We start from the raw sequence: 72,089 nt of genomic DNA, 5'->3' as shown, positions 1-72,089 counted from the left end.
TCTACCCTTAAGACATCATACGCGTATGATGTCTACTGGTGAGTTTTTGTCCAGAACTCATGCACAAGTATCCACAAGTCTTCAGCACTGCTTTTCAAGCACTTTTACCAATTTTCCATGCAAAAACATGCACAGAATCACAAGTTTCCTATTTTTTCCATTTTCACACCCGACTTTTGTCTTTTGGGGACCAAATGTTGGTCAAAAATTCAATCTCAAGGTGTACTTAGGATAAAACGCTCTGCTGTAATCTGTTTTGGCAAATTTGGTCTCCTACCATGCCCTAAGACATCATACACGTATGATGTCTGCTGATGAAAATTTACAGTTTTCTCATTTAGATCTCTTGCATATATGTTCTATTATGCCCAACATCATCTAACCATACACAATAGTTTACTGAAGCTTATTTATTGCATGCTATCCCCTAAAAATCAACTTTTCAAAGATCACAAATGCAAACAAGCATACAAGCAAATAACTCGATAATAAATAGCTCTAGATCACAATCACATGTCCTATCTACAACTACTCCTACTCATCATATGGGATTTTTGCAATTATAGGTAGAAAAACACTTTGCTACCACACACGGATCAGTAAACACTTTTACACCATCACAACCACTCGAACACGAACAATCACAACTAGGGTAAAGGAGCCAGTTGTAACACATGTGCCTTTTAAAAGTCATGCACGTCCCAATTTAGAGACAAAAATTTGGAATATGCTAAGAATCTTGCTTATGTGTCAACTTGTGATTTGCTGAAAACTGTACCATTACTGGGCCTTGGGTGTTTCTAACCCCTAAAAGACCTCAAAATTTAAACTTTCTCAAATTGACTACCCAAATTAAATCAAAAAAATATCAAACTTGGTATTACCTAATCCACCTTTGCATGAGGAATCTCATGCAAATTTCAAAATTCAAATCTGACCAAATTTGCAAAATCCCACCCAAAATTACACTTTTTTTCTTGAGTGTCTCTAAACTGGCTCCTTTACCCTATACCAAATTAACTAAAACTGTCTACCGCGAAGACCCAAGCGAGACACACGCTCCCTAAAACCTCTCGGATCCTACCTAAAGTAAAATAACAACTCCTGCGAACCAAAGGAACTTTTACCTCGTAGGACACCTGCCTAGAGCTCTCGTCCTCGACAGCTGCACACTTAGGAATCTCATGCAAATTTCAAAATTCAAATCTGACCAAATTTGCAAAATCCCACCCAAAATTACACTTTTTTCTTGAGTGTCTCTAAACTGGCTCCTTTACCCTATACCAAATTAACTAAAACTGTCTACCGCGAAGACCCAAGCGAGACACACGCTCCCTAAAACCTCTCGGATCCTACCTAAAGTAAAATAACGACTCCTGCAAACCAAAGGAACTTTTACCTCGTAGGACACCTGCCTAGAGCTCTCGTCCTCGACAGCAGCGCCAATGTTGTCGGACAGATATACTGCTCGCAATTGCTAGCAAAGTGAGAACTAAGCCAACAAACAAGATGTCAACCAAAGACGGAGATTAACCCGTAGACACATGGAAAAAAATAGATGGGTGTCAGTCACCTACTCGACCTTTTAGAGACAATCACTACCAAGGGAAATCAACTCAAGCACACTAAGTATGCACAACCACTACCTTACCTACGACAGCTGCGCTCTCCGAAACATGACCTAACGTTGTTGAATCGTCACAAAACTCAAAGAGTAACCTTTACACACCTAAATGACACTACCCTAAAGTCTTTAACCCAACCTATTACCTACAAACACTTGCTGCAAAAAACACATATGAAGACAAGCCAAAAATTATAGATCGTTGATTCTCAACGTGTTTAAGCTTAAAAGTGTAGTTCAACTCGCCATGAACGCAATGACATATAGCAATCACAAAACGGATACACGGTTAGAGAAAAAACTCACTTCAAAGCTCATGGGAGAGCTCTTCGCGAAGAGACCAGAATCGTGCAAGCTTGGCGTTGCAGCGTAGCTCTCGCCGTTGCTAACACGATGGAGTAGATATCTTTCGCAATGTAGTTTCCATAGTGCGCGTAGAGAATAGAAGAAGACCTCACTCACTCTTTCACACAAAATACACAATCACGACACACTTAGTTAAGCTCAAAAGATGATTTTAAAAAAAGTTCTCCGTAGGGTTACAAAAGTTGGCTTTTATACTTCAGCTTTGGAAGTTCTAACTTATCAAAATTACCTCTTACTTTCTACCAAGGGTTCAACTGATCCGCATATTTAATATATTACAATCTGAAAACTCGATTACTCGATTAAGTCTTGAAAAATAATTATAATGGAGTTCGTCAAATAAAATGATACAAAATGAACTTTCCAATGTTTAACCGTCAACACCCACTGTGTGCAATAAGCGGGGTAAAGAGCACTGATCGAGCAAAAATCTCTCCTCAATGTCAAATTTATCAACTCATAAACAAAAAGATGAGAGATTCTTTCGATTTTAGGAATGTACATGTTCTTGATACTAACTCCATATGGCATAGAAGTTATGGGTAGCCTCATACACTTGAGTCAAAGACCTTGCCTAGTAACAATCAGGGTGGTGAGGCCATTTAAGGGTGTTCAAGTTGTATGTACCAATCGAAGGAAAAGAAAATTGTCAGAGCTTAATCTCCTATTATGTTCCATGCATTTGCATCAAAATTAAGTCGCAAGATAGCTGAAGTACAAAATGCTTGTCTCATCAAGTATTCAATGGTAAAGATGGGATGGATTTATTTAAAACTTGGTCTAGTTTTGGGCAACATTGTGAAAAAACAAGGTGAAGTGTAAGGTTGGCTTCTAAAACAGTGTAATGAGATGTGCCCATATAATGCTCTTAGAAGAGAGGACTCTCTTTCAAACCTAAAATATCAAAGAAAATTTCAAATAGTCAACATTTCACATCAAATGTATGTCCAACACCCTTCTTCACTAAGGCTTGTTTTAGAAAGCCAACAAATGTTCCACAAGCTTTTTGAGGACCTTTTGGATAAAGAGGATAATCTTCAAAAGGATGGCATGAACATTGATATGATGATTTGTGCATTGGACCTGTTGCTACAAATTCTGCAGATGCAAAAACACATGAATTGAAAGTAATTTACTGCACCTAGCAGTCCAAATTGGAGGAGCCTTGCAGTGCTGCACAACACATGACACAAGTACTCCTCATAATGGGAAGCTCTTGACTATAAGCCAAAACTCAGACAGAATGCATGCATCTACAAGCTTAGCATGCAGGAGTGATGACAAAAAAATCATACGACATTTCTTCTGGGCATATGGCTTTTCCTTCCAATCCGCCTGTATTTAATTTGGGTCGAATCCTGCTCTTAAATTAAAGGACTCTTCCAATCCGTCTGTATTTAATTTGGTGCTATTCTCACAGCACAATCCACTCCCTCCGAATTTGTAGTCTTTAGTTCAAGGTAGACAAAAAATGACTAGCAAACCTACAAGACAATTATCCACTTTCCCCCAACTTCAATCGGTGTATTTATAACTGGCAAACTACCTGCCTTGATGAAAGTTTTCCACACCGATGTCTTCATCCCAATGTTCGGACATAAAAATGGCGTCACAAACCATCTGCATGAGTTGTAGCAAGACACTTTTGCTAATAGTGAGGTGCCTTCAAGGTAAAACAAGACATTTATACTCTAATTGCAATACATAAGACAAAGACAATGATCTAAACGCCTTTCTCCTGGCCAAAACCTATGGGACCTTGTAAAGCTGGCAGACAATGCCAGATATAGGGGGAACAAACGCAAAATGTCACACATGATACAATGAGTAACAAATCACAAAGCTAGTTGCTAAGCCGGTGTAACAACGAGCTAGCATCAAATGTATAGCAATCATTGTAGAAGACAGTGTCTCTATTCTCCATGCTGCAAGAACCCCCAAATATGATGATCTCACAAGCTTCCTTACTGTGACGGGCAACCATTGCCGAAGCTCCTCTTAGCGGCGGCCAAGCTCCACTACGACTCTTTACTAATGTCCACTCCATGGTTTCCACATTGAGAAGCTCCAAACCTGGAAACATTTCTCCATGTATACCTACTCCCCCATAGCATGCAGACAGCTGTGATTCACCAAGTAGCCCCATTGAATGAAATGAACGTGCACAGGGGGGCGACTTTGCTACCTCTTTTTTCCACTCTAATGTCTGCAAGTCCAAGGAGAACAAGTCATTCTGACGTCCCACAGAGTCTCTCCCACCGAACAAGATCATTTTGTCCTCCTTCTTGAGGTCTTGATTTGCGCCCACCTTCACAATGAAAGCCGCATGTGCTGCTCTAGGAGATGGCTTGGCACCCTTGGTCTCTACTCTCAGCCATTCCATGGATGTCAGATCAAACACATGCAAATCATTAAACCACGTGAAGGACATGGTTGCTTCATCATTATTGTCGTCGTCGTCATCCTCTTCTTCAGTGCTCTCATCACCGCTAGCACTCATTGCATCAGTATCTGAGTGAGGACTTGGCCCGTCCTGATCCTGCTCCTCTCGGGTATCAGCCTCCCTTCCTGGCGCCAAAGAAGGACCGAATCCACCAAAGACATACATTTTGCTTCCCAAAAGGCAGGCAGTATGCTTATCACGAGGACTAGGAGGTAGCCCCCTCACAGGAAATCTGGACCAAGCCCAATTCTTGGTATCTAGAATAAATACATCATTCATGTATCTGGGAATGGCAGTAAAAGCCCATGATCAAGACTGCTAGAAAGAAAGGTAGAAGGGGTAAAGCAGACATGAAGACTCACCCTTCCAGCATGGAGGATCCTCCAAAGAGGAGCACGCGCTGGTCGTCCAGAACCACCGCAGATGTACCCGTTCGAGGGGTGGGTTGATCGCCCGTGGTAGCCAGGTACGACCATTTCCCTTCCTTGAGGTCCAGCACAAACTGCACGCAGAGAATTACCAGTTTTGCCGGCAATTCACAAGAACACATCCAAAGAGAAGCAACTTACCGTGTCGTTGAATTGCTGAGGGCCAAAGGCCGGGGATACGGCTCCCCCGCCCAGCAGCAGCAGGCGATGGGCATCCAAGGCCACAAGCAAGTGCGCTTCTCTAGGTGATGGTGGCAGCCCCGTCAGTTGCAAACCCTTCCAACTCACCTCCTGCACCCCCATGCCCCTCTCTCTCTCTCTCTCTCTCTCTCTCTCTCTCTCTCACACACACACACACACACACGCACGCACGCAACGCGCGCGCTTCTATTCCCGCCCAAAATGAAAGTGTTCACAAATCGGTAGAGGCAAAGTGCTTCGTCATCCTGTATAACCGGAAGTCGATAACAAACTCCTATACATGTACAAGCTTTCAAGGCGATCGCAATTAGAGAGAGCAAGCACTGAACAAGAGTATGGATCCCTAAAGAAGATTGTCGAAATGAAAGGTGTGTGTGTGTGTGTGTGTGTGAGAGAGAGAGAGAGAGAGAGAGAGCACTTATTATTTTTTTTGCATAAATCTTCTTACGCCAAGTGAGTGTAAGTGATTGAAACGATTTGATGAAAATAATATGCCAAAAAGTTGAGGAATTAAGAACGGAACATTGAATGCAGCATGCAATGATTTCTTTACAATGAAATGGACAAATCTTCTGTGGAGAAGAGGAGGAGGACTATATCAGTAAGATGCTCTTCAAAGTTGCGCGTGTGGGAAATTGGTTGACAAAAAAATAGCGCAGAACGAATTGTTTAGCTGACTGAAGGTGGCTGGGGACCACGTTAGAGTAATTTAATTCTATAGTCTCGAGTAGGCCGAGCACGTCTGCAATTTGCACGAACAACATACAATGGTGTTTTGTGGAGCAACTAGCTAGCACGGCGATGTCGATGGTGATTTGTCGACTGAGTGTATCCCAGGTGATGTAATGTGGATGCCATGGGGTAGGTGGTTGAACTGGCCATGGAATGAACTCGCTCCATTTATGCATGTATTGTTTGAGCACCCACTCTTGCAAATGTGGGTAAAGACAGTATTGCAACTTGTACATTGCAGTCTCAAATTCTGGCTGTTGTTCAATCAGATCAGTTGGAATTGGCCTACCCATTCTAAACTGAAAAGAAAAGGCATTTAAATCAAAACAGTTGATAAGCTGTCATGTCTGCCATAGTTTGAATGGAAACAAAAAGACATTGTTGTAGGCAATGTTCAAAGTTATGTGACAAAGACAGGGAACAAAACAATGAAATGAAGACGACAGAAGTTCACAGCTATACCTTCTTGTTTTTTTTCAAAAAATAATATTTTCTCAACCTTGGTGGATGTCCAGAACAAACGTTATAACCTAATGCAGTTGTTGTCTTGTGTTGTTTAATATAGAAATATTCTAAGTTTCTAGCTTTATCAATATTGGTACTGGTTGCTAAAGTGGTAATTTCAAAATTTTCCTCGAAAGGAATGTGTGTCTGCATGTCCGTTCACATTCTCTTCGAAGGCTTGCGCTTGTGCTGGCCAATGCGTTTATGGATGTTATTCGTAACTCCGATATATCTCCTATCGTTCTTCGTGCAGCGTATACTGTAGACTATGTATTCTTCCTGCGACGCTGCTTTTTCTGGGTGGAAGGTCGATGCTTGTCTCTGGTTGTTGATGAGTGTCTAAATCTGCAGTACATGCAGATTGGTTAGGTCAATAAAAAAATGACATTGCTACGGAGAAGTGAATGGAAGCTAGTGATACTTGTTATCCATTCAACTGGCTCGTATGGGGAGGCTGGTTGTCCATAATTTATTGCCTTGTGTTCGCTGTAGTGCCATGCTACTGATAGCCGTTTTTCGGCTCTTTGTAATTACCATAGTGAGTTACCTCACCCTACCAAAATCACCCAAACACTGTGGCTATCCCTACCATTTCACTGTACATAGGCGTGCGTGAGTCACGGGACTTTTCCCATATCTTCTTAAAAAACCCTCAATTAGCTAGTCATTGGGCTAGTTGAGCCAAATATATATATATATATATATATATATATATATAAGTATATTATGGCCCATGCGTATGTAAATATTTCTTTATATATAGGGCTTAAATAAAAGATTTTTTCATAATTATTTTGGTATTTATTTAAATATTTCTACCTAAGTGTGTGTTATTTATACTCTGTACATTGCCTCACCATTACCACAATTTTTTCTTACCATTTTTCATACTCTTTATTCCATATAGAAATATTTTCATGTAAGCTTCTCTTATATTTGGTATAACTCCACCCCAACAAAAATCCAAAAAAACTAGTTTTATTTATGTGTATATTTTTTCACTATTTTGATTTTTCCCTTCCTACATCTATTTTGTTTTTTTCTAAAAAATTAGAACACCAAAAATATTTATCTTTTTATGGGAGCCTCATAATGAGGGAGATTTCTTTTGATCCCTTTATATTTTTTCCACTTATATTATTTATATTTGACATGTACATATTTTTTAGACCCCTCAATATTTGATTTTCTTAGTTGTACTATTCACTTATATCCTAATCTCAACAATATCTTCAATTATAGACCTACCAAATAAGGTCAAGGGTAGGTGGCATGCATACATGCACTATGGAGGGCTCACTCTTGGAGGTATTCAAAAGAATCATCCAAAGAAGGACCCCACAAGGACCTTTGCAGTGGAAAAAAACGGTCGGTTTTGCTAAATTTTTAAAGTTCACTTGCTCTCCGAATTTGGAAAGGTGATACAAACAAAAGTTGTAGCTCGTGGGCTGAACTTTTGCCTCAAATTTTTTCATATTTTTTTGAGCTACGAGCTGTGAGCTATGATTTTTTTAGTGGACCCCAGTTTTCCCATGCTATGCAGCCACACTCTCTCTTCCACTTTATCATTTTCCTCTTTCACACACACTTCTCCACTCATCATCCCCATCTCTCTCACCACTCCTCTCTGCACACTACTCACCTTCTCCTCAACCTTGAAGAATAAGAGAAACCATGGTGAACTCATACCTCCCACACATAATTCCATTCCAAAATTGACCACCTAGTCTCATTTTTCCTCCTCTTAATTACCCATATCTATCAAAAAACCACAAAATTCAGCCTCTTCTCTTAAAAGACAGCATCATGGTGGTTGATTACTCAGCTTCAATTACCTTGTCTCCCAAGGAAGGTCAAGAGTGGAGAAAAAATGTACCGTCAAAGCTAGTGGACCATCAACAAGCGTCAAAATTGGCCCTACTCAAGACACTTGGAGCATCAACCTTGTAAGAAATCCACCTTTTCTTACCTCTTAAGAGTTTTTCTTCCTTATTTGTATCCTACATGGATACTCCCATTGTAAATATCCAATTCCATTTGTAAATTAATACTAACTCTACTAACACTAACCCACTATGAAAAGTCCTATCACCTCCATTTCTCTCCTCTCTCTTTCCCCACCAACTTCTTGATAATTCCAAGCAAAAGAAATTAGATAAATTGCTGAAAATCTAACCCAACCATGGTTAGAGGAGTAACCCTAGCCTTTAAAAATTGCTATAAAAGGAGGGTGTAGCTAGCACAAAAGAAAAAGCCATAAGCAAGAGCACTATGCTATAGCTTGAGAAGCCAAGCTCAACCTCTCTAGAAGGAGCTCTTGAGTGGAAGCTCATTGTCTTATGCATGTGCATGTGTGGTAATAGGGGATTAGCAAGGGAACTCTATGCCATTGTAAGAGAGAGAGTGATCATTCAATTGAGAGTAGGAAATCTATCATTTCTCCTACTAGTGTAAGCCCAACATTTGCTGAATCAAGGAGGGTGGATTTGGACTAAGCTTGGATACTTTGTCTCCCTTCCAACGTGAAGTAATGGACAACAATGATACGTAAGTGTCTTGGTGTTTTTTGTTAAGTTCTTGATAGCTTGTCTCTGGTGTTGTCATCAATCTAGCCATAAATCCCACATACTGTAAGAGGGCGACAGGGTGGAGAGGACTCCCCTGGCTTTAAGACAGTGATTGGGGTGGCTTTTTTTGTGATGTGTTGTGGTGAAATTTACGCAAGCTATGTTGAACAAATACTAATCTCACTTTGATTTGTCATGACAGATTTGTAAGAAGGTAGTAATGCAACAAGCACCCCCTCCCCCTTTCTCTCTCTTTCTTAGATATATAGTTGTGTTTGCTTGATCATTGCCGATACGTTTCAAAGCAGCCCGAGCACTATCTCTCTCCCTCTCTCTCTCTCTCTCTCTCTCTCTCTCTCTCTCTCTCTCTCTCTCTCATGTTTTAGTGTGTGAGAGTGTTCCATTGGTGTTAGGGTTAGTGTAAATTCCTTGCTTGTTTGTGGGTTGCTCTAACGATTCTCCTCTTTTGCGTCCTAGTTCGCTCTTCAACTAGGTGGTGCCCCTTGTGTAGTTGGGATTTGGCTGTGGGTTTGTTGTTTTGGTTTGTGTTGTGTTGTGCCCCAGCCCCATTGAGCAGCACGGGAGCCTCGAAGGGTGTCTAGAGGTTGCTCTTCTTGTTGCCCGCCCCGGACCGCCTCAAATTGGTGCCCCCACTGAGGACGGCTTGTGTATTTTTGTGTAGAATCAACCTTTAGCATAGTCAAGTAGTTTGCATGAATCACTAAGATTTGTTTGATCCCTTCATTCCCATTGCAAGGCAAAAGGTACACATAATTGTTAGTACTAAGTTGCAATTTCAACGTGTCATTCGTAGAATTTTAGGTCCTCTTAGGTTGGCCGAGATAAACGCTTCAGTAAATCCTTTTATTTTGCCTCTCATTAGGTACGACCTTAGTTTGGACGTCTATATTTTTGTTTTGTTTTAAGCATTAGGACATGCATAGGCCATGGATAATGGCCCAGGAATAGAGGTTTTTCCCTTTCATTTTACTCCACACATTAGAATAAACGTTGCAATTAGTAGAAAGATCCATTTTCAACAACGAATGGTGTTCATGTTTGGTGCCCAAAGAGCAGGAGAAATTCTTGCATCACCAAACCCTGTCATTCTACCTCTCATCAACTACCACACTTCTTTTGATGTACATGTGCTCATTTTATTTTAAAATGAAGTGCAGCCCGACAGAATAGTGTGTATGTTTGTTTTTTCTTTGTCCAAGTTGTTACAAGAAACAAAAAAACGATCATTTGTTCTAACTGGGAATGTGTGTGCAGTGAAAGTTCAATCCTTAGAGATCTAGCTCTATTGCCAATTGAGTTGCAGGAGCAAGTAGTAAGGCGTCTCCCTCATAACAAGAGGGTGGTGAAGTTAAGACGGAAGGTCCTACGCGTGGATTCCATTTTCCTCTTGTTGTTGGGCACTAAGGAAGACCGCGCATTCATCCAACTAGTGTGTGCCCTAAGATTGGTAAATAGAGTGAAATTTGGCGTTTGGCGAGTGCATTTCACCATTGAGGAAGACTCTTCAGGAAACTTGCGGCCAGAGTTCATGCTTCATAGACTCACATTTGGTGAATTTTTCCCTCATTTGCGTCTTATTAATAGTCTTCCTTTTGCTTTCAACAAAGGAGATAGGGAGCTATTCAGAGCTTGTCTTAATAAAGAGAGCATAGAGAAGATTGCAAATTTGTATAAATTCTCATCCTTCTCTACTTTCTATGACACTTTGTTCATAGAGACATTGTAAATCTCTTTATGCTTTTGAATGATTTAACCATAATCCTAAGGAGTTTTTGTCCAGGAATTTTGTAGCACAAGTGGAGTCTTTAAATCTTGCAAACTTGATTGGACTTGATGAGGATGTTCTTTATGAAATTGTGAGAAGGTTGCCTCACTCCGACTGTGTGGAACTCGAAGGAAAGGATCTCCTAGTCAATTGCTACTTTCTCACGGCCTTCGACGAGCATGAAGATCTAGTTTTTATACAAACCGCTTGTGCATTGGGAATTGTAGAGCAAGTGCAATTTATCACTTGGGACGTGGTTGCTCTTTTGGATTCAGAAAATGAAGTTCTAGAGATTTCTGTTTATCGCCTTAGCTTTGAAGAATTTCAACCCTTCTTAGAGCTCATCAATAGTCTACCCTTTTGTTTTGATCAAACAAATCGAGACCTTATTGAAGCTTGGATAGCTGAAGAAGAAAACCTAGAGTGGTATTTTCTCACTTCTTCATTTGCAGGCGAGTGGTTCTAAATCTCTATTGTATCCCTTATTGTAACTCGTGTTGTAATCTTTCATAATAATGGAGAGCCAACGCCAAATGTCTGGATATCCTCTTTTCTTTGGAGAGCCTGGAGAGGATGCAGAATTATTTTTAGCAAATTTCAAGATGTCTTGCCGTATCAAGAGGATAGTAACCGATCAAGAACGTGTAGAAATGTTTGAGGTGGTCCTTAGGAAAGATGCTAGTACTTGGTTTGACTCTTTGCCTGAGGAAGTTAAGGGGAATTACACAGAAGTTTTGAATCGTTTTAAGAGATACTTCTTTGATCCCCAAAACACTCAAAAACTATGGCAAGACATTGTTTCTCATAAGCAAAAAGACTTAGATGACTACTACTTGTACAAGCAAGAGTTTCTACGTCTTTGGGCTCTATGGATACGAAATGTTGCTAACCCTGGTGATGGTGCAGAATTTTTAAAGAAGGAGAGGTTCATAGCCGGACTCTTTCCTGACCTTAAGGTAAAAGTTGAGCGGGTGCACCTGCTACTTTTGATGCAGCTGAAACTAGGGCTGCTGAGAAGTATAGGAAACTCAAGTGCTTAAGGGGAGAGGTTCCAATAGAAGGTCTTAGACCCAAAGGTAAGTCACAAGCATCAACATCGAGGGAGCTTCCTGAGGTAACGGCGGAAGTAATTGAGAAGTTAAACGAATCTTTAAGCAGCCTGTCAATTCACCTTGCACAAGCTGTAGGTCCAAAGGGACAAGCAAAGAAGTCTGAAGAGTGAGATCCACGACCTAGGAGAGTCTTGCAATGTTGGAATTGCGGAGAGTCTGGACATGGGATGTATAATTGTCCTTGGCCCCGTGGGGAGCCAGGGAGACCTAACTTGAATTACCCAGTGATGAATGCAGGTGAAGGAACTGGTCAACAACCAAGGCTTCTACAAAGGCCAAATGGACCAAGACCACCTCCACAAGGGGTAGAAGGAGTTCCACCTTTGCCAGATCCAAATGTGCATGTGGTAGAGGTGACAAATTCAAATGAGGTTGACATGGAAGCCAATGGAATTAAGCGTGGCCGAGGAAAAGGTAAAGAGAAAGAAGGAGTCACATCACAGAGTGACCATGGACAAGGCAAGAAGGCAAAGGAAACCAAGGAAACCAAGAGGACTCGACGTCGTATCAACCTCCAAGACTTCCCTCTTGGACATGGTATGGCTCCGTACAACTTGTTGGAAGACATGAGAGGTAAGGGTCCTGATATTTCATGGCCTCAATTTCTTGCATTATGTCCACAAGTTAGGAGGGATTTAACAAGGGCAGTTAGCACTAGGAGAAAGGTAAAAGAGAGTGTGCCTGTTGTAAAAATTGCACAAGCTGAAATGAATGAGGACATTACACCGGTGCTAGACTGTTACATCAAAGGAAGATTGGTTAGGAAAGGTCTAGTGGATGGGGGTGCACAAATTTGCATCATGACAGAGGGACTCATGCAAAGACTAGGCATGCACATCCATGAGACACCTGAAATCAAAGTCAAGATGGCAAACAATAGCAAGGCTAGGTGTGTAGGCATTTGTAAAAATGTCTTTGTAGAGGCCTTTGGCATTAAGAAAGCGGTGGATTTTTATGTTATGTCGACCAAGGGAAGTGGTTATCCATTTATCCTAGGAAGACCATGGCTAATGAAAATGCGAGCTTTGCAGGATTGGGAGAGTGGGAAATTAATTTGCAGGAATGACAATCATAAGAAGGTTGTCTTTGACATGAAGGAGCAACGCCAAGAGGAGCTCCATGAAGAATCATCTCAAAGTGAGACGGAAGAAGGTTGGACCGATAGCACTTCAGAAGAAAGTAGCGGCAGCATTACTGAAGAGGAGTCTTCCATCGAAGTCATGGGGGTAAGGTTTAAGCCAAGAAACCAAGAGACCTCTTGTCAAGGCTTGGAGGAGGTAGGTCCTCAAGAGAACGAAGGTGTTCAAGATGAAGGGATGCTGGAAGGTATGCTATCAACAACACTTACAAAGGATGAAAGAGAGGAGTTCAAATGTGTGCTAAGAAACTTTCCTAGGCTTTTTGCTAAAGACTACACCGATGTGCGTGGAGTAGATGCTGTCCAACACAAAATTGAGTTGAAGCCAGAGGCCACACCTAAGGCTCAGAAGCTACGAAGGCTAGGAGTCATCAAGGAGTAGGCTTTACTCAAGGAGGTAAGAAAGCTTCTAGCAGCAGGGTTCATTTATCCAGTGGAGAATTCAGAGTGGGTCTCTCCTGTTGTTGTCACTCCTAAGAAGAACGGCAAGTGGAGGGTGTGTGTGGATTACCGTCCCCTCAATGAGGCAACAAAGAGAGATCACTTTCCCCTCCCATTCCAGGATGAGATACTAAATGAGGTAGCTGGTCATGAGAAGTACACTGTGTGCGATGGTTACTCAGGTTACTTTCAAATAGGGATTGCACTGGAGGATCAATTGAAAACAACCTTTATCACTCCTTGGGGTTGTTATGCTTTTAGAGTCATGCCATTTGGTCTGACAAATGCTCCTGCAACATTCCAACGTTTCATGAATATGGTGTTTCAAGCATTCTTTGGAAAGTCAATTAGGGTGTTCATTGATGATTTCTGTATTTATAGCTCAAAATCATTGCATCTACAAAGGGTAGAAGAAGGTTTAAAGAAGCTCTACGACATGGGAGGTCAACTCAACCCCGACAAGTGCCATATAGGTGAGGATGAAGTAATCTTGCTTGGTCATAAAGTTTCTTACAAAGGCATTGAAGTGGATCCTTCGAAGGCAAAGGCTCTTATTGAGCTACCATCACCCAAGAGTCTTAAGGAGGTCATCTCATTCATTCAAAAGGTGAAGTATATGTCACGCTTCATTCACTTAGCCTCGGAGTTACTTCACCCTTTGCAAAAGTTGACACAACAAGTAGAATTTGCATGGTCTGATGAGCTTGAAGAGTACTTTTGTAACATTAAAGTCATTTTGTCAGAGCTACCAACACTCATGCCTCCTTGTTGGGAGTACACATTCTTTGTTAGCTCTAGTGCTGGGAAAGAAACAATTGGTGCTGTGTTGCTACAACAAGATCCCCACAGTACAAGGATGCGACCCATCTACTTTGCTAGTAGGGTCATGAATGCTTTGGAGAGAGACTACACAGAAGCAGAACTCATGATGCTTTCTCTCATGTTTGCGGTGAGAAAGTTTAGATCCTACCTGCTACCAAAACCTTTTGTAATTCTCACTGCAGAAAATTTGTTCCCTTGGGTGTCATCTCAAATGAATCTTAGTACTAGGATCTCAAAGTGGATTATGGAGTTGCAAGAGTTTCAATACTCTTTCAAGGTAGAAGATAGTGTGCGTGCACAATTGGCAGGGATTCTCACTTATAGGGTGCACGAAAAGGAGATTAAGGTGCCTGAAGTAAAGACCCTACCATTGCCACCACCAAAAAGTATTCCTAATGCTTTTACCTTGTTCTTTGATGGAGCTTTTCGTCGAGCCACAGGAAAAGCAGGGGGAGGGCTAGTGTTGCTCAACCCAAGTGGAGAGGTGGTCATGAAAGAGAAGTTCAATCTACCAAGTTCAGCTAGCAACAATGAAGCAGAATATGACACTCTACTTCATGGTTTGAAGATGTGCATTGGCCAAGGGATACAACGTCTCATGGTAAAAGGAGATGCACTTCTCATTGTTAAACAGATTTTAGGCATTTGGGCATGCAAGAATGAAAGCTTAAGGACAAAAGTTCATGCCATTCGTAGGCTATTTAATCAATTTGAGTAGGTTCAATTATATCATATTCCTAGGAAACAAAATGAAGATGCTGATTTACTTGCACAACAAGCCGTTGCATGTGTAAATAAAGAAGTGCAGGTCATCATGGTGGCGGCTGCTGTGAAGCAACCGAGGTACCAGGGATTGGAGTCATTGGCTCCCATCATTGGCTACATTTTGGAGGGTGAGTTTCCACCAGACTTCACAAAAGCTCAGAAGAGGAGACTCATGAAAAGGCAAGCATGTATCTCTTCCTAGAAGGCTCCCTCTATCAAAGAGGGAAGGATCAAGTGTGCAGAAGAGTACCAACTATTGAGGAAATTCCAGCCATTCTAAAAGGTTTTCATGAAGAAGCATGTGGTGGTCATTTTGCCCAAGAATTAACTGTGAAGAAGATTTTGCTTGCGGGGTATGTTTGGCCAAGCTTGCATGTGGATGTTCAACATTGGTGTAAAAGCTGTCACAATTGTCAGATAAATGGAAATAGAAGGTTGGTGCATGGCCCGAGGCAAATAGTGCTTGCAAATGGACCCTTTGAAAAGTGGGGCATTGATGCCATGGGTCCTCTGCCTAGGACAAAAAATGGTAAACTCTACATTCTAGTGGCTGTAGACTATATGACTAGGTGGGTGGAAGCTCAAAGTGTGGCAAGAGTGAATGAGAGGACAGTTAGCAAGTTTGTGTACAATCACATTTGTTGCAGATTTGGCACACCTTTGGAGATTGTTTCTGATAATGGTCCAGGGTTTAGGAAGGGCTTGCTCACAGAAGTCTGTGAAGTACTTCACATTCTACATCGTCACAGTACACCCTACTATCCCCAATCAAATGGTTTGGTAGAAAAAGCTAATGGTGTCATTACAGGCATCATTAGAAAGATGGTGAAAAACAAGACAAAGTTGTGGGATGACTTCTTGGATGGTGCCTTGTGGGCGTATCGAACCACATATAGGGAAGCCACAGAGTTCACACCATTTCACTTGGTCTATGGTCAAGAGGCTTTACAGCCAATTGAACTAAACATTCCAACAATGCGACTTCATGGCAAATCAGCACAAGATGATCAAGAAGCATGGATGGATCGACTTCTTACCTTAGCTGAGCTTGAGTGGAAAAGAGAGGCAGCATACGAGTGCTACAAGAGGAAAGCTACGCAGGCGAAGGAGAAGCTTGACAAGAAACTAAAGGACAAAGGCATCAATGAAGGAGATATGGTGCTGAGGTATGACAATCGACTCGATAATCGTTTTGATGCCAAGTTTGAAACTAGATGGCAAGGGCCATACATAGTCAAGTCGGCTTTCAATTCAAGTTACTATCAGCTTATGGACTTGAATGGTAAAGAGCACTCTAGGAAAGTAAACGGGTATCGCTTGAAGCCCTATTTGAGTCGCCTTCTACCAAAGGATCTACCAAAGATCTGTCAAAAGGCCACTGTCTCATGTAAGTATTGTTACATGAAGCATGAGTGTAACTCTAGCCAAAATTCCGAGGGGCCAAACAATGAAGATCTTGTCAAGGACTCTGAAGCACTCTCTTTGGAAAAGATGCTCTATGATGGTACATGAATATACCATCATCCAGGGGGAGGGCTAATGATAGCCGTTTTTCGGCTCTTTGTAATTACCACAGTGAGTTACCTCACCCTACCAAAATCACCCAAACACTGTGGCTATCCCTACCATTTCACTGTACATAGGCGTGCGTGAGTCACGGGACTTTTCCCATATCTTCTTAAAAAACCCTCAATTAGCTAGTCATTGGGCTAGTTGAGCCAAATATATATATATATATAATATATAATATAATATAATATATATATATATATATATATATATAAGTATATTATGGCCCATGCGTATGTAAATATTTCTTTATATATAGGGCCTAAATAAAAGATTTTTTCATAATTATTTTGGTATTTATTTAAATATTTCTACCTAGGTGTGTGTTATTTATACTCTGTACATTGCCTCACCATTACCACAATTTTTTCTTACCATTTTTCATACTCTTTATTCCATATAGAAATATTTTCATGTAAGCTTCTCTTATATTTGGTGTAACTCCACCCCAACAAAAATCCAAAAAAACTAGTTTTATTTATGTGTATATTTTTTCACTATTTTGATTTTTCCCTTCCTACATCTATTTTCTTTTTTTCTAAAAAATTAGAACACCAAAAATATTTATCTTTTTATGGTAGCCTCATAATGAGGGAGATTTCTTTTGACCCCTTTATATTTTTTTCACTTATATTATTTATATTTGACATGTACATATTTTTTAGACCCCTCAATATTTGATTTTCTTAGTTGTACTATTCACTTATATCCTAATCTCAACAATATCTTCAATTATAGACCTACCAAATAAGGTCAAGGGTAGGCGGCATGCATACATGCACTATGGAGGGCTCACTCTTGGAGGTATTCAAAAGAATCATCCAAAGAAGGACCCCACAAGGACCTTTGCAGTGGAAAAAAACGGTCGGTTTTGCTGAATTTTTAAAGTTCACTTGCTCTCCGAATTTGGAAAGGTGATACAAACAAAAGTTGTAGCTCGTGGGCTGAACTTTTGCCTCAAATTTTTTCATATTTTTTTGAGCTACGAGCTGTGAGCTATGATTTTTTTAGTGGACCCCAGTTTTCCCATGCTATGCAGCCACACTCTCTCTTCCACTTTATCATTTTCCTCTTTCACACACACTTCTCCACTCATCATCCCCATCTCTCTCACCACTCCTCTCTGCACACTACTCACCTTCTCCTCAACCTTGAAGAATAAGAGAAACCATGGTGAACTCATACCTCCCACACACAATTCCATTCCAAAATTGACCACCTAGTCTCATTTTTCCTCCTCTAAATTACCCATATCTATCAAAAAACCACAAAATTCAGCCTCTTCTCTTAAAAGACAGCATCATGGTGGTTGATTACTCAGCTTCAATTACCTTGTCTCCCAAGGAAGGTCAAGAGTGGAGAAAAAATGTACCGTCAAAGCTAGTGGACCGTCAACAAGCGTCAAAATTGGCCCTACTCAAGACACTTGGAGCATCAACCTTGTAAGAAATCCACCTTTTCTTACCTCTTAAGAGTTTTTCTTCCTTATTTGTATCCTACATGGATACTCCCATTGTAAATATCCAATTCCATTTGTAAATTAATACTAACTCTACTAACACTAACCCACTATGAAAAGTCCTATCACCTCCATTTCTCTCCTCTCTCTTTCCCCACCAACTTCTTGATAATTCCAAGCAAAAGAAATTAGATAAATTGCTGAAAATCTAACCCAACCATGGTTAGAGGAGTAACCCTAGCCTTCAAAAATTGCTATAAAAGGAGGGTGTAGCTAGCACAAAAGAAAAAGCCATAAGCAAGAGCACTATGCTATAGCTTGAGAAGCCAAGCTCAACCTCTCTAGAAGGAGCTCTTGAGTGGAAGCTCATTGTCTTATGCATGTGCATGTGTGGTAATAGGGGATTAGCAAGGGAACTCTATGCCATTGTAAGAGAGAGAGTGATCATTCAATTGAGAGTAGGAAATCTATCATTTCTCCTACTAGTGTAAGCCCAACATTTGCTGAATCAAGGAGGGTGGATTTGGACTAAGCTTGGATACTTTGTCTCCCTTCCAACGTGAAGTAATGGACAACAATGATACGTAAGTGTCTTGGTGTTTTTTGTTAAGTTCTTGATAGCTTGTCTCTGGTGTTGTCATCAATCTAGCCATAAATCCCACATACTGTAAGAGGGCGACAGGGTGGAGAGGACTCCCCTGGCTTTAAGACAGTGATTGGGGTGGCTTTTTTTGTGATGTGTTGTGGTGAAATTTACGCAAGCTATGTTGAACAAATACTAATCTCACTTTGATTTGTCATGACAGATTTGTAAGAAGGTAGTAATGCAACAAGCACCCCCTCCCCCTTTCTCTCTCTTTCTTAGATATATAGTTGTGTTTGCTTGATCATTGCCGATACGTTTCAAAGCAGCCCGAGCACTATCTCTCTCCCTCTCTCTCTCTCTCTCTCTCTCTCTCTCTCTCTCTCTCTCTCTCTCTCTCTCTCTCATGTTTTAGTGTGTGAGAGTGTTCCATTGGTGTTAGGGTTAGTGTAAATTCCTTGCTTGTTTGTGGGTTGCTCTAACGATTCTCCTCTTTTGCGTCCTAGTTCGCTCTTCAACTAGGTGGTGCCCCTTGTGTAGTTGGGATTTGGCTGTGGGTTTGTTGTTTTGGTTTGTGTTGTGTTGTGCCCCAGCCCCATTGAGCAGCACGGGAGCCTCGAAGGGTGTCTAGAGGTTGCTCTTATTGTTGCCCGCCCCGGACCGCCTCACTACCTTCTAGATTGTGATAGGTGGATTAGTTGCGTCGTGCGTGTGGTTTGACGAAGTCATGAAATTTGTCAAGATAGCGGCACATTTTTCTTGAGTAGCTTTTGAAAGTTCAGTCAAGTCAATGTTGTAACCAAATCGCAGCTGCTCCATTGCGTACAATGTAATTCCTTCAATTTTTGTGTCGAGGAGTTGTTGTGCTTCAACATTACGCAACATACTCTCATCATCCTCGTACTGGATATCAAGCTCTTCAAGTATTTGCTTCATGAGACCTGCAGGATATAGAAGCAAGCTTGTTAGCACGACAGATAGAAGGCATTATATTTTCCTTTTCTAATAGTACCTGTTGTCATCCTTTCTGTGTTTGGTGTGGCCATCGTTTGGTCTAGAGCTTTATATCTTGCGTCGCACTTGTTCATGAAGTTGCGACGCTCTTGAAAAGTATGGAACCCCTCAATATACGCATGGGGTTTCTCGCATGCTGAGTTTGCCAATCTCATTTGCTTAGTCGTGAGGTAAAATCTCTTAGGTTGTATCGCTGGTTGCGTTTCCTTTGCGTTGTTCGTGTATTGCTTGAAGAGCTGCACAGTAAAATGAGTGATTGATTTGCATGTGTATACACAGGCAGATGCAAGATCAAAGAAGCGTGCAAAATGTACCGTGTTGTGATCCATTGTTTGATTCAATTTCCTGCACGTAAAAAAAATTATTTTGATGACCTCTTGCAGTATTTCTGAAGCATAAGATCTGACAAACATTTAAACACAAATGAATGAAGTGAAAAAGGGAAGAGCAGTAAATTTACAAAAGGTGGATCAGAGTGAGCAGGGGTGATAGGGAAGGTGTCTCAGCAGTGCAGCATATTGAACATGACAAGTCCACAGAAGAGAAGACAAGCAGTTAAACAAAATTTCCTGCTTTATATAGAAGGCAGTTACAAGGCGATTTCATCTGTTTAATAGAAAGAGGAATTGATACTGAAGAGGGCGTAGGAAACATTCCCGGCTAGAAGTTCAAAAATCTAGATGGTGTGAACATCTCTGGCATAGGTAGCTCTAGTAAATGTAGCCGAGTTCGCTCAGTGACGCGTGATAGCATCACGTATAGAAGGCCAGGGGTGAAAACTTCTTTTACAATGAGCAAGACGTTGGAGTTAATTGTTGCGCCTTGGGACTTGTGTCCAGTCATAGCGTAGGCGAGAGCTAGTGGGAATGTGGATTTATGGTACCAGTGCCCATTGAATGTCCGTCTGCTATGCTTTGATCGTCGAAGTGTAAGTTCCTGTTTGAATGTGTCGAGTGTGACTTTGATTGCTTTGACGCCTCCCTTTTCATCTTGGAGGATTTCGTCTACGCAACATAGTGATCCATTGGCTGCTCCAATTGTTAAGTCTATGTTCTCTGTTATCAACGCATTTGCTCCTTCTGCTATTTTGTCAATTGCGTGGAAGTCGGGATCTTCAAGCCATTCTTGGAGCTCAGGGACGTTGTGTGCATTTGTCTTGAGGCCGATTTGGATGATGTGACTATGCCGATGGAAGCGTTCCAAGAGAAGGTTATTATAATATCGAGCGTCACTCTTGTGTGTGAAAATGATTGTCATATTCCTATCCATGTGTTGCTCTATTTGATACCGCGTTATGATGCGATCACCGAGCGCATCGTGGATCTCTTTCTTTGTGGGGAGCCTGACTCTTATTGTATTGAGGAACTATGAAACAGATATCTTTTGCATGGCGCACTGAGCAAGACATAATGTACGTAGTAGCAGTGGACCAATAAGTGGAGCTTGTGATGTGGCATGAGTAGCAATGATCACTTTGATGCCTGCATACCGGCGGAAACTGTGTCAAATCACCGAACAAGAAGAGCTTTTATTCTTTGAATGGGTCTAGCAGTGTGCCGTTGGTGACATTCACAATTTGTCGTACTATGAGATCAAAAGTTTTCTTTGTCAACATAGAAATCTCGTATATGATAATCGTGTCTGCTTCTTTGATACTGACGTATCTATCATCAGTTTCGGAGATTGACAGGGGATACTGTTGTGTGCGCACTGGTATCTTGAATTGGTAATGGACAGTTATTGCGATGCTGCTTAACCTCGTGGCTGCTGCACCAGTCGAAGCAGCGAGTGTGACAGTTTTCCCTTGCATTATGAGTTGGCTTGTGATATATCTTATGAGGAAGCTTTTGCCACTGCCAAGAGTGCCTGTGATCACATGCAGACCACCCTTTGCTATTGTGAGCTTCTTGTAGATCTCTGCTTGTTCAGATGTCAGTGACGCGTTCTGGACGTTTTGAAGCTCGTTTAGAAGGGCAGAGATACGAGAAGTCGTGTCCTGTTGCTCGTAGTCTGTTTGCACATCTGGAGATTGAAATGAGGTAGCCTTTGTTGAGGATGTCTTCTGTAGTATCATGTTGTGAAATTGGTGTGTTTGATCTGTCATGAGCATATTTCGTTGTGTATACTCTGTGATGTACATCTCAAGGTCCTCATCTGTCATTGGACGGTGTCACTCTTTGAAATGATTGGTATTTGCAAACAATTTAGTGCCACTTATGTTGCTGAGATAGGCTTCGACAGTAAAGAGGCTGAGATCAGCTTCAATTTCGCAGTGTCAAGGCCACCTAGGCCTAAGCGCTCTGCATCTTCTGAGCGGATGTTGAGATGGCCCATTGGTTCAGTTTTGAGTGCATACTTCAGGAGGTAATAGGACAATGATGAATTGGTGACCCGCTGTATATTCATATGTGCACCCCATAGCAGAAGCAGTGTAGGGTGGTACGGTACGACATTTCTGTCTTCATGCCGGGGCCTGAAGTATTGCCATCTGTGATTTTGTTCATTGAAGACTGGGTTTGGATTTGGCTGTGCATGAATTGGAAGACTGGGTTTGGATTTGGATTTGGATTTGGCTGCGCATGAAATGGAAAACCGTGTTTGCATACTCCATCTCTTTGACCGTGGTAACAACTTGTATGACACTTGTGAAGTTGTTTCCTGAGCACGAGTTGTCGGAGGCGGCTCACTTCTGGAAAAACCACAGTGCTAGTTTCTGGCGGGATGTATGCAGTTATCTTAGCAGATAGTTGCTCTTTGTCTTCTTCATGCATCCACAGTATGACATGAGCATGCAGTGATCCTCTATTTTGGACCTCATATCTAACCAACTGGTGTTGCACACGGCCCAACACACCTTTCGCAAGTATATATTTGGACATAAGCATTTGGAATTTAGTGTGGAAGGTGAGGGCACATTCGACCGGGCAGTCTGTCCAAGTGAAGGAGGCATTCAAATGACCTGCAATTAGCTCGATCGTGTCAATCTCAGGCCATCTTGTGTCCGTGACCTCATCGGCAGTGAAAGTCAAGAAGAAATCAGGCATTCCCCATTCGTCCACCATTGCTATCAAGTCCTTTAGGTTCTTGTGGTGCCACGAGCAGGAGCCTGGCATGCTGGAAGGGGTGCTGTACTGAAGCACATGTCTCACAGTATCCTCATCAGTTGCTGTACGATTGGCCTTCTTGTAGTTGTCAATGTCCCTTTGCAACAAGCTCGTGTGTGTATTGTTAGCCAACATAAGAGCCTGCTTTAGTTGGTACATTATGAGCAGGTATGGCTTGTACAGGGTGTAAACGGAGAACAAAGTCGATGCACGTATCTTTACATATATACTGAAGTTGATTTTACCATCATATTGGCCTTTCCCCGAAAGGAAACAGGAATGGAAACGCTTCCGTCTCTATTGTGATGTCGTTCACGGAGCTTGATGCGGCAGGCATGTCGTTGGGCTTGAAAGTAATTGTTCTCTCAAGCAATTGTTGACGGTCACGGAGCTGCAGAGAAGCAAATTCGTAAGTATCGCTAGCGGTGAATGCTCTTCTCCTGGCTTGTTCAACGATGTTTTCGATGATACCAAACATCAAACTCGTGTCAAGCTGCGCCATCAGTGCAAACGGTGTGTTGTCTTGTTGGTGCTGAATGATCTTGCTCACACTATCTTGACTTAGTATGCAGAAGCCAAGCTTCTTATTCGGTCGTTCAGCCATCGACATGTACTTCTATAGTACAAATTTGTTCTCAAGATTGAATGCAAGTATGTCTGCCACTTGTGATGTAGCTAGGTCTTGCTCTGTGAAGGTTTTTCTATGCTCTTTACTCCATGATAGCAGAGGGTTATCTAATATTGAACATCTGTCTAGTGTACCACGTGCAATTGTTGTCACTGTTGAGATGGCGTTGATAGATATGTCAATGACGCTCAGTAGCTGTATGTGAAGCTGATTTCCGTTCAGTATTCTTCTTGTGTAGTCTGGAAGTAACGGCACACAATATCTACGCCGTGCACTTGAGTTCTCACAAGCGGGGCACTGCACCCATTGTGTTTCTATTTGTGTAGCCTCTAAGCTGGATACCAGTAGACTGCTAGCAAACATTGCAACCGATGTCTCGTCTGGAGCTCGAGTACAATGAAAAGAGGCACTTCTTTGGATGAAAACAAAGCATATGCTTAAAGTTCTGAATGTCGTTGCTATTTCTGAACTCCATCGGTGTACTAAATTGACAATATCAATCCATGATTGTGAGCATGGTAGAAATCTAGCCTTCTTCTTGATTGAAGCGTGATGTCTCACTTTCGATTTGCTGAGGTGTGTCCTACGCTTTCGGTGATGGTCCATTGAAGGCTTCAGTCGGACTCAATCTTAATGGTTCAATGCGATCAGATCCTTGTGATATTTAGTTAGTAGTCACGGCTAAGCAACGGATAGTTCAAGCGCTTGAAACAACTATGTACCTGGTGCTGGATTGCGCTATTGTGGGGTTTCGGACTGAGAAGAGGCAAGCGGTAGCTGATTTCTTGAATGTCCCTTGGAAAGAATAAGTACGAAGCGTTAGAAAAGTAATAGCACAATGTTTAAGGTTCTGTGAGTAATCTCATTATTTGTATGTGTTCTTTATCTCTTATGTTATAGAAAAAAAAGAAAATGTGCTGGTGTCCCTGCACGAGGGAGTTTGCACAGTCCTCCCAATTTTTATAATACGAGGGAACGTGCCATTCCCACGGCAGCATGCAATTTTTGGTGTGTTCCTTTTTACTGTGTCCTCAACGTTCAAGATTAAAATGTGGCACTTTGTACTCACAGCACGTTGGAATATGTCACCGTTGCAAATGTAGAGGAGTTGTGTCCAAGTTTCTCTTGATCTGTCTGCAATGAAACACGATAGAATTAGGCCATAAGTAGTTGCGCCTGCAGAAACGAGGTGAGTAAGGTAGTTGAAGGTGGACATACACACATAACTGCTATAATTGCTAGTGAGACCCCTTTATCCTCAGCAAGGACACCCCCTACCCGTGCATAATAACTCTCCCCTCCTAGACGTTGCACAAGGTGGACATGGTCTCAAAACATCAAATTAGTTATCCATGCAAGATGCACTAGCAAGTAATGAAGATCTACAATACAATTGGCAGCATTGTGAAACGAGCAATCACCAAGCAAACAATTAGAGCTGATAAGATGGATTTTCTAGTAGTGTTGTGCGTTGTGACTAGCCTTGTTCTGCTAATGCCATCTATGTACTCCATGGCCCTCAAGGTCCTCGAACTACTCTTACTGACAACATGCAGTAGATCGTATTGCACCAACGCTACTACCACACCCTGCATCATCGCCACAAACTCTGGAGCATTGAGTTTTAGGACACCACGGCTCTGTCTAGTGGGTATAGTGGGCCAAGGTGGGCTCGGCAAAGAGACGCTCTTGGCTCACATTTTAGAAGAGCTGCAACAATCACAATGTGCATTCAATCATGTGGCACATGTGGAATTTGTGAATGAAAGCCCTGATAGTATGGGGATCAGAGAGACGCAATCATCCCTGTTGTGGCAATTAGGAGGTCAAGCCACATAATTCCAAAGTGTGCTGGCGGGGAAAGGAAAATTGAAAGAAAGGCTGGAAACTCTGCAAACATGAGGAGCATCTGTATGCATCGCCATCGACAATGTCTGGAGAGCACAAGACTTGGAAGATCTGCTTCCTACAAGATTTGCAACTCTTCTGCCATCACTCCGTATTTGCATCATAATCACATCATGAGCGACGAGTACAGTGGACATGCTGAGTTCTCACTGAGGGGAAATCCTTAGGTTCTGACATTCAAGCACCATATCTGCAGAGCCACGTGCACTCAAAAAAGAGGCGATTCCCCTCTGACTGCATTGTATCAATAGAGGTATTTTCCATGTACGTGGAAACGAGATCAACAAACATCTTGCATTTGATATATGATGATTGCCTCAGACAAACAAATTACCCATAGCTGTTGAGAAAATCGATCTCGCAAATACATAGCAGCACACTGGGAGTTCATGTTAAGGCCGAGCAGAGTCACCCACGAGCATAAGTGAAGTGGTGTGACTTAACTTTCCACATTTGAGCAACAGAGACCAACATTAAATCTCAGAAAAGCAACACACATACATACTTTGGAACTCGCATACATATACGTTATTGTATGCACAAAGACTCACAAGCATCCAGCCATATCCAAACTTGTCAAAAACGACGACGCCTCGTGATGAATCAGATGTATCCAATGCAAAATTGCTCAAGAAATTTTACAACAGACTTGTAGGCAGTCAATTTCGCTGCCAGATCTGCTTCTGATGCAGATCCTTACAACCTTACAAAATTATGACTAAAACCAAGAAAAGAGGCCTTAATAGCTAAGCAGCAGATCGAGATGCATATATCTTGCCTACGGCGTGGAGGAGTGCGACAGCTGCAATGAAGCAGACGCTCATGCCGAGGACGAAGGTGCGGTTCATCTTGAAGCCAGGGGCGTCGTCTGTGTAGAAACGCAGCATGTTGCTGCCACCGACGCTTCCATTGCCAAGGGACGTGCTACCTGCACCGCTTCCCCCAACCCTTCTCCTCCGAGCTCCCACGGTTCCTCGTGGTCCAGCTCCTGCTGGCGCAGACATGGCTGATGATGAAGGAGAAAGAAAAGGAGACGATCATGAAACTCCCACCTTCCATCCCGTTTTGTGGAACGTGGTACTTCAACCAACGCGTGTAGAACTGCCGCAGACTGTGGAGCTTGTCTCTGGAGAAGATCAACCTGTCGTCAATCCTGCGCACTGTCAACCTCCGAACTGCTCCGCTGTTTACTTTTATTCCACGTAGCTTTTGATGGCGTAGGAGCTTTTGACAGGAGTCTTCCTCCTCTAGCGCAATTGATAAGTGACTTAAACTCATACACATAGCCCCAAAAGTGTAGGAAAAAACTAGGCTAAAGGTTTTTTCTCCTCCTTGTGATCCTTGCATCTGAAGTGATGCTTCTCCATCTTGTCAGACCCATCTGCCTTTCTTGTCAGCATGTGATGGGTATTCTAAGCAATCTTTTTAGGAATTAGACATGGTGCACACTTTGTACTATCATAGAGCATAGAATTTTAAGTCATCCATAGCAAAATCGTTGGGCCTACTCTATCAGTGGCTCTTAATGGGATAAGTCACCGAAGGCGAAGTAACCCAAAACTTCTTCAAGTAGATGTCTAGGTTCTAGCAGGCTCGGCCTGAAAGATGCATCGCGTAGCCAACACAAAGTTGGGAGGCAAGTATAGAGAGAGAGAGAGAGAGAGAGAGAGAGAGAGAGAGAGAGAGAGAGAGAGAGAGAGAGAGAGAGAGAGAGAGAGAGAGAGAGAGAGAGAGAGAGAGAACCTGAGGCCTTTTCAACCGATTGAAAACAAGGAATAAAGTGGTGAGTAAACAAACGCATGGTGAGGCCGCCGTCGAGGAGGACAGCCATCAGACAAAGCTGGTAGCAAAGAACCTTAGACCCATGGTACTCTGTAAAACTGTGGATAAGGGAGAGGGGAGAGAGAGAGAGAGAGAGAGAGAGAACCTGAAGCTGAGAGAGAGAGAGAGAGAGAACCTGAGCCTGGCTGCGAACTGTGAAGCGACAGCAACTGTGAAGCGACAATGAGCCTGTTCTCAATCCTGCGGAGTGCCAACCTGCCTGTGGAGAGCGTAGTCGATGTAGCCGTTTTTATTATTGCTTCATTAGCTTTTGACGGCGCAGCTTTTTTTTTAGCGCTGAAAATAGCTGCCACGTGGGTGAATGAGAGGGGAGAAATCTGAAAATCTCCACTATGCTAACGAAGTAACTAGACGCGGTTTTCTGTTAGAGCCGGGTCTCAGAGCTATGCACTCACAATAAGAAGATTTCTTAAAATGATAGTCACCCCTTTGCGGCAAGTTGTATTGGGACTACATACACATTAGAACTAAATCACTTGGGTATGGCAATTTCTCTCAAAAATCTGCCGGGGTGATCAAGGTTTTGGCGAGTGAGGGAAACCAAGTCTTGCAGTATCTGGATCCCTACAGGGCTTTTGGACGTTTTCACGCCCCTAACGAGGTCCACGAGGCATCCCTTGGATAAACTAACAAGGGTGCAAGTTCTAAAAGATGGAACGGGCTTACCATTCCCAAGGCGGTGTCTAAGGTCTCTAATTGAGATTGAAATCAGTGACAAAAGCTTCACTTTGCGAGAGTAGGCCGGGCACTTGTGCTCGCCCCCCCGGCTCGCTAAAGTTTTAAAAAAAACTAAATTCACTAATTGTAGCAAAACTAGGCTCTCTTAGAAAACCAAAAACCCGTATAGAAGATAGTCATGACTCATAAATGGCACATGCATCTTAGAGACGCTAATAAGTGAGGGAAAAGCAATTGAACCACCCCCTAAAAACCATGATGTGTCACCTTCATAAGCGACGTTGGGTTGACAACTCGTGACCTTACTCTTGTTATAATCCCTGAATTTTACCATAACACGTATGGGCGATGGGGCTATGTTTGCATAATTGGGAAACAAGATAGCTTAGCTGCTATATGTGGCCATCTTGTAAACAAACCCATCCATGCCTTTTTAGGCAAGCACTAAACTTCGAGCATGAGCTAACGTGGATCTTTGGGGGAGGATTTTACCTAGCTCCTTTGGATCAACATGAAAAGGGGATGCGCGTACACGCGTTGACCCCAGGATCAATGCAAAGTTCGTCTACCGTACCGAAGAAAAAGACCATGAAGCAAAATCTTCAAGAACTCCCACCATACCAGCTCGAAGAAGAGGAGTCAACATGAGTGGCAAAAATGACATTTGTGGGAGAGACAATGCTAGAGAAGCACAATGTAGCCATTTTCCAATCACACTGCAAGCTTGGCCTTCTACCTTGGAGCCATGTAGAGTAAACTTGCAAAGGGCATATGAGCTGCTAAGCTCAATTCAAGAAGATGGTACGGTCAAAGTTTCAAATTCCATAGGCCAAGCCACAAAAGTGAGCATTACAAAAGAGAGAGTCGTAGAAGCTTTGAAGTTACCTACAGAAGGCAAGTCTATGAGGTCAAAAGAGAAGAAGAGGATGGGGATCACTTCTCTTCAAAGAGACCACCCCACTATACCCCAAACGATGCAGTAGCATCATCATTCACTACAGCTTTGAAGAAAACATTGCCAATGCCGATACACCATGCCTCTTATGTGCTAAACACCCTAAAGAGTGTTGGAATTAGGGTTGCAGAGAAACGCACACAGCTTGAAGAAGACAAAGGAAGCTCAAGGCACACAATAGAGAGTGTGTTACTTCGTATGCAATGGAAAAATAGATAGCCCTAGAGTGATGGGCGTATATACAATGCTCGCGGGAAAAAACCTCCTAAAGAGGGGAAAAATGCCCCGGTGGTCCTAGTGTGTTCACACACATCACTACCACATGTCTATGGTAACAAATCCCCCCTGAAGTGATGCGGTGAACGAGAGCTGGCACATGAGTAAAGGGAAGTGCCATGCCCTGAGGACATGATCAGTCCACAAAGGGGAGTAAGCCCAAAGCTTTGCGGAAAGCTTCAAGCTTCTCACGAGACAATGCCTTTGTGAAAAGATCTGCAAGGTTGTCCTGTGTTGGCACATAAGCGAGGCTGATCTCTCCTGCTGAGAGCCTCTCCCTGACATAGTGGTAATGCACCTCCATGTGCTTTGTGCGAGCATGAAAAATTGGATTCCTCGCAACTGCCAATGCGCTCTGACTGTCAGTGTAGATAGTGTTGGCAGTGTCCTGTCCAACACCCAAATCAGCCATAAGGCGTCTGAGCCATACACACTCAACCGTAGCTGTGAAAACTGCCCTGTACTCAGCCTCACAATTCGAAGTGGCCACAGTAGGTTGCTTCTTGCTCAAGTATGAAACAAAAACCACTTATGGACACTCGCATGTCAAAACAACCAGCCCAATCTGAGTCTGAAAAAGCATGTAAGTATGGCGGCAATGATCCCCCCTTGGGATAAAACAAGCCAAGATGTAAAGTGCCACTAAGGTAGTGGAAAATCCTCTTAACAGCCTGCCAATGCTTAGACCCTAGGCTATGCATAAATCTGCTGACCTGTGAGACTGCAAACTGAATATCTGGCCTCGTGTTGCATACATAAATGAGGCACCCCGATAGCAGTTTAGTAAAGAGTGACATCAGCAGGATCGCCAGCATCATGTAGACTCAACTTCAAACCTGTTTCCATGGGAGTGGCAATAAGTTTGCAATCCTCAAGTCCAAACTTACATAGCAATGTCTCTATGTAACTTTTCTGACACAAGGCAATACCACCATCACACTGCTTAAACTGTATACCCAAGTAATGATGCAACAACCCCAAATCTTTCATCTTGAAAGTAGCATTCAAATCAGCCTTAAATTCAACAATATGTCTCTCATTTGGTCCAGTGATCAGCAAATCATCAACATAAAGAACCACAATGAGAAGTACATCACCCTCACACTTTACATACAATGTGCTTCAACCCATACAAAGCCTTCTTACATTTGCACACTTTGTCCTCTTGTCCTTTTATGACAAAACCGCGAGGTTGTGTTACATAAACTTCCTCAAATATGTCACCATTCAAGAAAGCAGTAACAATGTCTGATTGATGTACATCCCAACCAAAATGAGCTGCCAATGCACATAGAAAACGCACAGTAGTCATACGAAAACTGGGAGAAAAGGTCTCTTCATAATCTATGCCTTTTTGTTGTGCATAACCCTTTGCAACAAGTCGAACCTTATGGCGATCGATCTCACCATCTGGCTTGCGTTTCAACTTGTAAACCCACTTCGTACCAATGGCCTTTTTGCGAGGAGGCAAGTCACATAAAGTCCATGTGTCATTTTCTATAAGTGCATCATATTCTGATTGCATGGCAGCTATCCAATTTTCTAAATTCTGCGCTTCATCAAAAGACAGAGGCTCCTCAACATCATGTAAGCTAGACACAGCCAAAGCATAACAATCTGATGCATAAGATGCATGCGAGAGCCTGAACGAGTACAACTAGACAAAGGCGCATCCAATTTACTGTCACGCAAAGTGTGCACCAACCATTTTGGCATACCTCTAGCCTGCTCATTTTCAGCCCTTTCCTCATCAAGTACATCGTGTACATCTGCATCAGTAATAGGCTGATCTGTAACATTTTCAGAAACCCCCATAAGCTGTACATTTGTCTCATTGGAAATTACATTCGTATTTCCACCACTGAAAAGAAGCAACAAAGTGTCATAAATGTCCTGTGAGCTTACATTACTGTCTCTAGTACATGACAGCAAGGGTTGAACGGAATCTTCCACAAACACTACATCCCGTGAAACCATAATACGCTTTGTTTGCGGATGATATAACATGTAACCTTTGCTTTCAGCACTATAACCAACAAAAATACATTTGACAGCCTTATCATCCAATTTTCTGTGCTATGTTTATGGCACCAAAGCATATGACAAACAACCAAAAACACCCATGTGCTCAATAGAAGGCTTTCTATCATGCCATGCTTCATATGGAGTAATAGATTGAAAAGCTTTCGTAGGACACCTGTTAAGTACATAAGTGGTACACATGATGGACTCAAGCCAAAAAGAATGCGGCAAAGCTTAACTTTTGACCATACATCGTGCCATTTCCGTCAGTGACCTGTTTTTCCTCTCTGCAACACCATTTTGCTGAGGTGTATAAGGCATTGTACATTGGTGTTTTATCCCACGACTAGCCAAAAATGCATTAAATTCATGAGACATATACTCCCCCCCTCGATCGGAATGGAGGGTGCCCATAGTACATTTTGAGACATTTTCAGCTATAGCCAGAAATTGTTTGAAGCACATAAAAACTTCGGACTTCGCTTTAAGTGGAAATACCCATGCATGCTTGGAATAATCATCAATGAAAGTCACAAAGTAAAGGTAATTGCCCAAGGACGGAGTTTGCATGGGCCCACAAACATCACTATGCATAAGCTGCAATCTGCATGTGGCCCGAACTGAACCATCCTTTGGAAACTTAGAACGCTGCATCTTATCCAAAATACAGCCTTCACAAGAGGCGGCAAAGAAGCAAGCAAAGAAGCAACCATATCAGATTTTTGCAAACGTAGCAAAAACTGGCAAAATTCAGATGACCAAAACGTGCATGCCAAAGTTTTGCATCTGAAATAGCCCTTGAATCTGCAACAGCATTTGCAAAATTTTGTCATGAACTATACATCTGTCATCCACAAATTTGACTACAAGTCCGAGTCTAGCAAGTGCAGATACATACAAGAGATTCTTCTTGATCCCAGGTACATAAAGTGCATCAACAAGTGTGAAGGAACTGCCATTTGCAGCAGTAAGCACAATCTTTCCAACTCCCTGAACCGGATAAGAGGCATTGTTGGCACAAGTGACTGAATTCCCATGAGGGATAGACTCGAGAGAGGTAAACAATTCACGATGTGAGGTAATATGCTTTGTAGCACCACTGTCAAAATACCACACATGTGAATCTGCAGCAACTGACAAGCATGCATCATGGACAGCAGGATTGTAAGTGCACTATGTGCTAAAAGCCCATTCTGCATCAACATCAGCAACACAGTCTCCTTTCACAGAAGACTCAACAATGGTTGCATTTGTAGTGGAACCAGCATTTGCAGTGGAACCACCCTCTTTCTTCTTAGCCTCTTTGGCCTTCAACTTAGGACACGACTTGATCAAGTGATCATTAGCTTTACAATAATGGAAACGCATCTTCTTTTTGCCCTTATCACCAGAATTTTCAGAAGAATTTCTGCCAGCAGAAGCATTAGGAATAGAAGTTTTGCCACTCGCAGCAGAACCATAAGAAGTGGCTGCATTGCTGTTACCACCCTTTCTTTGAGAAGCAATAAAAGCCTGTTCAACTGCACACGCTGCCTAGTTCTATTTTTCTGGAAAGTGACTCTTGCAACAGCAATGTGCATAATGCATCAAACTTGACAACTTCAGGATTTCCTTGGGTCATCAGTCTCCAAGTACTAGCAAAAGTGTGGTAGAAATCTGGTAAAGCATCAAGAACAATATGCACAAGGGAACTGTCTGAAATGAATTCACCTGCAGAAATAAGTTGCTCATTGATATCCTTGACACCAGCAAGGAAAGTGTCCATATCATCTTCCTCATGCATAATCTTCGACTCCAGCTTTTTACGCAGCAAAGCAATTTTAGCCTCATTGCGGCTTGCATAAAGACCTGCTAGAATATCCCAAGCCTGTTTTGCAGATTTTGTTGAACGAATGTGAGGAACAATGGTGCGCTTCACAGACAATGCAATCAATGCATGAGACTGTGCATCCTTTACATCTCAACGAGCTTGTTCTGCCGTAGGCAAAACAACTCTCATAGCAGCAATCCTTGCAACAAGACCTGCAACATCCTCAACATCGCCTACATCCTCAGAACCAGGGCGTACATCAATGCCGTGCACAATGTTCCAGACGCCCTTTGACACAAGAACATGTTGCATCATATAAGCCCACATAGGGTAGTTGTCTCCGTCCAACCTTTCCTCAACAGCAAACATGTTGAACACATCTGTGTTGTTGTCAGCCATGGTAAATGCTACACTTGATGTGAAAACTGCCCGAAAATAGGAGAAATGGAGCGAGAACAACACGTGCTATATAGCACAAACCGTAGAAGACTATGAGGCACCTGTTATGTAGAAAATGGCACTGACAGAAATTCTACACAAAATGACGAAATAGCCTGTGTAGTATTGCCTGTAGTGGAAATGGAGGCCGAAATGAGCCCGAATCAGAAATCTCAGCAGACTTAGCTCCACGAGCTCTCCCAAAATATTTGTCGACCTGCGAACTCTCGCCAAAGCTCACTAAAATTGGAGAAAGTGAGCAGGCGTGTACTGGAGCAACTGGTGACTAAGCCCGGGAGGACGTAACCTACTCTGATACCAATTGTTGGAATTAGGGTTGCAGAGAAACGCACACAGCTTGGAGAAGACGAAGGAATCTCCAGGCACACAATAGAGAGTGTGTTACTTCGTATGCAATGGAAAAATAGATAGCCCTAGAGTGATGGGCGTATAGAAAATGCTCGGGGGGAAAAACCTCCTAAAGAGGAAAAAAATGCCTCGGCGGTCCTAGTGTGTTCACACACATCACTACCACATGTATATGGTAACAAATACAAAGAATACCAGCGACATTACTTCTTAGGAGCCCCAAAAGTGCTAACACGGATTGCTTATCTTCCAGTGGGGATGGCCGCCGACAACTTTCCACCTACCCCTGCTTAGAATGCATGGCTGATAGCCAGAATTAAGAATGTGAGAGAGGGCAAGATGTAGCCCATCTCATCACCAGAGAATCAAAGAGAAAATTGGTACAATCATCTAAGGATTGCACTACATTGGCATCTTTGACGAGCAATTTTTTGGCACACATGAAAATGCTTCTTGATGCATGATTATTGTGGTTCAAAGATTGATTTTCTCTAAGTTTCAGCATAGCCATGTCGGCTTATAGGTATAAGTGGAGATAGGTTCACAGGTGCTTATTTTCTACAGGATTTGTACTCTTCTATGCAGTTTCAAGGAGCTTGTTACTGCCATACCCGTTTCAAGGAGCTTGTTACTGCCATACCCGTTTTGGCACATGTATGGCATCTGTTGTTACATGCTTGGCCTAGTTGGCTACGACTGACATATTTTTGCTCTAGTAGGAGCTTTGTGCTTATTTTATGCATGATTAGCACTTGTGGTGCTATTGTGCTCTGTTGCGAGTACTTTCACTCCCCGCATGGATCCCCTGAACTCTGATACTAGTGAAAGGCCATAGGGAAGATAGACATGCCAATAACCACCCAAACATACATATATATAGGTCCTTGGCCCTCTTGCTCTTAGCTACATATAGCCCCTGTACTACATGTGTATCCGTCGGCTTTGGCCACGGCCGTGCCCTCCTATAGTCCTACCCTTGGCATGACATTGTTTGGGTTTTTTGCACAGTTTTAAATAAAATGGTCTCTCCCACACCCATCACAAAATCCAAAGATTTTCATTCATTGACCTTTAAAGGGGCATCCCCTCGCCCAATGGCCACCTCCACATTCATAGCACGGGCCCTCAGGTTTGGTTGCTGGTGGTGCACCCGTTGGCTGGCCTGCTCCAGGTGGATAATCCCTAGGCTTGTAGTTCTGGTTTGCTATGAACATGAGTATGTTTTCATCCATTGTGAAATAGTTTCTAGATGTTTGAGCCACATAAAAAGGTTCATGAATTTCCTCAGCACTAGCCCAATATGGTCTTTCTTTTGGAGCGTAAGCTACCCCCTCCATCTCTCTCACATGACTTTTGATTGGCTCTTCATAATAGACAGTTGGTGGCATCAACGATTGTGTCACGGATGACTCTGCAAGCTGCACATAATGCACAATGGCTCGATTATCCGATGATAATGTCGGTTGTTGTCCCAATACTGGTTGCGGTTTGTCCCCTCCTTGTATCGCGTTGTTAAGTCCCATTTGGTACTTTGGAGACAACAGCAATTGCTACACTACAGGTGGTCCATACGACCTTTCCCTCATGTAGTTATGGTTATAAAAACACTCACTAGTGTCATGGTTTGTGTATTTTTTCTCTATGGCACACCACTTCAACATTCGTGGAGCATTAACTACTTGCGGCTACTGCAGTCTCATATTAGGATTTTGCTTGTAGGTTTGATTCATCCTGCACACCACTTCTTCAACTAACTGTTCCACATTTGGTGTGGTTGTAGCGGGGGCACTTTGCTTTGTCGTAATCCAATTGGATGTAGAAGATGTACTACTAGGATCGATCACTACGTCTTCAGTTACCTCGCCACCATAAGTCTTGCAATTGTCAACCAGGTACAAGGCTTCCTTGGTGACTCATTCAAATGTGGTGCAAGCTTTTGGATGTAACTCCTTTTTGAGAGTTTCATTTCTCAAGCCCTCAATAAAGAGAATCGATAATCGATTGTCCTGTGGTAAGTCTCGCACTGGACATCTTTTGATGTACTGTTTGAAGCTTCCTTCACTTTTCCATGTCCTTTTTGCCTGAAAGCATAAATCTAAGAAATCGTGTTGTGCTTGATTCCTCTTTTTGAGAATTAGTCAGCAAACTCTCGTAGTAGGAGTTGATCAATGTTCAAAAAATCTCTACTATTGTGTGGCTGGAACCAAGTTAACGCAGTTCCCTCCAATGTTAACCAGAATCCCTCATACTGTGTATGAAAATATGCCACTTGTTCCACTCTTAAGACTTGCTTAAAAATGAAAACATGCACACATGGATCTCTTGATCTGCTATATTTATTTGGTACACATTTAACCACTAGAGAAGGTCACATTTTTTGATTTTTTGCAACCATTCTCATCACTATAGGTTCTCCACCCATAGCATCTCTGATTTCATAACCACTGACAGGTGTCATGCAAGGAACTCATTCATGTACCCTTCTTTTAAGTCTTATGTATTGACTTTCCGCTATGAGATTTGGCACTCTCGTATTGGAAATGGTATCCACGATGTCACTACTTTGGTGTGTTGATATAGGAACCCTGGAATCCAGGGATCCCATTGGTTTAGGTGTAGACAAATGAGGTCAACTCAATGAGTCTTCCACATGAAATTTCAAGGGACTCACTCTCGTCGTTTTTGGTTTTGTTGTTTCTGAAATAGTAGGTCTTTACAAGCTAGGGGTGAAGTAATACTGATGGAGTGGTCCCCCAAAGTACGTATAGCCCTCAAGCTCATTACAACTCACTAAAGAATACTTCCGACCATACATTTCCAACATGATTATTTGCATATCTCTCTCAACCTCAAATGTAAACACATAAAAGCATTTTTGCTCAGTTAACTCCCTCAAATTGGGCTCCTCACATCTATAGCAGAGCATTTGCTCTCCGTTTTCATACTTGTATAAGCCCACGTGGGTGTTATTGGTGTTGAAAAATGTAGCCACATTTACTCACCTAAGCTTGGAATTTGGAATGTCCAGCATTGGTGGCTTCTCTTCAGGCTCTTTGTCAACTTTCTCTTTGGTGCATGTTGATCCCCACTTGTCCATAATAAAAGGATTTAGCACGACTATATACACGTTTCCTTCTTCGTCGAAAGTTTGAATCATCAAACTTTGTATGGAAAAGCACAAACCCTAACAATGACGTACATGCCAAATCCATGGCAATAACCTGTGACAAGACCAAGCACAAATCGATCAACTGACAATAGCCAAATCTTGGCTAACTCATACACCAAGTACTTTCATAATACAACATAAGCTGGCATAAGCTGTCTAAGAGAAGTGTCAACAAATATGGCAATCAATGTAACGAACAAGTAAGCAAAACCGCTCAAATGATGCCAAAAAACTCACTCTAATCCAAGAGAACTATGTGGTAATTGATGAAACTATCATCAACAATTATCATCAATAATCTCCCTCCTGAAGAGATTACCACATGTATGTCGAATGACGTAATCTGGTAAGCAAACACTCTCACAATGTGATGCCAAAACACTATGGCAAAGCAACCACTGAGTGCCAAATGCAATCAAAACCGATTGCAAACCATGCACATAAACAAATAAACTTGCAAGAACAATCGGGCAGAGAATTGGCAGTATTTGGCTAACCATAATAACCATACATGCCATAAACATGCTCAAAACCATGAGCAAAATCCACACTCAAGCAGTTATTAGAAGGTCTACAAGAGTTTCAAGGCCTCCTGATAGATTTACTCCCTCATTGGACTACATTATATTGACAAATTGCGGGAAGCCTTCCTGCTATAAGGAAGCCATGTCAATGGATGACAAGGCAAAGTGGGAGATAGCTATGCAATCAGAAATGGACTCGTTGCATAAGAATCAAACTTGGAAGTTGGTTTGGTTGCCTAAAGGTAAAAAGGCATTACCATGCAAATGGGTGTACAAGCAAAAAATACACCTCATGATAATAAACCCAAGTACAAGGCACGACTTGTTGCTAAAGGATTTAAGCAGCAGTAGGGTATTGAGTTTGATGATATCTTTTCTCCGGTTGTCAAGATGACTACTCTGCAGTGTGTACTTGCATTGGTTGCTAAAGATGGCATGGAACTTGACCAAATGGATGTCAAGACGGCGTTCTTGCATGGTGATCTTTAAGAAGAAGTTTATATGCAGCAGCCAGAAGGTTTTGTTGAGCAGGGCAATGAAGACTTGGTGTGTCAATTAGAAAAGACTCTTTACGGTTTAAAACAGTCATCAAGGGAGTGGTATCGTAAATTCTACTCGTTCATGTTCTCTCAAGGCTATGAACATAGCGATATGGACCATTGCCTCTACACTAAGTGAGCTAAAGATGGTAGTTTGCTAATTTTGGTCCTTTATGTGGATGATATGTTAATTGCCAGGAAATGCAGGGATAAGATTCCAGCCTTGAAGTTAGAGTTACATCCAAACTTTGAAAATGAAAGACATGGGTGAAGCAAGCCATATCCTTGGCATGCACATTAAGCGAGATAGATGCAAGAAATTGGTCTATTTGTCTCAATTTGAGTACATTGTTAAAGTGCTCAAGCGTTTCAATATGGAGAAGGGGAAGGCATTGAGTACTCCATTGCCTCCATATGTGAGACTTTCTAAAAATGATTGCCCTAAGTCTGAAGAGGAAAAGGATGAAATGGCACAAGTGCCTTATTCATCTACAGTTGGGAGTTTGATGCATGCTATGATTGCTACATGATCTGATATTGCTTTTGCAGTGGGAGTTGTTAGCAGATATATGTCAAATATAGGCAAGAAATGTTGGGAGGTAGTGAAAGGGGGTTATGTGATATTTGGATGGTACAAAAGACATGTGCATTTGCTGTGGAAGAAAGGAAGCATGTGTAATGGGTTACACAGATACATATTATGCAGGAGACTTGGACAAGAGAAGGTCCACTTCATGCTATGTTTTTAAATTCATTGGAGGTGCAGTTTCAAGGCGATCTCGTTTGCAAGATTGTGTTACCTTGTCTACTACAGAGGCTGAATATGTTGCAGCTTCAGAAGCTTGCAAGGAAGATATATGGCTTGGTCAGCTGGTGAGAGACTTGGGAATCAATGTTGAGATGCCTATCTTACATTGTGATAGCCAAAGTGCTATACAATTGGTAAAAAATCCAGTGTTTCATGCAAAGACAAAGCATGTGGATGTGAAGTATCACTTCATTTGTGAGGTGCGTAGGACAAGCGATTGTAGCTTGCCAAGATTCACACCACTGAGAATCCTGCTAATTTGCTCACAAAGGGCTTACCTTCAGAGAGGTTTGCACATTGTCGGGCACTCATGGGAATTGGGTAGATGATTCATGGTCATTGTCTACCTGTATTGTATGTATAAATACATTGTCACCCCAGCTTAAAGGCACATTGTCCTTTAAGTGGGAGGTGTTGGGGTGATAAAGCCCAATGTGCCACGCCTGAGTGTTGGGCGGCCAGAGACTACGCCGGGAACTAACACTGACCATTCATTCTACATAAAAGAATAAGGACTCGTAACCCTAACACTATTGTTGGGGGTGATAAAGCCCAATGTGCCGAGCCTGAGTGTTGGGCAGATGGAGACTAACTGGGAACTAACAATGACCATTCATTCTACATAAAAGAATAAGGACTCATAACCCCAACAGCCAGGACATACCTCATGTGTGACATGGATCCTGAGACAGAGTTACACTACACATGCCATTACCCTGTCTACTACAAGATATGAGGCCACTTCCACTGCTTGTTCAGAGAGGGCTTTGGACCACTCTCCAAAGTCATGAGGTACAAGGATCAAAGATGCATCGGTTTGTTTCTGCTAGAGATGCACTGCAGACATAGAGAGAGCTTGATGAGAGGAGAGGCCAGCCAATCTCAGAGACACATCACAAACTTCTTTAGAGCAGACACTGGACACTCGGAGGAGCTACTACCACAGCAGATCTTGTCACCACACACCAGAGGCACATTGATCAATCGAGTGACTGAGTTGGGGAGATCTAGATGCCCATGACTGCGGAGGACAACACAGCATTGACGGAGGCTACATCTCCGAGGATTCGGATCACTTTGGCCCCCATGACGCCCGGTCATACTGCTGACCATGGAGGAGATTGATGAGATCCGCCAGTGACCAATGCTGGATCTCTAGTGACTTGTGATTTAGCTATCGTGGCTAGCTGCTTACTTCACACCTACCAGCTTAGGTTTTCATAGTATTTATATTTTATCATTTTGTCATTTCATTTCGTTACTTTGACTTTGTATCAGATCCACCACATTGTAACGCTCTGGTCTCATAGGTCATTTTGGCCTTTTGAAGATGTTAATATAACATTTCATTTCTCTCTCTCTCTCTCTCTCTCTCTCTCTCTCTCTCTCTCTCTCTCTCTCTCTCTCTCTCAACAAGAAAAAAAATGTGCCAAGAAGAAGAAAGACAAGCTGACACCCGAAGAGCAATATGCCGAAAAGGAGCGGAGGCAACCATCTCCTCCATTGCTACCAACAACAAAAAAGAAACGGTGATGGAGGCCAGGAATGGCGGCTCTATGGGAGATCAAAAAACATCAAAGGAGCACAAGATGATCATTACAAAAGTGGCCTTCTCTTGAGTGATGAGAGAGATTATCAAAGAATACATTATATAAGTAACCAAGATACAACATGTTGGCTTATTGGCCCTACAGGATGCCTTGGAGGATATTTTTGTGCAATTGTTCTCGAGGATGGAATTTCTTGTATGCTGCATGCAAAGCGGGTCACTCTAAAAGAAAAAGATTTAGCCCCTTGCAATCAACTTGAAAAACATGGGTTGCCTCCATAAGAATCAAATTATTCCCATATAACCTCTCTTTTGAGATTTGCAATCTTTTCATATAATTCGGTGCCGTGTGCACCATGGGCCACCCACAACCTTCACTCGGTCCCCTCATGGCCTTCTTTTGATAAAGTTTTGTCCGACGGTGCCTCCCTAGCCATTTGGACGCTATGATCATACATTCAAGGGTCTTTATGGAATCTTTTTGCCCGTGTGTTGCTTTAATGAAAGTTGTACTGAGGCAAGCTTTTCCATGCATGGGAACCCCCCATATATTTTTTTGCCCTTTTACCAAAAAATATTTCCTATTATATAAGTTACTTTTGATTTTTCTTCCCTTTTTCACAAATGTTTTAGTCTTTATTAAATAAATAAGACTTATGCTAATCAATCACGATGTAGCATAAATAAGTAAGCTTTCTTTGTTGATCTCTCTTTTGACCTTAAGCATTAAATATATATATTCTAAATTACATTATATATATTTAGTATTTTCTAATATATTTTTCATGTATATATATTATTCCACCCTACCAAATTTTTTTATTCACTAGTTTTCATTTTCAAACCTCAACCCCACTTTCAAATTTCAATAATACCTCCATCTAGATGATTGCCAATCTTTTCAACACTCTAGGTCATGTTTTCATACACATGAAGGAGCTTACACTTGAAGGCAAGAGAGAAGTCCACTTAAAGGGGACCACCAAAAGACCTTTGCAGCCACAAATAATACATTATTTGGCTGAATTTTGCATAGAGAAGAATCCCGAATCTGAATAAGTGTTCAACATGAAAGTTGTAGCTTGTGAGCTCAACTTTTAACTCAAATTTTTTCAGAATTTTTGGAGTTATGAATGCAGAGCTATGATTTTTGTGGTGGACCCCAGTTTTCTCGTATAATGGTGACACAGGCCATCCCCAGTTTTCTTCCCTCTAGAATGGCTATGGTTCTACAAGTCTTCAAGCATGATTACAATAGACAAGGCTCTTTTAATGAGGTCTTGGCAAGTCTAGAGTGATTCTATCACCATTTTTGGAGGATCCATCCTCATCAACAACTATCCACCTTCGACAACCTCTCTTGTAAATTTCTTACCTCTCTCTTCTCTCCCTAATAAGCTTAAGTCTAGCCAAAGCTAGACTATTGTAAACATCTCCTATCCTCTACATCCTATCCACATTCTCTCTTCTTCTCTCTCTATTGACTCTGGTATTTTAAATAACGAGGAGACAAGATGGGAGCCACTGTCACATGCACCCCATGTTCCTAGTCACCAGAGTGGGACACTCACCTCAATTAGAAATATTGCTAAATCCTCCCCTCCTTCCCTATATAAGGATGCCATGAGAGCTCACTTAAGGGGGGGGGATACACACACACACACACATACCTATCGATACACACCCTTGTGCTACATGCTTGTAGCATGAACCCTAATCATATAATCACAACACCATCACCATCACCATCACCATGCACAAAAAATGAGCACCATACCTCCACACCACTTGTAATTAAGGGTTGAAGGCACAATTTCAAGAAGAAGAAGGATGGACACACTCATGATATTCTTCGCCATCAACTCCCATCTCTCCATTATGCCTCCTACGATCTTGTTCCCTTCTCATCTTCTTGCCATACGCTACCTATTGTATTCATCTTGCAAGCAATCTACACACTCCATCTTGGTGCCATACCTTGTGTCGCTTTGGATACATTTCATTGTGAGTATGGTATATGCTTGTTCCTTGCCAATTTTTTTTATTTTTATTTTTTGCTTATGTTAAGGTGTGCAGATTCGCCACCATACACACACACTCTCTCTCCCTCTCATATTTCTATCATCTTGCTACTTGCATCTTGAGGTGTGCGGATTCGCCACCTCTTGTATGAGAAGTGAGCATACTTGCATGTTTCCCTGACCTCATTATCTTCCTTACTACATGCACGAGTAGCAAGCCCATTCTCACTCACTCACCACTCCTCTCACCTTATTCTCTGACCACCCCTTTCCACATTTGGGCGTGGATCTTGAAATTGTTTTCCATGGAATTTTTCATTGTGTATATGTATGCGTCCTAGCCGCATATCTTGCTAGGTGGTGCCCCTATTGTGTACCTCCCATGATGAGGCCATTGTGCATAGTCTTGGTGTAGAGACCATTGGGTCTATTTTTCACTTCCGCCTCTCAGTACAGACAAAATGGACACACCTAAAATATACATTACAAAATGAATTAAAAAGACAATACAAAAGACCAATTTTTTCTCTATTATTACATCATGGATGGTTTATCTTTTAGCAAATTACATTTGTGGATACAAGTGAATGGCAGGCCTAATGCCAAGGTTTCTTACAAGATCTTTAGGGTTTGTTACCTTGATCTAGACTTAAGGCACATTGGGATATTACTGACCCAAGGTGCTTGCCTATAAATGCATATAGGTTAGCCTTGTGGTCCACTAATATATATTTATTTTCATTAAGAGTGAGGGGATCATTGATAAGGATGGCACTCAATGCTTTGCATTTGAGTAGCTCCATAGAACCATGCTTTGAGAACTCTGTGTACACAGCTCAAAGAATGGATGGTCCCAGGTGGCTCAGGTAGTGCCACAAGGAGCTATCCCTACTGGCAGGCATGTTGCAAGAACCTCCAACTCGCATTATAAACTTACCAACGTGGTATGCGGCCTACAAATATTTTACAAGACATTACCACTAATTGTAAGAAAAGAATTGAAAACCATTTAGGTGTAAAAATGTTTACCTCAATATCCTCATCCATTTCTTCAAGAGACTTCCTTGGAAGGTTGATGCTGGAGCGATCATCTCCACCCATTGGAATGAGTGGTTTGTATGAGTGGAAAGTGCTTTCAAGAACACTTTCATGAAAAGAGGCACATGATTTTATCTCCACTAGGTGCTTGCCACCGTCTGCACAAAATTTTGTTCATTTTCATTTGGGAGGTAGGAGAGTCTTACTAAGAGACTTTGGTCTTCAAAGTTCAATTTCAAATTTGACTGGCTCTACCTTTTCACTCAGATCTTTCATGTCTACATAGAAGCACTAAAAGTGACTCGTCTTCTTTGAGTGTAAGTGTCTTAGCAGTGTCATCAAGGAACAAAAATTGATGATCCTCCACCACCACTGCATGGAAAGTAGTAATTGGAAGTGTCTTAGTAGCGTCATCAAGGAATCAAAATTGATAATCCTCCACCATCACTGCATGGAAAGTGCATAATTGAAAGTCGGAGACTTTCTCCAACACTTCATCTCCATCTATCATCTGATCTTCCTCCTTGGTGGACCTGGCCTCTTGTAAGAGTATGAGTGCCATGGATGCTTCCATCTACTTGTTAACCTCTTCAACAACTTCATTTGACTCCCCCACAATGGTTTCAAAGTATTTATTGCTGACCTTTTCCTTTAATTTTCCCTTCTACATGCCCTCAATCGCAAGTAAAAGCAGAACCATGTTCCAAGCTATGAATTGGGTGCATATACACCCCATGTCCAAGTCTATGAGGTCATCCTCATTCTCTATCATTTAGTCTCATTTGGTGATCCCTTTGATAAATCTCAATAGGCAAATTCAAAAGTACTTCTCATCCACATAGATGTGTTTGAGGAAATCCACTGGCAAGCACACCATGTAGTATCCCTCAAACACAATGGCATATTCTTCCATGTGCTGCTCCACAAAATCAAGAAATCTTTGGAAGGCCTTTGCATGTAGGTTGGCAGTGGCCCGCATGTTCATAGATCCCTTGAACACACTCACAAGGAAATGTGCTTGATCTGCAAGGCCAACCTATTCTAGTTGTGGGAGGAGTGCATCACAAGATGTTGCTATGGGTTCATTTGTGAGGAAGATGCTAAGAGATCTTAAAGCTAGAGGTTTGTGAAAGTGGAAATGAGCTTTAAAATCCTAAAAAGTGACATATATACCCAAAGTCACTTTAAAAACTTCTTTTAAAACCTTCAAAATTGACTAAAAGTAAAATTTGTAAATAAAGCACATGACAAAACAACAAATGACACCAAGAGTGAAGGCATTGGCATTCCCAATCAATGAAGTTGAACTTTTCAGTCAAAAACTTGACAAAAACTAAAATGCTCTTGAACAACTTGAAAATGAACAAATATGCTCAGAGATGAGATTCAAAACACCATATTTATTAATTGAAGAAAAGTTTGCATGAGTTATAAGCTTTATAGAAATACATCGTGGGAGCACAGTGTCCTCATAACAATGAAAGATCTTTTATTTTCAAGAACAAATAACCTTGAAATTGACAACCAACAAAGAGGTATTGCTTGGGCAATGTATATCTCAGACTGAGATACTCGTGAAGATGGTGAAGGTGCCAGTTTTTATTCATAAAAATATTATGCACCGCATCATCATGGACACATCTTTGAAGGTCAACGGTTTCTCTAGCAGCAACATCAAAGTCAAGTGCCTCCCATTCCCCCATTGTTACATTCCACTTCTATAGGGAAAGACCGTTGATAGGCTTTGCTTCACAATATAGTATCTGAACACCAATTTCTCCCCAATTACACAACACTTAGAGTTATCTCCCATCCAATTGTAAGGAAGCCGTTCATGGCACTATCCCCTTTGTAAATCTAAATTGTTGGTGACCTATGGACACTCCACAATCAAAAGATATACACAAACACATGAAGAGACATAAAAACATGTTATTGCTTCTTTGTGTGACTGGCATAGGTGCACTTCATGCCTTCAAGCATATCCACCTCGATTTTCCTCTCTTTCTCTTTTTTTTTTTTGTCTTTAGATGTTTTATTGAATGTTTTTTACAAAATATCTAACAAAAATTGACTAATATCATTTAGCAACTTCAAACAAAGAGATTGGGAGAGTGACAGAGAGGCTGAGATGAAAACAAATTGAGTTAGATAATATGTATCTATACTATTATAAGAGGGGGAGGGATTCCGCCCCCTCCCCCCATGACACGTGGCCTCACCTCTTACATATGGCTGGTCCCGACACTCTTGCACAGTGTTCCAACCCCGTGCCGAGCGTTGCTCCTCCCCAATGTTCCAGAATCCATTCAGAATTTTCCATATATCTCAAGGTAAATCATTGTTGTGTACTACAACAAGTATTGTAAATTGTGATGTTTTTTTTTCATCTCTTTTATAGGAACCATTGGAGTCTTGTCATGCTAGACATACAAGAAAAAGTAGTTCTGTATTTGAATTCTATTGACAAAACAACACACTTGGATATCAAAGGGTAAGAAATTTAAAGTCATTACAAATAGTATTAAGCAAAATTATTTGAAGTATTATAAACTATTTCAATAGTTGTGTCAACATCTTACTTGCAACCATTGAAAGCTTCCATGCTTTGGGAAATATTGTTAAAGAGGTTATACATCAAAAGATTTAGGTTTGAGTTCTCCTTCTTGTACTAAGCTCTTGTTATTTTTGTAAGCTTCTTTTGTCTTATGATTTATTTTGGTTGACAGGTACCACAACAAAAGGACAATCATAAGTGTGGATGGTATTTATTGTACAATTCCAAAGCCATGTTGGATCATGTTTACAAAAGCGAGACCTCTCAGGTCTATGAGAGATACCCCTCCCCGGGGGTCTGTGCACAAAATATACAATTTAGACTTTATACAATTTTCAATATGCATCAGGGTTGCGAAAGCATTTGCATAGGGGAGGAGTTCTCAGCACACGACCAAGCATGGAGTTTAGGCCATGAGCCGGAGTGCATCCAGAGGTACCTAGTGACTAGTGCTACCCCTGAATAAGTGTTATGAATGAAAGAGTACTCAAGAAAAATATAACATTGTGGAGGGTGAATATATGTGTACACCGCGTTGTGGGAAGAGAGAGAGAGAGAGAGAGAGAGAGAGAGAGAGAGAGAGAGAGAGAGAGAGAGAGAGAGAGAATATAGTGGAGAGTGAAATAGAGTGTACAGAGACATGAGAGAATGACAACAGAGAATCTTTAAATGCCCCATCTAAAAGAAACAGGCAACCATGTATTAATGCAATGATAAAATTTGGGTATACCATAACATCAAATCGTTTATGAAAAAATAACTAGTAGAGCACCGGACCCTGTGTAGGGATCGACTGGTCCACCAATCCACTTCTGCTCTACTATGGACAGAGAGAATTTCACTTCACCGGGAGCGAGCCAGAACACCTCCAACCTACGTGAGCCAGACATAGGCTAAGGCGCCGCTTTGCCTCCCTCCATGAACCCGAGCTCTGAAAGGATCCCAAGTACCAACAGGTGGTAGGGTACCAACACCAACCATACCAGTTTAGGCACCATGTCTCTACGATGCCCAGCACCGGGTGTTTAGGCAAAGCGAAGTAAAATCCCCAAAGCGTTAGCCGTGTAGGTAATTCAACCCCCGACACACTAATCATGTAGATGAGCCTAACAAAAAGAAGAAGACCTATGCAACACCCCCCATCCAGCAAAGCCCCAAGTCTAGTCTAAGGCTAAGAAATGTAAGTGATCTTAGTCTTGTAGCGACGCTGCCATGAGAAACATAACACATGAGTCCAATCACAATATCACTTCCCATATACACAAACAATCTTTTCCAAGCAGCTAGATTGTACAGGGTTTCTACCCTTATACGTCTTCCATAAACTCCAAATCACTTCATGATGCAATCCAAAACCATGAACCATAATCCAATCACATTACATGGGTGAGCACTCCACCCTACTTGGGTGAGGCACGACCAATCCTGCATAATCGCTTTAGAACATAACGTGGCTGTAAAAATGGCAGCATTTCCGCAACATAACCAAAGCCAGAGAAAAAAACCATAAGCCACACCGGCTTCCACCATCAAATTTCAACCATAATCCATGAGGGAATCTCAGCCATTAACCATAAATCACACTGAACCAACTCCCACGCTTGGAGTTTGACACATCCCCCTGCAATCAATCGCGGTCCACACACATGTGACCCTTAAGATGTGATTCTTTCATGCATAAAAAGAGTTCGACCAGCAACTAATCATGATATAAAAATCCAATTTTGACAACATCCAACCATGGAAAGTTGATACATCACATCTGTACTTCACCTTTCTAGCACATAAAGTTAATTTTGACCTAGAAAGGTGGAAAGCAGTCATAACCATGCATATGAGGCATCCACATCAATCCTTGAGTTCCCATACATCATATGATAACATTCCAACACCACAAGCCGCATGATGCAAAACAACTCCGACCTTTAAGTCAACCATAAACCATAACTTCACGCATATGCAAAAAATAATTTTTTGACATTTTCGGGAGCATGCAAAACATGCAAATAAAAGTATTTGACCTCAAATCAATGCATCAAGTTGAGCTCTCAAATCAATGCATCAAGTTGAGCTCCATAATATAGACTATCATTCTATCATACCACTTCGACCATATGGTACTCACACAACAAATGGTAACCCCAAAAGAAAGCCACTTTATTCATATCTGCCTATGCGGTTTGTAATGTTTAACCATATACTCCCACATAAGTTTATGGCCATCTAATAATTGAAATCAACTCACCAAAACAAACTATAAAACATACAATATTAGCTCGGTCAACTCACGACCTCATATGGTACCCCCTGGTAGCACCCCGATACGTGTAGGTAAAACTGGTTATAGAACAATTAGTAAGTCGCATTTCCGAAGTGATAAAGGAGACCTAAATTCATTTATCATCAAGTTTCATGAAGCTTTTCAATTGGTTAAGTGGGTTTGCCCATCCGGTGAATCTATATAGTGGTTCTCCAAGGAGCCTAGAGTCAAAAAAAGCGGTGCAGTGGGCAGTAAGTTGTTTTTTTACCATATCTCTTAGCTTGTGCGTGTTTTTCACATGACACCAAAGAGAGAAAATGTTATAAATGGTGTTTTTTATCTCTGGTATAAAGAGTTCGGGCTGATTCATAATGGTTTGTGATTTATGACCAAAACAGTGTTCCTACCGTCTCTATGACGTGAAAAAAAAAGCACTTTTTATGCACGCACGTGATCATAAATGATTCACATGCATAAATCAGCGTGTTAAACGTGATAAAATAATCATGAGAAACTTTTTATGTACTCGGTTGATCCATACATACACTCATATGCGGAAAAACAATCACCGAGAGGGTGACTACTTGGAAAAACGAGATAGAGATAGAGAGAGAGATAGAGAGAGAGAGAGAGAGAGAGAGAGAGAGAGAGATGATGGCTATGGAGTTTAGAGCTTCTCACCATGATTTAGAATTGATTAGGGGATGTCAAAAGGCTTCTTGCTTTGCCGCAAGAGAGCGGTGATGAGAGTTACGTAGAGGTATCCGCCTCAAAAGCTTCCAGAGAGCGCGTACACTATGAAAGGAGAGAGAAGATAATAAACAAGTAGAGAGAGAGTATCCTTCTTCTTCTTCTTCTTCTTCTTCTTCTTCCCAAGAGAGAAGAGCTTATGGAGATGGTGATGGAGAGCTTACACCACTCCGTATAATAGATATGTATAGCCTTGCGGTAGTAGATGCAACAAATGGCACTGAAAACTGAGCACTCTATGCTAATTTATAGGTTCTGCAACTGCTCAAAGTGATGCCCAAGCTGAAGGTAGTGCTACCTCTTCTGCTAGGAATAGCTCCATAGCTTTTGGGACTTTTCTAAAAACAAGGCTTGGCTTTTGGTAGTCAACTCTCCCACTTACCATTCAATTTTAACATCAAAATTTGCCATCTGAGCAGTATCTGGCCAACTAATGGAAACCGTAGCTAAACTATGCCACACCATAGTGTCCCAACACCTCTTCTGCTAGGAATAGCTCCACAGCTTTTGGGACTTTTCTAAAAACAAGGCTTGGCTTTTGGTAGTCAACTCTCCCACTTACCATTCAATTTTAACATCGAAATTTGCCATTTGAGCAGTATCTTGCCAACTAATGGAAACCGTAGCTAAACTATGCCACACCATAGTGTCCCAACATGATTATGACTTGTATGTACTGCCTCGACGTATTTATGGTACCGCTTTTTAAAAAATAATTCCCATAAAAATCCCGTCTGGTCCCGTTTTTACTTCGGGTGATCATTTTCAAATCCGATGGAGACTAAAATTAATATTTTTACATTTGGGTCATCATAAAAAGAACATTGCTTTTCAAAAACTTCAAAAAGCACGAAAATCTAAAAACAACATTAAAAACAAAAAAAAACAAAAATTTCTAAAATTGAACCACAGGTTTCTCTCGTCCACTGGAATAAGAAAGGGGACCCGCTTTTCGCTAAAAAGCACTAAAAATCATGAAAAGCTTTAAATAGCATGAAAAGCACTCAAAAAGCAAATTTTTACAAAACTGAACGATAGCTTCCTTGGATCACGTATATTAGGATCCGACCTTGTTTTTGCAAAAAAGCACCTAAAAGCATAAAAAGCATGAAAAAACTAAAAATAGCTGATTTTTCCAAAACTGCACCAAACGGCTGTCTAACCTACTGGAATATGGAAACGACCTTGCTTTTTACTTTAGAACCTTCCAATACTATCAATCAAGCATCTTAAGTAAATTTGGTAAAATAAATATTGAAAGGTATTTTCCTTATTTTTAGAAGAGACCCAAAAATTGGGGACCTTACATCCTCCTACACTTGAAAATTTCAAGGTGTCCTCACCTCGACATGAAGTCTGGATAATTTAATCTCATTACATCATCACGTTCCCAAGTGGCATCTTCCGGAGGATACGTTGACTATTTAACAAGGTGTTCAATAATGGTTCGATTACGTAGAGGCTTGGTTCTACTCTAAAGTATTGCTTTGGGATATACTTCAAAAGTTTCATCAGTAGATGTAGATAATAGAGAATCATCAAGAATATGTTGTGGATCAGGTACATACTTCTTGAGTAAGCTGACGTGAAAAACATCATGTACCTTTATGTGTGGTGGTAACAAGAGTTTGTAAACTTGATCATTAATCCGCTCTGTGATTACAAAAGGTCCACAATATCTGTCACTTAGCTTCTTACACTTACCCATTGATAAAGAACTACATTTGGGTTTCACCCTCAAAAATACCATATTCTCTTCTTCAAAGAGCCTGGCAGATCGTTTTGGATCAGCATAACTCTTTTGTCTATCTTGAGCAGTCTTAATATTCCACCGTATAAGATCCGTTTGTGTTTGCATTTCATCCAACATTTTTTTGGATGCTTGAATTCGTATGAGAAGGTTTGTCCATTTGAGTGGATTAAGACACTCTTGTCCATACAATGCTTGAAAAGGAGACATTCCAATTGAGTGTTGGAATGAAGAATTATACGCAAATTCAACCATACAAATATCTAGTTCATTTACTCTGCTCATGCATACAATAATCTCTTAACATGTCTTCAATGATTTGATTTGTTCTTTCTGTCTGTCCATCAGTTTGAGGATGATAAGCAGTACTAAAGGCTAACTGGGTTCCTATAGCTGAGAATAAGGCTTTCCAAAAATTAGAGGTGAACTTCGCATCACGATCAGAAATTATTCATCGAGGGAAACTTTGATACATGAAAACACCTTTCATGAAGACTTAAGCTATATCCTTAGTCGTAAATGTTGTCTTGACTGGAAACAAATGGGTTATTTTTGTAAGTCTATCAACAACCACAAAAATAGAGTCATATCCTAGAGATGTAGGAAGTCCTGTAATAAAATCCATGGATATGCATTGCCACTTCATTTGTGGAGCATCAATACGTTGAAGCTTACCGGGGTATCGAATTTGTTCAGCTTTAATACGTTGACATGTTCAACATCTTGTAGCATACTTCAACACATCACGCTTTAGTCTTGGCCAAACGAAACTCTTTCTTACAGCAAAGTAAGTCTTAATGTATCATGGATGTCCTGCTATAGGTATATATATCATGAGCTTCCTATAATATCTGAAGTTTGATTCCACCTTGATTTGGAATACAAAGATGGTTACTGAAGTAAAGGTCATCACCTTCAACGTGAAATCCTTTGATTTGCCTCTCTTGCTTCTCTATGCGATTATTTAAGTTCATCAAGTACTGGATTTTTATGTAATATGGGTCATCAGTCATACCTTCTCGAATAAGTTCAATTAAAGAAGTAGTAGAGGTTGTGACAACCGCTACAGTACTCTTCCTGCTTAAGGCATTGGCCACAAGATTTTTCTTCCCACGTTTATATTCGATTTCAAAATTATATACGCATAACAAATTTATCCATCTTTATTGCCGCATATTAAGATCAGGTTGGGTATAGATCTACTTTAGGCTTTTATGGTCGGTATATAGTTCAAATCTCCTTCCAAGAAGATAACGTCGCCATACTTTAAGAGCATAAACAACGGCCAATAATTCCAAGTCATGTGTAGGATGATTCAACTCATGTATACGTAACTTACGAGATTCATAAGCTACTTCTTGAGACACAACACCACCAATTGCTTGTCCACTTGCATCAGTGAGTACAATGAATGTCTTTGAGAAGTCTGGAAGCTGTAGTTTTGGAGCATTCACCAAAGCTTCTTTGAGTTTCTCAAAACTAGCTTGAGCACGTTCATTCCAAGTAAATACTTTAGCCTTCTTAAGCATATTAGTAAATGGAGATACAATCTTAGCAATACTATCCTGTTAAACCAAGAAAGCCATGTACTTCTCGTACTGATTTCGGTGTAGGCCAAGCTATAATAGATTCAATCTTACTTGGGTCAGTAGAAACACCATCTTTGGATACAATAAATCCCAAATATTCCACCTTGTCAATGAAGCAGATGCATTTGCTACGTTTGGCATAAAGTTGATTTTGATGGAGAAGTTCAAGTACTCGCCACACATATTGTTCGTGTTCTTCCCTGTTTCTTGACTAAACCTGGATATCATCAAAGAAGACAAGAGAAAAATCATCAAGATGCTCTCAAAACACGTCAATCATAAGATGATTAAAAGTTGCAAGAGCATTAGTAAGTCCAAAAGCATAACTCTAAATTCATAATGTCCAAAACGAGTATTAAATTCGGTCTTTGGTATGTCCTCCTCCTTGATTCGGATTTGGTAATACCTTGACTTAAGATCAATCTTTCTAAAGATAGAAGCTCCATGTAATCGCTCAAGCAGTTCATCAATCCTTGGTATTGCATACTTATTCTTGACTGTTACCTGGTTCAATCCATGATAATCAATACAAAGATGTAGAGTACCATCCTTCTTTTGGTTAAAGAGAACCGGACTACTCCATGGAGAAACGCTGGGTCAAATGAATCCTTGTTCAAGACATTGACTTAATTGCTCCTTGAGTTCCGCAGATTTAGGTACTGACATTTTGTAAGGCCTACGAGCAACTGGTAGAGCTCTTGGAGTAAGCTCTATTGCATGATCAACATCACGCTTGGGTGGTAACTGAGAAAGTTCCTCAAGAAATACATCATCAAATTCTGTTATCCATTCGGGTTTAGGTGAATCTATCTTCTTCTCTTTAGGGTTACGCTTTACTACGTAAACTCTTTCATTTTTCCTATGACTCTTCATAAGTTTGGTAAAGTTCACTAGTCTGAGCTGAAGCTTTCCCTGTTTCCTAGTAACTGTAACTCTAGAGTTTTGATCATTTTGAAAAGTCAATGAAGCATCTTTACAATGTATGTGAGCATCATTGGCTTTAAGACAATCCATTCCTAGGATTCCATCGTAGATTCCGATGAGAAGACTCTGAAGTTTGTAGAAGTAGTATGACCATCCAAAACAAAATTCAAGTTACCCGCTGAAGTAAAAGATCTAACCTTCCTACCCGTAGCTAATTCTACTGTAAGGTCTATATCAGGGTGTTCATGAAAAATGAGGTTCCTGATGCACTTAGGAGATATGAAAGAATGTATACTCCGTGAATCAATCAATAAGGTAAAATGGTTATCTTGATACTCTACTAGGGTTTGAATTATTAAAAATTGTTCATTTACTCCCCGATGTTCAATTGCAGCATGAACATACGTGTTTGCCTCATTTCCTTCACCTCTAGGCCCTTGAGCTCTACTAGCTTGAGGTCTTCCTTGAGGTCTTTGATTTCCTCCTCCTCCTGGACAAAGTTGACGGTTAACATTCCCATTGTTTTTATTGTTGACAGGTGGTCCATTTTGAACAAAAGATGGATTGTCTGGTCTAAAATTCCCCTAGATTGGAGGTTGTCTCTGGTTTTGGTTAAAGTTTTGTTGATTGAAGTTCCTCTGAACTATCGATGGTCTGGTCTAAAGTTTGTAAAATTTCAATTTCGATGAAGTTTCTATGTTCATAATTGTCCATCAATCCTGTGAATCTTGAATTGTTAAAGGGACAATCCCTAGATTGATGACCAGGATCAAGACAAGTGTAGCATAAATGATCCTGTCTAGCTTTCATACGTAATAAATTCTCCCTTCTTTGCTGTGGAGTCCCAGATCTTCCTCCTCGGGACAAGGTCTTTTGATTTCACGAACTGGAACAGGTTCTAGTTTCCTCTTCCCGGTAGTAGATAACTCTATTTCAATGGGTTTTCCTACATCAAGGACATCTACAAAATTGGTAAGACAAAGACTCTGAAGTCTAGTCCTCATAGGATTATGTAGCCCTGACACGAATTGAGTTACTTTGACCTCTTGAGTCATCCCTGTTGGAGCATACTTGACAAGGGTTAAGAAATGTTGATAGTATGATTCTAGATCTCTGGCTCCTTGAGTACAATCAAGAAACTCATTCATACGGTCTGAATGATAGACCTTGTTTTGATAGTTCTTCTTAAGTTGGGTCTTAAGATAATCTCAAATTGCAGCATTAGGATCAACATTGTTCTCTGTGCAATGGTCTCTCCACCAACGCATGTCTATTTTCTCTAGTTTGAACTTAGCGATGATAGCTTTGTTTACTGCTCACAAATGAGCCAAATCAAAGTAGTCATCCATGGCTCAATCCAACCTTCAAGAACTTTGCCTATATCTTTATCTTTGCCGCTTAAAATTCCCAAGTTGAGACTTGCGAAGCATAGCATTGATGTCTCTATCGATGATGGTGTGCTGAGGAACAATAGGTGCATTTGTGTTAGCAGCAGTCACATTTCCTCTAGGAGGCATGGTAACTTACTGCACCATATCAACCAAGGTCCCACTTAGTAAAATATTATATTCCACTCGAAGTCCTTAAATCAAATAGAATAGATGTTTAAAGATAAGATGAGAAGAAAATAGGAGAAAGAATAATGAATAAATCAATCCAATTTCTATATCACAAAACTTTGGGTTTTTGAAAGTCTACAAGGTGTCTCAAAAGTTTGTAATAAATCCTAGTGGCTCTAACATAATGCACTCGGCAATATTCATTGTGACATTCTTCCACCAATGGAATATAGTTGTCCCATTCCTTGAGTATGTCTGATGGTTGATTCCAATAATTCTTTATGATCTTTGGCTAGAACATCTCTTCGTTGGCCTGTGAGTCATACCATTCTTGAGTAAGAAATTTGTTTGTTACAGGTACCCCCATTTCAATGTAAATAATCGCCTTCCTATGATTCAAGTAGTCATCGAAGAAAGCAGATTCCTTTGGAACCACATTCGGTGTGTCCCATCCCACTGAGCTGTGAATATTTGCACAATTTGCAAGGGACTGAGGTCACTGTAGGTATTGTACAAAATTTTTACATTGTGAGGATTGTAGATTAGTGACTTCTCAAATAATTCAAAGAATAACTTCCAAGGTATCGTGCTAAAGGAATGTCAGTCATTGTTTTCGCATTGTCGGCCCCATACATTAAACATAACAATGTCAAAGCATCTCGTGGCCATTACTAAAGGAAGTATGTTTCTGGACATCCACGTTTCCTTTGACGGTCTTAGGGTAATTCCATAAGCATTTATGTACAGTATTTGATTAGTGACAACAATCTCCATTTCCAACTTAGATTGTATCCACTAGATACTCCCAACATGCAAGGGTTTATGCTCAGGGGGTCTAAACTCGGGGTTCCATGCAGCATGATGATACCAAGCTTTGAAGGTATTTGGTACAATGAAATCCGTAGACATCAACCTTTTCTTCTATTCCCCATTATGCATGGTAGTCACAAGCAATCCGCCCATATTCCTCGAGGTAAATGATGAGTCATCTACACACACACCGCATCACTCATGTTAGTTAGAACGATGAAAACCAAGATTCAAACTCAAATATTATATCCTCAAAACAATATGTGTTATATCAAAATCAAATTTTTATAACCGCAAAAGACCAAAAAGGTACATAGTGTTTCTAGGGAGATACATAAATACGAAAGGGTCCTATGAACCAATTCTTGGTTCCTATAATTGTGGTTCTACCCTTATACTTGTTCACATCTCGGGTATCAAAGTTCAACACTTCAAATTGTGCACTAAAAGTACGTCTTTTTCTTTGTACCATTCTTCCCCCCATGATACATCCTTGGGTGATTTAATCCATTAAAGCAGTTTACATGAGCATGTCGTTCACTTACATTATTTTTGTAGAAGTATCTACTCGAGTTCACTGCTATTGATTGTGCTCGGGCAAAGTCACCAATGCACCTTGGTTTCTCGTAATCATCAAAGGTAATGGTAACATTGTGAGGGTTGTATTTGAGAATAGGTCCATAGACTCTATTGAACCAATCATGGGGTACATAATAGAATTGGTTGCCACCATTTGACTTCTTTCATACTCTGATTATGATCTTCTCACAAAAATCGTATCTTTGGTTTATCATAAGGGCCTTCTTACTAAGTATAAGTTCACGACTTGGTATGTTCAAAAGAGAGCATAAGTTAAGGCAAAGAACATATCCTTGCACTTTAACATTGCCTTCTTGGATCTTTTCCTTCACCCAAAGCTGTGGGTTGGTCATGAACCTATCAGGCACTTGTGTTCGATGTTTATGCTGAGCTTCAACATATAACTCCCATGCTACGTAAGTGTTGGGTACAAGGTAATCTCTAGTCCCCTTTGAAACTCGAACCACTTCAATTCCCCAATGGAGACTAAATCCAACCGCATAATTGAAAAAGATTCTTTGTGCAAAATCACTTTGGAGTTCATCTAGACAATTAAGAAGATCCATCTAAAACAAGACAAGGAGAGAGAAAACTTAGTACATTTGTGAACCAAGACTAAGTCTGTGCTTCTTTTATTCATCAAAATTTGATCTTTATGATTTCATTACAATATTATGGGTGTCATGGAGCTAATTCTCTAAATATTCTTTTAACTCTCATGACAGAGTATTCTCTCAAACCTCCCACGCGACAACGTGGTCTGTAGTTATCTTCCAACTTCTCTTTTCCTATGACAGTTGTAAGAGCTTCAAACTTCTTAGTGACTTCAGCAATCCTTAACATTCGAGAACGCATCACCAAGTAGTAGAACATGTCTTTTAGACCTAGCCATATTCTGAGTTGAAGTAGTTTGAGGTTGGCAAACCAATCTCTTGGACTATCGTCAATATAGATGAAGAATTGACGGAAGAATTCATGGTGGCGGGTAAGGTAAATACGATCAACACTCTTCCAACAAGTTGTGCTTCCTAGTATGCCAAAGACTTTGGTCCCGATTCTTAAGTAAAAGAGTTTCCGTTCATCCCTTGACAATCGTGTCGCCATATTGTTGAATACTATGGTCAAGACCTCATTTCCTTGGGTAAAGCATTCAGACGCCACTCTAGGAGCCATTTGTTACTACAAAAAAAACATTAAAATAAAATTACATCGCCATTGTTGAACAATTCAACCACCTTACCATAACTCAAACCAAACACTTCCACTCAAGAAGACAAGTCAAACAAGTGCCACCAACCAATGTTAATTATAGATGCATCATGAATACAATATCCTTTCTCAAACAGCATGCATGAATGCGTGCACAATGCATAATGAACCCAACTAGTATCAAGCCCTTCCCGGGGGTCTGTGCACAAAATATACAATTTACACTTTTTTACGATTTTCAATATACATCAGAGTTGCGGAAGCATTTGCATAGGGGAGTAGTTCTCAACGCCCCACCAAGCATGGAGTTTAGGCCATGAGTCGGAGTGCATCCAGAGGTACCTAGCGACTAGTGCTACCCCTGAATGGGTGTTACGAATGAAAGCGTACTCAAGAAAAATATAACATTGTGTAGGGTGAATATATGTGTACACCGTGTTGCGAGAAGAGAGAAGAGAGAGAGAGAGACAGAGAGAGAGAGAGGACGACAACAAAGAATCTTTAAATGCCTCGTCTAAATGAAACAGGCAACCATGTATTAATACAATGATAAAATCTGGGTATACCATAACATCAAAAATTTTATGACAAAATAACTAGTAGAGAACCGGACCCTGTGTAGGGATCGACCGGTCCACCCATCCACTTCCGCTCTACTACGACAGAGAGAATTTCACTTCGCCAGGAGCGAGCCTGAACAACTCCAACCTACGTAAGCCAGACATAGGCTGAGGTTCCGCTTCGCCTCCCTCCATGAACCCGAGCTCTGAAAGGATCCCAAGTACCAGCAGGTGGTAGGGTGTCAACACTAACCATACCAGTATAGGCACCACGCCTCTGCGATGCCCAGCACCGGGTGTTTAGGCAAAGCCAAGGCAAGATCCCCAACATGTTAGCCGTGTAGGTCATTCAACCCCCGACGCACTAATCGTGTAGATGAGCCTAACAAAAAGAAGAAGACCTAGGCAACACCCCAATCCAGCAAAGCCCCAGGTCAACGACCCTTTAGTCTAAGGCTAAGCAATGTAGGTGATCCTAGTCTTATGGCAACACTTCCATGAGAAACATAACACATGAGTCCAATCACAATATCACTTCCCAGATTCACAAACAATCTTTTCCAAGCAGCTAGACTGTACAGGGTCTCTACCCTTATACGTCTGTCATAAACCATCCAAATCACTTCATAATTCAATCAAAAACCATAAACCATAATCCAATCACATCACACGGGTGAGCACTCCACCCTACTTGGTTGAGGCACGACCAATCCTGCATAACCACTTTAGAACATAACATGGCTGCAAAAAATTTGGCAGCATTTCCACAGTATAAACAAATCTATTAAAAAACCATAAGCCACACCGGCTTCCACCATAAAATTTCAACCATAATCCATGAGGGAATCTCAGCCCTTAAACATAAATCACACTGAACCAACTCCCACGCTTGAAGTTTGACACATCCCCCTGCAATCAATCGCGGTCCACGTACATGTGACCCTTAAGATGTGATTCTTTCATGCATAAAAAGAGTCCGACCAGCAACTAATCATGATATAAAAATCCAATTTTGACAACATCCAACCATGGAAAGTTGATGCATCATATCTACACTTCACCTTTCTAGCACATAGAGCTAGTTTTGACCTAGAAAGGTGGAAAGCAGTCATAACCATGCATATGAGGCATCCACAACGATCCATGAGTTCCCATACATAATATGATAACATTCCAACACCACAAGCAGCATGATGCAAAACAGCTCCGACCTTTATGTCAACCATAAACCATAACTTCACGCATATGCAAAAAATAATTTTTTGACATTTTTGGGAGCATGCAAAACATGCAAATGAAAGTATTTGACCTCAAACCAATGCATCAAGTTCAGATCCATAATAGACTATCACTCTATAACACCACTTTGACCATATGGTACTCACACAACAAGCGGTAACCCCAAAAGAAAGCCACTTGATTCATATCTGCCTATGCGGTTCGGGATGTTTAACCATATACTCCCACATAAATTTACGGCCATCTAATAATTGAAATAAACTCACCAAAACAAACCATAAAACATATAAAAACAGCTCGGTTAACTCACGACGTCATATGGTACCTCCTCTTAGTAGCACCCCTATCCGTGTAGGTAAAACCGGTTATAGAACAATTAATAACTCGCATTCCCAGAGTGATAACGGAGACCTAAATTCATTTATATCAAGTTTCATCAATATTTTCAATTAGTTAAGTGGGTTTTCCCATTCGGTGAATCTATATAGTGGTTCTCCAAGGAGCCTGGAGTCAAAAAAATTGGTTGTGCAGCAGGTAGCAAGCTATTTTTTGGCCATATCTCCTAGCTCGTGCATGTTTTTAACATGACACCAAAGAGATAAAATGTTGTAAATGGTGTGTTTTATCTATGGTATAAAGGGTTTGGGCTGATTCATAATGGTTTGTGATTTATGACCAAAATAGTGTTCCTACCGTCTCTATGACGTGAAACAAAAAGCGCTTTTTATGCAGCACGTGATCATAAACGCATCATAAGCATAAATCAGCGTGTTAAACATGATGAAATAATCATGGGAAAACTTTAATATGTACTCAGTTGATCCATACATGCAAATCGTATGCGAAAAAACAATTACCGAGAGGGTGACTACTCAGAAAAACGACATAGAGAGAGAGAGAGAGAGAGAGAGAGAGAGAGAGAGAGAGAGAGAGAGAGAGATGATGGCTATGGAATTTAGAGCTTCTCACCATGCTTTAGAATCGAGTAGGGGCTTTCGAAAGGTTATTGCTTTGCTGTAAGAGAGCGTGATGAGAGCTACGTAGAGGTACCTTCCATGAAAGCTTCTGGAGAGCGCGTACACCGTGAAATGAGAGAGAAGATAATAAGCAAGTAGAGAGAGAATATCCTTCTCCTTGTTCTTCTTCTTCTTCTTTCCAAGAGAGAAAAGCTTATAGAGCATGGTGATGAAGAGCTTACACCACTCCGTATAATAGATATGTATAGCCTTGCGGTAGTAGATGCAATAGACGGCACTGAAAACTAAGCACTCTATGCCAATTTATAGGTTTTGCAGCTGCTCAGAGTGATGCCCAAGCTAAAGGTAGTGCTACCTCTTCTGCTAGGAATAGCTCCAAAACTTTTGGGACTTTTTTAAAAACAAGGCTTGGCTTTTGGTGGTCAACTCTCCCACTTACCATTCAATTTTTATAGCGAAATTCGCCATCTGAGCAGTATATGGCCAACTAATGGAAACCGTAGCTAGATTATGCCACACCGTAATGTCTCAACATGATTATGACTTGCATGTACTGCCCCGACGTATTTATGGTACCGCTTTTTATAAAAATAATTCCTGTAAAAATCCCATCTGGTCCCGTTTTTGCTCTGGGTGATCATTTTAAAATCTGACGGAGACTAAAATTAATATTTTTACATTTAGGTCATCATAAAAAGCACATTGCTTTTTAAAAACATCGAAAAGCACGAAAAGCTAAAAATTGCGTAAAAAGTTCAAAAAACAATTTTTTAAAATTTGAACCACGGGTTCCCCTCGTCCACCACTGGAATAAGAAAGCCGACCCGCTTTTCACTAAAAAGCACTAAAAATCGTGAAAAGCTATAAATAGCGTGAAAAGCATTCAAAAAGCAGATTTTTACAAAACTGAACCATAGCTTCCCTGGAACACGTAGATTAAGGATTTGACCTTACTTTTTGCAAAAAAGCACCTAAAACCATAAAAAGTATGAAAAAACTAAAAATATCGGATTTTTTCAAAACTGCACCAAACGTACGGCTAACCTACTGGAATATGGAAACAACCTTGCTTTTTACTTTAGAACCTTCCAATACTATCAATCAAGCATCTTAAGTAAAAATATGGCAAAATAGATATTGAAAGCTATTTTTCTTACTTTTAGAAGAGACCACAAAAATTGGGGATCTTACAATCTATTTCTCTGTAACACTTAATGCACAAATAATATAGCTACTTTGAATCACAAAATTGATTTTTTGTTGTAGCTTTCTATTACAACATACACAGAGCTTGATGTAGCACACTTTCGCATGGAGAAAATTGAAAGCATGATAGATAATTTCAATGCAAATAGTTGGAGTAATTGCAAAGCTTGCTCAAAGGAAAAGCTAGAGTTTGATAGAAGAGGAGCCACATATGATGAACTATCAAAGTTTCTCAGAGAGATGGAATGATTTCAAGATAAAGATCGTCTCACAGAAGAATCACCATCGCAAAGATTTTCCGATTGACCCTCATGTAGAAGAATTTGTTGAAGACGGAGACATAAAGAAGTTGCCAATGCCAGAACCATCAGTAGTAAGCCCCTTATGAAAGGACCAAAAAGAGATTGAAAATGACAATGTATTGAAACACAATAAATGTATTTGGAGTACTTTTTGAATTAAAAAAGCTTGCTTTAGATTAAGACCTTGTCTTTAACTTCTTTGTATTTGAATTTTTGTACCTAAGTGATAATATAAGACTACATTTAAATGTATGTCCTTGCACTTCATAAACTTCTCTCTTCTCTTGGATACCTGTCAAGATAAAGAATTATGTTAGTAAAAAATCTTTATGTTTTATGTAAATCTGTCATTATGATGAAACTGCTTATTTGTCTACGATTGAATTTTGAAATAAAAAATCTTGGGGAAGATCAACTTCATCTTGATTTATCAAATTCTTGGGGAAGATCAACTTCATCTTGATTTATCAAATCTTGTCGAAGTTGTAGAAGATTGCACTCTCCACCAATAGATAGAGTGGTTTGAATTTCTTCATTCATCCACACATCAATGTGCACCAAAGGATTTTCTTGCATATTTTGAAGGTCTTTGATCCAATATCAAAGGAACACCGTTCACTCTATGAGATCTCTAATAGTAAAATGTCATGATAAAGTTTTGACTTTTTATCATGTATTTCATGTTTACACTTGATGCATCCACATTGCAGTCAACTCCATTAGAATGACAAAAATCCCATCCTTTGTCTAAAAACTCAAGTAGTGCGTCCTGGTCTACATTCTTACACACAAGCATGGTATTTTTAAGAGTTATTGGGGGACATTCACTTGTGGCAAAACAATCCACAAATACATGGATTGGCATGCTCACTTTGGTTTTCACAGGCCTACTTGCTACATTAGGGCTTCAACCCTTTTTGCACTTCATTAAATAGCTTCAAGCAAAATGCCTCGCTTATGTCACTGGTTGGCAAGGGCCAATCTGAACTTATAAAATCGGGTAAAAAAAGCCTTTCTAGTGTTCCAGAAGAAAGATCAATACCGACATGAAAGAAACTATCATAAAAGAAAACACCTAGCACTGCAACTTGTCAATTTGTTCTTCCTTGATACTATTGACTACCAATGAAAGCATGGTAGACATTGATTACTCCTATTATACAATCCATTGATTGCCATTCTTCAAAGATAGACATCTAAAAAACAAATAAATAAAATAATAATAAAATTTAAAAAAACCACATTAATAAAAACTTATGCTTTATAACTTACAGTTTGGTCTATTTAATGGAGGGTCCATTGGCCATTCAAAATTGTAAGCTCTCTATACATATAAACAAGTTGAACAAGAACTTCTTTCACTAATTTCATGTTGTCATTGACATGAAAATCCTTCTCCCTTGCCTTCCAAGATGACAAAAGTTCATTTGTACTTTGCCTCTCTCGCTTTCTTGATTGCATTAAAATCCAAGATCCTTTGGTTATTGTCAAAGGTATCCAATGATTTTCAAGTGCATTGAAAAGAGTTTGTTGACCGTTGGGTCAACAACACAACATAACTCAAGTTTCGTACCAAAGTCTTATCTTTTGCGAGTTATGAAATGCTGCGGATTATGGCTATAAACGTCATTTGTAATGAGTAGTTATTCTAGTTTCAGAAGCCGGGGTGCAATGGCACTTCCAGATTGTAAATACAAAGCCATTTGACCCTTTCAACCCCAGCTAAGGTAGCCTTAGAATATAAGGTACCTAGGTCATTTTGTAAAAGGAGACTTTTTATCATAATCAAAACTTTAGCGTTGCCGTCTACTGTGTGTGAGAGAGAAAGAGAGTGAGCGTGAGGTTTATCCTCTCCCTACGCCCGGCTCGCTCAACACATTGGAGATCCGACTGCACCATTGTTGTAGGTTCGAGGAGAGCTACGCGACAACGCCAAGCATTCCACGCGAGACGAAGCGCACACGCCGACGCATCTACGAGCTATTTGTGGTCGTAAGTGTATCAAACGATGTCTGTTTTCTGCGTGCTAGTAGTCTATAGAATCGTGGCGACATAAGCTACGCATAGGTACTCATAAATTTCAGTTTCGGGCACTTTCAAAATTCTACTTTGTCATCCTGCGCGTTTTCCGCAGATGGGTTTAGAGTGAGGGTTTTGAGTGTAGAAGCATAAGGACAGGTGTATCCTAGTGAGGGGATGGTGTTCCTTAAGTTTCGTACGAATCTGGCATGATTAGTTGAGTTACCTTCCGTATGTGTGTATGTGGCTAGGTGGTGTAGTTGAGAGCAGTGAGGTTCTTGATTGTGGTTTAGTTGGCCTTCCAGAGTGTTGTATGTGTAGGATGTTCTCAGCCTGACAAGCTAAAGAGATTTCCTCCGTGTGCCTATCGTGTCATCTGTGTCCTCGATTGACATTATGTTGATCTAGGTAGTGTTTGCATGCACTTCATGGGTGTGTGAGTCGCTCCTCCCCGGCAGTGGCGCCAATGTTGGAGGAGCGACTCACACACCCATGAAGTGCATGCAAACACTACCTAGATCAACATAATGTCAATCGAGGACAGAGATGACACGATAGGCACACGGAGGAAATCTCTTTAGCTTGTCAGGCTGAGACCATCCTACACATACAACACTCTGGAAGGCCAACTAAACCACAATCAAGAACCTCACTGCTCTCAACTACACCACCTAGCCACATACACACATAAGGAAGGTAACTCACCTAATCATGCCAGATTCGTACGAAACTTAAGGAACACCATCCCCTCACTAGGATACACCTGTTCCTACGCTTCTACACTAAAAACCCTCACTCTAAACCCATTTGCAAAAAACATGTAGGATGACAAAGCAGAATTTTGAAAGTGCCCGAAATTGAAATTTATGAGTACCTATGCGTAGCTTATCTCGCCACGATTCTATAGACTACTAGCACGCAAAAAACAAACATCGTTTGATACACTTACGGCCACAAATAGCTCGTAGATCCGTCGGTGTGTGCGCTTCGTCTCGCGTGGAATGCTTGGCGTTGTCGCGTAGCTCTCCTCGAACCTACAGCAATGGTGCAGTCGAATCTCCAATGTGTTGAGCGAGCCGGGCGTAGCGAGAGGATAAAGCTCACGCTCACTCTCTTTCTCTCTCACACACAGTAGACGGCAACGCTAAAGTTTTGATTATGATAAAAAGTCTCTTTTTACAACATGACCTAGGTACCTTATATACTAAGGCTACCTTAGGTTTAACCAAAAATGGGGTTGAAAGGGTCAAATGGCTTTGTATTTACAATCTGGAAGTGCCATTGCACCACGGCTTCTGAAACTAGAATAACTACTCATTACAAATGACGTTTATAGCCATAATCCGCAGCATTTCATAACTTGCAAAAGATAAGACTTTGGTACAAAACTTGAGTTATGTTGTGTTGTTGACTGAGCGGTCAACACTCCCCCCTTCCGTGTTCATGTCGTCCCCGACATGACCTGATTGTCGATTGCGATGTGGTCTTTGCTATGGTTTTGGCTTCATCTGTTGCACTGCTTGTAACTTTGTCGAACCACAACAAGAACTATGATCCATTAGAGCGGACATCTATCATCATAACCATTCATCTTTTGAGATCCTCTGATTACTTTTATGTCTGCTCTTCTTCATTGGGGACTTCTTTGTTTCTGTGCAATCATGTTGTTAGTGTTGTCTACAGCTTTGTCATTGTAGGCCATTCTTCGACTCGCCATTGAGGAGAAGTATGCTATGATCTGAAATTGGTGCTCCAATATATTTGTCAATTGATTTGAGTAGCATTTCCTTATTGTTGATGTAGAAGGAATACGTACGAGAGGATGGTGATAGGTGTCTTTAGATTGGGGTCTAAAACCTGGATGACCAAAGGGAAAAAACCCGGTGGGAAAAAAAATGCCTTTGGTATACGCTCTTATTGGAGTTGAGCAGTTGAACGTGAAGTACATGTTCATGAAAGGTGAGTGCTTGGGTGAAACACGATAAGAGTGCGTGATGCAAGTGCCAATTATGGGACACTCTATATGCGTATGAGAAATTTGTCAACAAAAGCATGCAATGTGAAAGAAGGAGATGATGGGTGTTTCGAGGAATAAATGTAGCACATGTGACATCAAAAGATGTCTCAATAGCTTCCACCTTTCCAAGAAGGTTTTTTGATGTAGAAGTTTCTCCACTCGTATCTCACTGTGCTCAGTACGTGAGTGTCTTTTGGACCTTCTCCTTCACTTCACCAGACTTAAGTACTTAGACTTCGACTCTTTTGCTCACCTATACCAACATGAGCGACACAACGTAAATATGCTCAACTCTTCCAGCTTGTGCAGTACCGAGAATAGCTAAGATGCTTAGACCACAGAGAATATTACTTGAAGCTTTGGGACTAACACCTCACTCATTTTGTGGCTTAGCTACTCGACTCTGACTTGTATGACTTGTCGGTTGCCTTTGACATTGCTTTGTGACAAGTTCTTCGGCTGTTGTAGTGGCTGCTGAGACATACTTCATAAAGTTTCATCATTTCCCTGTACCTTCTTCTCTTTGTAGTGCTGAGGCCTCTCGTCAATCTTTTCTTCATGTGGATTATGGATTTTTTTATTTTTTCTTAATAATAAACAAAGAAAATCTTAAACCAACTCAACAAAAGAAAAGTCATTCAAATAAAAATCTAAATGCTACGTACACTATACACATGTCCCTAGGGGCTCATATATGAATTTTGTCCCCATACTCCTGTGTAACACTACTATGAGGGCATATACTCTAAATTTGGTCAAAAATTTATCAAAATAAAACGCAAAAATTCAATGCCTCTCACAAAACATTTCCCTCTTATAGTCATAATGTTAGGTCCGCATTCAGAATGCCTCCCCCCTTCCTATTTGGAGTCATCCTTTACGACAGGGTATCGCAAAGGGTATGCGTTGTGCTTGGGCAATTAAAAGTTGTGCCTATGCAGGCCTTGTAATGTAGCCCTATTATGCATACACATTCAATGCATGGACAGATTTATGTTGTGCAAGATGTGGGTATAAGCATTTTCTTATTGGCATTTTTTGGCGAGGCTTCCTATTCTAAGCAATGTAATGGTCTTTGAAGCTCCTATATCGTTGCTTGATTGAAGCGACTTGCTCTCTTCTAAGTGTACTGTAATCGTAGGAAGAATTGTAAGAATTCGAGCGGCGATGCACTGACAGCAGTTTTGTTGTTCTTCTTTGGGACCCATTTCTTTGCGATTATTGGTTGTTTTTTTGGCTGGCTCTCGTTTGTGTTTGAAGAGACTTCTTTGGGATCCACCTTTTTATTGTGTGAGTCAACAATGGTCTTTGCTTCAGCCCTTGTACGCTTGGTTGGGGACGGGATTTAGGCTTTGAAAGTTGATATTGTGGTTATTTTGGAATCCAAATGAATTCCTGACTTTTTTGTGCTTGAATCAACTTCTTTGGAGCCCAAACCTGAGTTGTGAAAGCTTGCAACTTTGTGATATTCTTACCTGTTCGTGCACGCTTTCGTTGTTTTTGTTTTGGTGTTGGATCTTGTGATTTTTCATTAGAGATCTTTGTCTTCTTGATCCATATCTGTTTTTGGCCGATCTGGCTTTTTGGTATCCAGATTTGTAGAGCTTTTTGGCTTTGACTTGTTGTCATGTTCTTTTGACCTGTCATGGTTGTTGCTGAAGGGGTTGGTGATAGTAATGGCCTGAGTTGATGATAGGGGATGTTGTAAGATTCATCACTATCGCTACTATCCTCAACAAGGTTGACTTCTTGTACTTTCCCTTGATTTTTTGGCTGGTAGTGGAAAGTTACTGTCTGTTTGCTCGTGGGTGGTAGTTTCTTGGAGGACTTTTCTAGCCCATTGATTAGAGCATTGTTAGCTCGTTGCTCTGGTTTTATTCCTCCTAGCTGAGTCTTTGCATCCTTATTAGGTGAGGATGCTTGTGGTGGCTGTGTCTTCACCGAGGACTTTGGAATCCACTTTTGATGCACTTTATTTGTGTAGCGATGACATTGATTCCCGGGTCGTTGATCTTCTGGAAGCTCGAAGTGTTCTACAGAGTCATAGAACTCGTCATCTTCTTCATCTTTTGATTCTCCACATTTCTTTGTTTGCTCCTTATGTCGAGAGCTTGTTGATGTCTGGTTCTCTTCGTTTTCCTGGATTACACTCATTGCAAAATAAGGAACGACATCATAGCCATTTTCATCACAAAACTTTGTTGTGGGAGCATCCTACACGGCGCACACGTCTAGAGTAGCCAAGATGTGTTCCCATCCAAAAGGCTCTAACTCCTCTTCAGGAAATGGTTCTGGGATATAGTCCATATCCTCTATAACCCGCTCTAGGATACATTCCTCAATTTTCAAGATACCACATTGTGAAGCTCCACACATCCACAGTTCTTTAGGCTTACCTAACCAATCTGGAAGTTCTGATCCTGCTACTGTGGCGGAATCAAACTCCTCAACCGGTGTTCTCGTCACATCCCCATAGCTATGGTCCCTCAAGTTTATCTTTGTTATGGTTTCCATATGTCTCAGGTATATATGGTCATGACCCCAATCTTGGACCATTTTCAATTGTCGCATGAATGGTCTTCCCAGAATGATGTCATAGTTGTTCTTCTTGCCAAAGTCAACAACAGCAAAAGTGTGTTCATATTCAATGCCACAAGAAGTAATAAGTACTTTTTCTAGCAGTCCTAGGGGCTTTTCCTTGTGTCCGTCTGCAAGCTGCAGAGTAATTCGTGTGGATATCAAGGCAGGTTTTCCCCATTTTTTCCAAACCTCTTTGGTTGCAATGGCCACACCAGGTCCACTGTCAAGGATTGCCATGGTTTTTACATTATTGAATTCCATAGGAAGGGTGGTGTTTCCATCTTCTCCCTTGTAATACTCACCTACCTTGTTTAATGGCACTGACCTAGTATTTAGTTGAGGCATTTCAAGCTCGTTGATGCCTTCCTCGATTTGAGTCATTGGGGTTTTTACACCAAATTTCTCTAGACATTTACCCACATTAGCCCACATGTTTGGTCTTATTCTGAGCAACTCGGCTAACATTATTGTACAAGTGACTGGGGTAGATAGAATATGTACTAGCCCCTTTGAATCCATGGCCTTGTTGGGAGACAGTCTCTGTGATGGGACTGCAACCACATCTGAGTTGGTCTCGTACTCTCCCATGTAGGACGGTAGTGTTCTTAGCGAATGGGGTTGACTATCCATAGATTGTACGAATCCTTTGTCGCCCCAATACGATCGCACGTCTAGATTCATTTGAGATCCAGTCTCAAATTCCTCCATTGGTGGTAGAAACACTCCTCGTTCATCACCAGTCTTGTCTACTCATCTTCTTAGGTCATCGGCTTCATTGGCCTCTCTGACTTGTTTCCACAATTCGTCAAGACCATCTATCTCTTTACAATCCTCAGGTATAGCTTGGTGAAATCCCTCGAAAGAGTTATCTGTGGTATTCAGTACTATCCTTGGTTCTAATGTTGGGTCTTTGAGGTTTGGTCTGTGCTCATGACTAGAATCTGGCTCTTTTAGTTCTTGGTTTGGTGGGATTACTTGTGTAGGCATGACACGGATCACATCCTCAGGTTTTGCAACTGGTGGTTCGAGTAAAGTTTGGGCTGTTTGAATCATTTTCTGGCACATTTCAAACCTTTGCTTTTCTAGTTCCGCATAGGGATATATCATCCACCTGTTTTCTTGGGTTTGGCTGTTTTTGAGCCTCACATCATAGGCTTTCAAGAGGGTATCTAATGTCTCATTAACCTTCTCTGCCAACACAGATCCTCCTGAACTAGCACTTCTCGGTTTCTCATCCTTGGATGGTTCTTCTAGAGGTTTAACCATCTGTGTAAGAGAAGGTGCCTCCTTTTCCTCATGTTGTTTTATATTCTCCTCAGCTTCGGTAATCTTCTCAGCTAGGGATTTTTGCTCTCGTTCCCTGCGTGCTTTCATCCTAGTCTTTCTAGCTTTCCAACTATTTCGTTTGCTCTTGGTTTTCTGACTAGGTGAGTCTGTCTTTGGTCCATCATCTATCTTTGGACTCGTGTCACTTTCCGTGTTCTTTGTCTCTGGATTCTCATCAGCTTTCTTTTGAGCTTGTGCTCTCGTAACCACTTGAACTGGTACGACATTTTCATTTTCTGAGCTACTAGGTAGCTGAACAATCCCTAATATATTTGTCGTGATTTTCTTGATTTGGTTTGGGTTTTTTGGGCAATCGGGGATCAAGTGAGTGATGCCACACTCAAGACAATAGGCATTTACTTCAGTGATCTCCGTATGAGGACATTGTTTGATCAAGTGGTTGTCACAACTTTTGTGACAATCTGTTCTGGTTGAGGAGATTCTTTTACAATTTCTTCTTGGCTATAAGCAATCTTTGACCTAGATAAGCCGCTATTTGCAATGAATCGCAATGTCCTTTCGTCCATTTCATACCTTCTTTCTCTCGATTGAAACCCAGGAGGTGGAGGTTGTACCGGCCTCACCACTCCATGTGGTTTTCTCACATTTTGTTGCTCCGAAGGGTAGTACTCACTTTGGTTGCTATACCACATTGTAGATGGTACTGGAGTTGGTTTATTTGATGCTTCCATTATTGGCATGTATCTCATGTCTACCGGCATTCTAGCACCTGGCAGCGGAGGTTGTTGTCCTAAGACAAGCTGTGGCCTTAAAACTCCCACTGGTCCTGGCGCATTCCCCGTAATGTATCTAGGTGGATTAGGTGCTTCTGGAACAGGTTGTACATACCTCTCCCTAGCATTTTCCATGCTATAATAGCACTCTTCCCCCGTATGGTTTGTCCATTTTCTCTCAATTTCACACCACTTCGGCTCTCCCGAATCAGACCTTACAAGAGGAATCAACCTCTTGACCAAGTCGTCGATAAGCTTTCTTGATCAATGGGTGCCGTTGGCTTGGCAATGGACTCACTTATCTGTGAAACACTGTGCTGAGAGGATGTGTCATCTCCTTGACTCTTTAAGTCCTTTTCTTTGTATGCCTCACAGTTATCCACTAGATAAAGAGCTTCTTTGATCAACTCGTTTAGTATCATCCTCCTTATCATATGCAGATTGTCATAAAATCTAATATCTAACCAACCCAAATGATTTTCTCATATTAAATTGATCACTTAATGTGGGAGAATAAAAGGGAACAAGTGTTAAGATATAGATATGTGCTTATAGATCTATCTCAACACCGGGCCAATGGTAAAGGGGCCCAAAAGGGAGATGGTCTATCAAAGAGCAAGGCTAACCAATGGAGCATAAGACCTTAAGGTTAGCTTCATTGAAGACCTCCAATAAATGTGTGTAAAAGTCCTTTGACCTTAGGTAAGCTAGGGCTGAGCTTGAGGTGGGAACCCGGCCCAAGCTCGAGGTGCTTGTCTTGCTTGAGGTGCTTGTCGTGCTTGAGGTGTTTGTCATGCTTGAGGTTCTTGATTAAGATGCTTGAGGTGCTTGACTGGCTCCATGCTTGAGGTGCTTGACTTGCTGCATGATTAAGGTACTTGAGGTGCCTTGAGAAGCTTGCCTGAGATGCTTGTGGGAACACCCCCTAGTTCAAGTGCTTTGTCATGCTTGGTGAGTAAGGTGCTTGATCACCTAAAGTCAAAAGCATTCCTACAAGAGGTGGGGCGAGCCCTTTTCCTAGGGGCTAGAGAGAGAACACCCACTCACACACACAAGGGAAGCCCCAACTTGAAGAGGCAGCAAGGACACATGTTAGGCCCCTACCCATGTTACCTTCATGTGTTGCTTGAAGCCTATTGGCTAAGATTCAAAGGGGTCCAATGATAAATTACATGAATTATCTAAATTGTTTTGAGCATTTATCTAGCCCTCTCTCTCAAAAAGGAAAGGGGGACACTTGTCTCAAGGCTACCCCTACTGCTTGTAATGCCTCCTGCTCATGATTGGCTAGGCCTGTGAGGGTCCAATGAGCTTCAAGCATGAGCTACAAGGGGGGGTCGACCCAAGCTAGGTAGGGGCTTGCTTGAGGGGTATACTCACCCACACACACTCACAATCACTCTCATTGTGTGCTATGCAAAGTGCAAGAGCTCCCTCTCCAAGCAAGTAGAGGTTGAGAGCCTACACCAACACTCTTGGCTATGGAGTGCAAATCCAACCAAGAACCATGCTTCAATGCTTGAGCTTGTCATCTCCTTCTTCTTCATTACTATGCTATTATGTATGCTAGCAACAAGAGTATGATAAGTGAGGAACTAGTTCTTTCTCCTATGAAATGTTTCTTCTTCCTCTTCCCTACCCTCATTCCCTGCTAGCTCTCTCCACCTTCGAATGTGTTTGAGGTCTTGGGACTGAGGCTTGGGAAAATTAAAGCTTTCTTCAAGTTCATGCTATGCTATGATTGTGATGCATGAAGCTTTCCATATTCATTGCATCACCTAGGTCACAAGGAACACAAAGAATGTATTGTAACAAGTCTCTCTTAATGGGAGAAAACATAATACAAATGCCTATTGGAGGGGGGACCGGCTCCACATAAATCCGGTCCTCAACTGTTGTCATGTTCTCTA

The 72,089-nt window shown here is 41.1% G+C and overlaps 2 protein-coding genes and 1 pseudogene across 2 annotated transcripts; 1 reads left to right on the top strand and 2 right to left on the bottom strand.

Moving 5' to 3' along the window:
* Positions 1 to 3,650: 3,650 nt before the first annotated feature.
* On the bottom strand, positions 3,651 to 5,289 carry LOC147418942 (uncharacterized). Its single transcript, XM_086505531.1, has 3 exons — positions 5,003 to 5,289; positions 4,796 to 4,935; positions 3,651 to 4,716 (listed from the first exon to the last, which is right to left on the bottom strand). The coding sequence occupies exons 1-3, from the start codon at positions 5,162 to 5,164 to the stop codon at positions 3,834 to 3,836; spliced, it is 1,185 nt and encodes a 394-aa protein (XP_086361657.1). The 5' UTR covers positions 5,165 to 5,289; the 3' UTR covers positions 3,651 to 3,833.
* A 14,445-nt stretch (positions 5,290 to 19,734) lies between these two features.
* Positions 19,735 to 25,331, bottom strand: LOC147418941 (uncharacterized). The gene is made up of 5 exons (XM_086505899.1): positions 25,185 to 25,331; positions 24,356 to 24,420; positions 24,009 to 24,081; positions 19,869 to 19,899; positions 19,735 to 19,790 (listed from the first exon to the last, which is right to left on the bottom strand). Exons 1-5 carry the CDS (start codon positions 25,329 to 25,331, stop codon positions 19,735 to 19,737), a joined length of 372 nt encoding a protein of 123 aa, XP_086362025.1.
* Positions 25,332 to 26,196: 865 nt separating this feature from the next.
* LOC147418940 (uncharacterized) lies at positions 26,197 to 61,589 on the top strand (annotated as a pseudogene).
* The last annotated feature ends 10,500 nt before the right edge of the window (positions 61,590 to 72,089 follow it).

This window comes from Adiantum capillus-veneris, chromosome 29 (genome assembly GCF_014529385.1).
Source record: "Adiantum capillus-veneris isolate H3 chromosome 29, ASM1452938v2, whole genome shotgun sequence".
Taxonomy (NCBI): domain Eukaryota; kingdom Viridiplantae; phylum Streptophyta; class Polypodiopsida; order Polypodiales; family Pteridaceae; genus Adiantum; species Adiantum capillus-veneris.
The sequence above is the reverse complement of the archived record's forward strand: the minus strand, read 5'-3'. Positions and strand labels throughout refer to the sequence as shown.

Excerpts from the sequence above, each read along its gene's own strand:
- LOC147418942 (XM_086505531.1), bottom strand. The coding sequence starts at position 5,164 with ATGGGGGTGCAGGAGGTGAGTTGGAAGGGTTTGCAACTGACGGGGCTG. Across the intron at positions 4,936-5,002 it reads CTCAGCAATTCAACGACACG|TTTGTGCTGGACCTCAAGGA; the intron begins GTAAGTTGCTTC and ends CTCTGCGTGCAG. Across the intron at positions 4,717-4,795 it reads GGATCCTCCATGCTGGAAGG|ATACATGAATGATGTATTTA; the intron begins GTGAGTCTTCAT and ends TGCCATTCCCAG.
- LOC147418941 (XM_086505899.1), bottom strand. The coding sequence starts at position 25,331 with ATGTCCACTGTACTCGTCGCTCATGATGTGATTATGATGCAAATACGG. Across the intron at positions 24,421-25,184 it reads TGCATACAGATGCTCCTCAT|ACAGATCAAGAGAAACTTGG; the intron begins GTTTGCAGAGTT and ends GTTTCATTGCAG. Across the intron at positions 24,082-24,355 it reads GTGACATATTCCAACGTGCT|GGACATTCAAGAAATCAGCT; the intron begins GTGAGTACAAAG and ends ATTCTTTCCAAG.